The 60948-nt window shown below is 38.9% G+C and overlaps 2 protein-coding genes across 2 annotated transcripts; both read right to left on the bottom strand.

The window, feature by feature from the left end:
• Positions 1 to 13917: 13917 nt before the first annotated feature.
• Positions 13918 to 30887, bottom strand: LOC139729899 (gamma-butyrobetaine dioxygenase-like). Its single transcript, XM_071640820.1, has 9 exons — positions 30693 to 30887; positions 30138 to 30194; positions 28963 to 29125; positions 26683 to 26768; positions 24339 to 24667; positions 18817 to 18922; positions 15860 to 16062; positions 15015 to 15181; positions 13918 to 14069 (listed from the first exon to the last, which is right to left on the bottom strand). The coding sequence occupies exons 1-9, from the start codon at positions 30885 to 30887 to the stop codon at positions 13918 to 13920; spliced, it is 1458 nt and encodes a 485-aa protein (XP_071496921.1).
• A 15698-nt stretch (positions 30888 to 46585) lies between these two features.
• LOC139729898 (gamma-butyrobetaine dioxygenase-like) lies at positions 46586 to 57697 on the bottom strand. The gene is made up of 5 exons (XM_071640819.1): positions 57387 to 57697; positions 53416 to 53521; positions 49778 to 49980; positions 47739 to 47905; positions 46586 to 46737 (listed from the first exon to the last, which is right to left on the bottom strand). The coding sequence occupies exons 1-5, from the start codon at positions 57695 to 57697 to the stop codon at positions 46586 to 46588; spliced, it is 939 nt and encodes a 312-aa protein (XP_071496920.1).
• Positions 57698 to 60948: the final 3251 nt, after the last annotated feature.

The raw sequence follows: 60948 nt of genomic DNA, 5'->3' as shown, positions 1-60948 counted from the left end.
GGTTCATCGCTCACCTGCGTTGTCCACAGAGTCACATTAATTGTCAAACTGTTCGCTTCCAGAACATGAACTGATTCGTGGGTGGAGCGTCCTTATATGCGAGGTTGCTGTTCCAGCTCCAAAGTGTCGCGAGGGACCCGCGTTCCGTATTCGCTGGCGTCCAAAGTTCTCCCTAGCGAGGGGCGAGCACAGTCGCTCTGCTGCGAATGCGTCGGCCTGGGAGTAGGCTCGTCCTCGGCCTCGGCGCCATCTACAAAATTATTTAAATGCAACAATTACCAATGGGGTGTGTTCTAATCACACACACAAAAAGATTATCAGCTTAAAATCCTGACATCACAGTGAAAATTTGAGAACTGCATTATTATCCAATTAACATACAAAATTCACATAATGAAATGTTTCAAACATTGGAAATATAACAGTGCATAGCTTATCAAACATCACCGCATCGTTTTCAAAAAACTGTGCACTATTATAATATACTTTATCACTTATTCACGGGGTTCTCCGGGGCTATATGTGGTGCCCTGAAACACATTCACATCCTTTTACACGACAAAGCAGAAATCAAATCGCAATTTAACTTACCAATGACCGGTGTAATATAACCAAAAATGCCTCTTCTTCTTGGCTACTGGAAGGCTGCAAAGGCTGTTGGAATACGCCTTCTGGCAGCAAACAAAATCTGAACTCAAATCAGCCAGTACACAGGCTGACGGTAAGGTGGACGGACGGCTCCTGGCCGCAAACGAAATTGGGCTTAGACACAAAATTATCTTGCCAACTGGCGCCTGAGTGTGGCAGATTGGTTTTCTGCCATCACGGAGCTAACTCAATGTTCTCTCGGTGAAATCAAAATGGTGTCTGCCCCAAAAGATCCAACTCTACTGTTAAATTGCTACTCGACTACGACACTCCTTTTCGAGGCATTTGGAATATTTGATACAACTAAACGGACTTGAACGAAAACACCTATACAGCACTCTCCCGGAACTGGAGCTATTTCCTGTCTTCTCTTTCTACATTAATTGACATGCAAAAATAAATGAACTCCTCTCGGTCATCGATGGCGCGACTTGTAAAACATTTACACCTGTCCTAGCACTTTCTCTCTCTCACTCTCGCTTTCTCTCTCGCTCACTCACTCGCACTCTTTGTCTCGTCATCCCTACGCATAAACATGTTTGTCTAGTTGAATGACCGATAGGTGATGTACATGAAACAACCTGGAAATGCATTTTCAATGTGACAATGATGATGGTGATGATGATAGTTGTGGTGATGATGGTGATGGTGATAGTAGTGACGATGGTGGTGATTATGGCGATGATGATGGTGGTGAAGAAAATGCACCCTCGATGATCATGGTGGTGGAGGTGATGATGATGATGAGGATAACGACGATGATGATGATAATGCAGATATACTGTTTAGAAACAGGAAATCGTCCTCCCTGACCAGGCATATTCATCATAGCATAAACAGAATGGCCTCAGATGGTTGGTGAGGCAATTAATCATGATAAATTCTTGTAAACACCAAAGGATCCATTGAAATGCCTCGCATTTATTCCTTCCACTGCCAGATTTAAAAACAAAAATGTCATTGACAAAATATGTGTGAAGGTGGGGGCGTAACTAATCAATAACACAAGCCAAAGTCACCCATCACTTCATTCATGGACTACTAAATACTAAAACAACATGAAAATGGCCCACAAAGCCACTTTCGATGTCACTTTCATCCTCTTCAGCCAGTCAGCACTGATGGTCTGGAAAGAGTAGTGCTGTCAGCTTCCTTCCCATACCTCTCGTTTTTAATGTTTTCTATTTGTCTTTTTTTTTGAAGGATAACACTAGCCAAAGCACTCTGTCACTTTTGAGAATCTTTATGAACACACATTCTGTAAACTTCTTGCTCCACTTCAGAGCACTTTGAGTGAGCTTTCATCGCACAAGGAAGCAAGGAATATAAGAGATTGGGAAATCTCACCTCTCAAGTGGGATTGGGAGAGAGAAGAGAGGGACATTTTTTTTTTCTCACTCGACCTTGGCCTTATTTGCCTACCAGAATAGAACATTTATGAGGTTTCATCAAATAGAAAAAAAAGGTTCGTGAAAGAGGGGATGAATTGGTGAATAATAAAATGGGTGCGGGGATGACATGAGTCTACTTGGATTAAAGGGAAAGGGACCCATGCAGTATTCACGAAGTCGCCATTGTGTGGACCCATGTCATGTTCCCAACATCCGAACGGAACCGATCTGCGCGGCGAGCACACTGTTAAGTATCAGACGGTAGGCCTACTTGGTATTCATGACTTTGTTATCTCAGGGTTTCGTATACATTAATTATTTGTCTAAGAAACAACAAAAACAAAGCCACGTAGATTACACAAGGCTACAAAGCCACAGAGTGGAACTAAGTGAACATAGTGAAAGGGACCAGCTAGAATGTGTGCGCGCTCGTCTTTTTTTTTTTTTTTGGCAACTCGCCTTAACTCGCCATAGCTCGCCATGTCAACTCGCCAAAGTGTAAACGCTGCTTAACTCGGCTAAGTGGGAACCCTGCTTAAGTGAATATGGTGAAAGGGACCAGCTAGAATGTGTGCGTGCTCGTCTTTTTTTTTGTATGAAACTGTACAAGTATGTTCTTTGGGCTGACAAAGTATGTTAATGTGTGTTTTGAAGAAGATAAGAATGCAATTAAGAGTAAGGATATACACATACATATGGGCGTGTGGTGCATTTATAAGTGTTTATTAACCACTGTTCTAAGATCATTGTATTTCTACCGCATGAGTTACGTTCAGACGGTCATCCTTAAGCTCGAGGAAAAGCTATTAACTTCGGGATAAGCTCGATAGGGGACCAATTTAGTATCGCACAGTCGATTTCGTAACGATATACACTGTAGAGCTTATAGAGCCCATAGAGCTTATCTTTGAAGTTAGCTTATGGTTCAAGTTTAAGGATCACGGTCTGAACGTATACTATGTATTCGATCAATGTTATTAGAACTGCTTTCTGCACTTCATGCCCATTAATTGAAATTCACAAAACTGAACCCACCATAGACCCCATTTACAGTGCGGGGCTGGGCCGAGCCGCGGCCGAGCCCAGCCTCAATTGCGAGGCCGGGCTCCCGCAATTTTGTCCGTTTACACTGCCGGGCTCGGCCGCGCTTTTGATTCAAAGCTTTCAATATTTTGTCGTAGTGGCGCTCTGCTTGTAAACAAATGCAATTTGGTATTGTCTGGTTTTCAGACCCTTTGCCAAATGAATTCCGTGGCGACAAAGTCGCCGTTCGGGCAAAGACCCTTGCCGAAGGAAAGAATCCTTTGCTGGACAAAACCATCTTAAACTATACTAGTTTTCGACGTTGAGGGGGTTAATATCCTGAATAGCGAAAGATACAGGCAGAGGGTTTGGAAGCCAGACATCAATTGGCCGCGCAATTGGCCGCGCATTTGGCCCAGTTTGCGTTTACACCAAGAAAAGGCCGGGCTCGGCCGCGGCTCGGCCGCGGCCGAGACCACCTCCAGAGCGAGGCCAAATGCGAGGCCAATGGCCTCGCATTTGGCCTTTTGCGCGTTTACACTGAAGCGGGGCTGGGCACGGCCGCGGCCGAGCCGCGGCCGAGCCTCGCACTGTAAACGGGGTCTCAGGGCATAACGCGGTGTGGTATAGCTGTGACCTTCGAAATACTTCTCAAGGAAAACTCCTTTGTTGTTTTCCTATTTCGTAGAGCATGAAGACAGGATCCGTATGAATGTATTTTAAAATGCGTGGTGTGTGGGAGACATGCCCTATAAGAATCGCATCATGTCAATGCATGTGGAACCCACCTTCATGGAGAACAAAGTCGGGTATAACAAAGCATTATTATTCCGTATATTAAAGGGAACATATAGTTTTGGTTAGGCCTAATTTCAGGTCTCTAACATTTTTTGATGAGATAATGAGAAACCTCCTATGAAATATGAAAGAGCATGTAATTCTATGAGGAATTCAACGTTTATATGATGAAATTGGTTTTGAATGGCTGAGATATCCAAGAAGAGCGAATCTAATAAAGTGTGGGACCCACATTTTATTACGATCGCTTCGTTTTACTTTGTTTTTGGATGTTTCAGTCATTCCAAATCCGATTTTCATTAAATAAACTTTGAATTCCTCTTAAAATGATATGCCCTGTACTATATCATAAGTGTTTTCTTGGTATCTTGCAAAGAGTTAAAAGCCCAGTTCTCATCTCCACCAATACTGTACCATCCCTTTAAAGAGATGTTTGCGATATAGTGCTGGGTATAATGTTTGTCGAACGCTGAGCATACTCTTCATCGTACACCTATTTGTACTAATGGCAAAACAAGACAGAAGATACCGTGCAGTAAGCAAGGTCAGGAGCTTTGCTCGGAGATGACAGGGCTCGTACGCGTCATGGAATTTCTGGAAAGTCAGGGAATTTCAAAATACTTTTTCCAGAAGCAAAAAGTCAGGGAAAGTCAGGGAATCCATCTATTTCTTCTGGAAAGTCAGGGAAAATCATTTTTTTCAAGATATTTGTTAAAATGATATTTGATTTCTCTTATCAACAAAGGAAGAATAGTTTGTCAAATTTGTGGTTTCTCGTATTAAGACCGTTTTCGTAACAAACTCCACGCACATTGGTGTCTAATTGCGTCTTTCATGGGCATGTGCACGTGTACTTGTGTGTATGACTATCGACTGGCAGTGATGTAAGGTGCCGTACGTGGTGCCTTTGTGTACACATATGTACATACGTGACATGAGCGCTGCTGATGATGTGATTGGCATTATTTTAAATTGCGTGCATGATCGAAGCGTCAGTCATCTAATACAGGGCTCGACACTAAGGGTGCGATTTCGAATGGCAAAATCCAGCATTCGTATTTTAGTCTGCAAAAGATCGCCAAACGAACGTGAGGGTTCGGAAGCGTCGTCAATTGTTCGCGAATGTCGTTTTTACTTCGGCGAGAATTTCAAAAAAGTTTGAAATTTTTGGCGAACCTTTTCCACACACTTGGTCGTGATTTGCTCGTGAATTGTTCTCGAAAGTGTCTTTAAAGCCTCGTCATATGCGCAAGATCTTCGCAAGACACGCGCGATGTTCGCAAAATGTTCATGAAACCCCAAACAGACTCCGAAACTTTGGAGAATGTCTCGCGTATGTTACGCGAAATCTGCGAAGTTTTTCCGATCATTTTACGACGTAATCGCAAACTGTTCGCATACCTTTTGAGATATTCTCGCGAACGTTTAGCGCACGTTTGGGGGATATATTACCTATACGTTTTCTACAAATAAAAGTCGTAGCATACATCTAAACATCAAACAATTATTAACAACTACAGTAACAAAAGAAATTAAAGACTAGCAAAGAGAAAGAAATGTTTGATATACAAAAAAAATCGCAGAATACACTTAATATTAATCTAAAGTATGCAAAATTTCCTTTAAACTATAGAGATTATGTGTTGGAGGAATTGCTTAAAAAAAAATCAAATGCTTTACTACTTGTAGTGGAGATAGGTCCTAGGGGAAAAAAAATGTAGGCAAGCACAGGATAGAAAAATGAGAGAAAAAGAAAGGAGAAATAGAGGAAAGAAAAAAAAATCAACTCAAGACAGCTTCCACCTCTCCTTGGGTACATTTCCTCCCATGATTATTGAAAAATTTTCGTTGTTCGCATTTCCGTCGCGTGTTCTTCGTGAACGTAACATGCTGTACTTAAGCAATGATACACACGACATTCGCACAAACGTCGTGGAAACTTCGCACAAATTGCGCAAGAATAGTTTTCGGCTTCATTGTCGGAACGCATTCGGAGAAAAACTTTTCCGAATGTTGGATTTTGTCATTCGCGTCGTTCGCAAATCGTTCGCGTGCTCCGTGAAATCCCACCCTAACGGTGGCCCGGTAGCCCGTGGCCACAAAAAACACACATCGGGCCACCAAAAAAAAAAAAGTTGGAGGATTGCCTTTACTTTTGGAAATGGACAGCGGTAACAATCGGCTCCGTAAGATGCTAAAATAAATGTCAGATGTTTGCTTTTAATTTTGGAAATGAATAACGGTAATATTCGACTCGGTATGATACTTAAATAAACGTCAGATGTCTGCTTATACTTTTGGAAATGAATAACGGAAATATTCAGCTCCGTAGGGAGCTAAAATTAATGTCAGATATTTGATTTTGCGTTCGGAAATGAATACGGATAACATTCGGCTCCGGAAGATGCTGAAATAAATGTCGAATGTTTGCTTTGACGTTCGGAAATGAATACTAATAATATTCAACTCCGTACGATGATAGAATAAATGCCGGATGTTTGCTTTTACGTTCGAAAGTAAATAGCAATAACATTCAGCTCCGGAAGATGCTAAAGTAAATGTCGAATGATCCCTGTGACGTTCGGAAATGAATAACAATAATATTCAACTTCGTACGATGATTAAATAAATGTTGGATGTTTGCTTTTACTTTCAAAAGTAAATAGCAATAACATTCGGCTCCGGAAGATGCTAAAATAACTGTCAGATGATTGCTTTTTCGTTCGGAAGTGAATAGCAGTAATATTCTGCTTCATACGATGCTAAAATAAATGTCGGATATTTACTATTATATTTCGAAATTAATAACAGTAATATTCAGCTGCGTTTGATGGTAAAGTAATTGTCTGATGTCTGCCTTGACGTTCAAAAATGAAAAACAGTAACATTCGGCTCCGTACGATGCTGAAATAATTGTCAGATGATTCATTTCACTTTCGGAAGTGGACAGCAATAACATTCGGCTCCGTACGATAATAAAATAAATGTTAGATGTTTGCTTTCAAATTTGGAAATGAATAACGGTAATATTCTGCTCCGTACGATGCTAAAATAAATAATAGATTGTTGCTTTTACATTTGGAAATGATTAACGGTATCAATCGGCTCAGTTAGATGCTAGAATGAATAGCGGATGCTTGCTTTCACGTTCGGAAATGAATAAGGATAACATTCAGCTCCGTAAGATGCTAAAATGAATGTCAGTTGTTTGCTTTTGATTTTGGAAATTAATAACGGTAATATTCAACTCCGTATGATACTTAAATAAACGTCGGATGTCTGCTTATACTTTTGGAAATGAATAACGGAAATATTCAGCTCCGTATGGGGAGCTAAAATTAATGTCAGATATTTGATTTTGCGTTCGGAAATGGATAAGGATAACATTCGGCTCCGGAAGATGCTGAAATAAATGTCGTATGTTTGCTTTGACGTTCGGAAATGAATACTAATAATATTCAACTCCGTACGATGATAAAATAAATGCCGGATGTTTGCTTTTGCGTTCGAAAGTAAATTGCACTGAAATTCAGCTCCGGAAGATGCTAAAGTAAATGTCGAATGATCCCTTTGACGTTCGGAAACGAATAACAATAATATTCAACTCCGTACAATGATTATGTCTGATGTTTGCTTTTATAATGTTCGAATGTAAATAGCAATAACATTCAGCTCCGGAAGATGCTGAAATAAATGTCGGATATTTGCTTTGACGTTCGGAAATGAATTAAAATAATATTCAACTCCGTACGATGGTAAAATAAATGCCGGACGTTCGCTTTCATGTTCGAAAGTAAATAGCAATAACATTCAGTTCCGGAAGATGCTAAAATAAATGTCGAATGATCCCTTTGACGTTCGGAAATGAATAACAATAATATTCAACTCCCTACGATGATTAAATAAATGTCGGATGTTTGCTTTTACTTTCAAAAGTAAATAGCAATAACATTCGGCTCCGGAAGATGCTAAAATAACTGTCAGATGATTGCTTTTACGTTCGGAAGTGAATAGCAGTAATATTCTGCTTCATACGATGCTAAAATAAATGTCGGATATTTGCTATTATATTTCGAAATTAATAACAGTAACTTTCATCTGCGTTTGATGGTAAAGTAAATGTCTGATGTCTGCCTTGACGTTCAAAAATGAAAAACAGTAACATTCGGCTCCGTACGATGCTGAAATAATTGTCAGATGATTCATTTCACTTTCGGAAGTGGGCAGCAATAACATTCGGCTCCGTACGACAATAAAATAAATGTCGGATGTTTGCTTTTAAATTTGGAAATGAATAACGGTAATATCCTGCTCCGTACGATGCTAGAATAAATAACAGATTGTTGCTTTTACATTTGGAAATGATTAACGGTATCAATCGGCTCAGTTAGATGCTAGAATAAATAGCGGATGCTTGCTTTCACGTTCGGAAATGAATAAGGATAACATTCAGCTCCGTAAGATGCTAAAATGAATGTCAGTTGTTTGCTTTTACTTTTGAAAATGATTAACGGTAACATTCGGCTCCGTAAGGTGTTAAAATACTAGTAAATGTTGAATGATTGCTTTCACAATCAGAAATGAGTATAACGGTAACTTTCGGCTCTTTACAATGCCAAAACAAGTGTCGGATGTTTACAAATGTCTGTAAATGCTCCCACTTTATCATTTCAAACGTAAGTTTTGACCACCTACATGTAAATAGGCATTAACTTTTATGATAACTCTATTCATTTATTTTAGACATGGGTACCTGTATCACGTCAGTAATACTTAATATTTATTTTTCTATGTTTAGTAGGACCGATTTAGTTTTTCTTGTGTTTTTCTTGGTTTTTTTTTTTTGGCCACCAGATTTTACTTTCGGGCCACCAAAAAATAGAAATCAATGATTTCGGTGGCCGGATCGGGCCACCAAAAATAGAAGTTAGTGTGGCGCCCTGTCTAATAACACGAATGTATGATTACTTTTGGATTGAGATAGTGCTTTGATTTTGATATAGAATTTGAATTAAAGCATTTTACCACAGAATATTGACAACACAATCATTTCAATGTAAATAATAATCATCTTCCCTCTCCTTTATACTTGAGGATGTTAAGGCTTAGATAATTGTGCGTACATTTATTATTGAACTTGATCAACTGCATTATCGATATCCAAGAAAAAAACTAGAATTGTGAAATTCTATGTACAAATTCAAAGGAGAGTTGTCCTCTTGTGATATCACATATTCTGGCATAGTTCTGTCCAAAGAGGGCAACATACACACTTTTGCATAATTCTTGTTAACAGGTTATCCAAATTTGCTCAACATTTTACTGTTGGGTTTCTAAAATTGTTTTCTACTCACCTAATCCACGTTGTTGTTTGGGGAAAATTCCCCTTTAAGGTGCTTCCTTCAGAACAAAGCATAAGTGTGTATAACCGAATATACACACTTGTTTTGTGTTTTGCTTCCTAGTATTATGATGATGTATTTTTACACACTTTAGAATAAGATGTGTACATCGTGTAAAATGGTCATGGAAATTTACATTTTCTGCTCTGGAAAGTCATGGAAAGTCAGGGAATTTTGAAAATGTGGAAGCGTATGAACCCTGGCATGATTAACACAGACACAATGGGTGATTTCAAGTTCGGTGCTAGTGCTAGTGCTAGTGCTATCTCAGCACTAGCACCGGCGATAAAACCGAACTTGAAATCACGTCGGTGTTGGGAGTTGACCTCAAAATTATGACGTATTTCCGGTTGCTGGTGCTGGGCTCGGTGTTGAATGTCGTCTGCTGAACCGAGCTCCGCCGATTGTGTTAGCGATTTACGTGCTTTTACGCCATTGACTAACACTAGCCCCTAGGGATTAACATTTTCGTCATTTCAAGTTCGGTGCTGGTGTTAGCGTTGCCGTGCGAGACACATGTTCACGTCCATAATACTAGTAGATGCACGTTTTACGTGCAAAGTCTATGCTAATGCAGTGGTAGCCCACGTAACGTACACGAACACTCTCGACATGGCTTCATAAATCTGATCCTGGGAGCAAAATTAAGATAGTTGTATTTTGGGGAGTGGATAAAAATTGTGGCATTTTAATATTTCTTCCCCACTATGTCCTTAAAACTAAGCAATTTTGGCTACATCTTTTAATATTTGACTGTAATCACGCGCAATTACTTTTTTCGTCGCGCAATTCCCGCGGAGCTCGCGGTGCTGTGATTCCAACACCTAGCGCTGGTGATCGATTATTTTGATCGGTATCGCCTCGTTAATCTGACCGTCGGTGTTGGAGCTCGATTTAACGCTGTTATTCGGGGGCTAGCACTAGCACTAGCACTAGCACCGAACTTGAAATCACCCAATGTCCCAATCCAACAAATTTTTGATGAAGATACTTTTCCATTCATTCATTTTTTTCTATGCATTAAGTTTCTTGATTGTGGAATATCTTGTCTAAAATGATTTTTGCTTCTCACTTGACTTATCACATCACTTCATTTCTGGTCCGATGAAAAAGAAAAAGCAAAAGACAAGACAAGACCCCCCCCCCAAAAAAAAAAAAAAAAAAAAAAAAAAAATCAACCGAATTCGTACAGGTATATCCCTAAATAAAACTTAACTCGCATGCAGCCTAATGGATTGTAAATATTTCACCTGAAGATAAAAATGTGTACGTAATGATAAACAGCGTGTGAGTAAAAGTATTTAATGAAAACCATATTTACAGCGACGTTGATGTAAAGACCATACCAAAAGGAAAACTAACCATGCTACCAACCAAAATGCTGAGCCGGCAGAAAACGGTGCCAATATCACATGATTTTGGCGTATATAGGATTGCGAAGTTTCAGGGACAAAACATTACCCTCTCGTCATTGATATTCCTACCACAGCGCATCATTTCCTCAATGCAGGAAATAATGCGACACCACAGGAAGAGGGAGGCTTAACCCTGCCCAATATATTCCCAAAGGAAATACAAAATACAAAGTGATAATAATATTCATCAAAACAGCTGTCAAACAATCAAACAGTACAAATCATTAAGTATTGTACAGTATGTGTAGAGATAATAATGCAGCGAAAAAAAATGCCCACTTTTCAATCGTAACAAAAGCAAACATATAAATATGGTGATGGAAAAGAGTGATTCACCGAAAAGCAAGGCATCTTATAATAGGCCGTAGGTCATTCAAAAAAAATGAAACAAAACAAAACAAAAACACCACCGTCGCACCATGACCAATATGGCGTAGGGCCTATACACAGCATTTATATTCCGTTGGAACATTTGATCATTGATACTTAGGTACTAAAATCATATCATTTACACCGTTGAAGCATTTGATCATTGATACATAGATACTAAAAGCATATCATTTACAGTACTTGTTTTAAAGATATTGTTATTATCGGGAAAGGTAAGCCCCCTATGTACATATATTATCATTGTCATTTGTTTATCATTTGGATTTATACAGTAACGATGATTAACAGATGATGACAAAATATTGTTCTAACGTGCTTTTTTTTTTCCGGCGTATCCGAATCATCTAAAGAAAAATAGTAGAAAAACTATTATAAGAAAATAATTTGACTTGGATATTCATTTGGCCATATAAGTGATATTTAGGGAATTATTTATCAATACAAGTCAACTTGTATGTGCATTGCATAGTCCCCTTGATGGTGTGTATTGATCTGACGTGCTTTTTTTTTCCGGCGTATCCAAACAATTTAAAGAAAAATAATAGAAAACACAAGCCAACTTGTATTTGCATTGCATATAAAGTCCCCTTGATTTTGCGTGCAAATTTCGTTGACTCAGCAAATTTCAGAATGGAATCAAAGTCCATTGACTATTAGCACCGATAATCACAGTCACGGTTATCGAACTTTCAAGCATGATGGCACATATAATGATTACTTTTAGAAACATGAAAACACGCACAGTTGAATATCACCCACCTCTTTTGGAATGACAAGACTAATTATTAGACAAAAACAAAGTATGAGGTTTCCATGCAATCACGAAATTTCCGTTTAACCATCACATTGCCAGATTTACAATTACTCTGGCATTTTAATACCCGCTATATGATATGGCATGCACTGAGTGAAAAGCTTCAAATTCTAAACATATACGTTTTGACACCATCATAACACAAATTATCTTATGTTATAAAACGTATGATAGGTTTATCATAAATCGAGCTTAGCTTACCTTGCGGATAATAATGATTTCAGCCTGTCTTTTATCAAAATACGATACATTGTATATTCCCAATAGATCCATTGAAACACGCTGCTGCAATATCAGGAAAATATCGGAAATTTCACCTAAGATATACGAGTTCGACATATGTTAGCAACGGAGTTATAGGCGAGGGTGCAGTATGAATTGCTCACAGTAACTGCCAAAACTATTCAGAACCATCAAGAAATACAATTTTAAAGTATCCAAAGTGAGTTCATTGTCAATGTGTGGAATTACCCTTTCATGTTTTTGTCATCATATCTTTACAGCCCATTTTGTCCAGGACGGAACAGTACTACATGTATTGCATAAAACGAGAGACAAAATCACACGGCACAAGACTAGTGTTTGAATTTTGTTCTTTCTTTCGCAATATAAAACTTGAAACAAACAAACCGACTAAAAACGTCTTCATTCTAAAGCTATATCTTTAACATAGACACAATATCACAATCCAACAAATTTTTGATGAGGATACTTTTCCGTTCATTCATCTTATTTTTCTGCATTAGGTTTCTTGACTGTGGAATATCTTGTCTAAAATGATTTTCGCTCCTCACTTGACTTATCACATCACTTCATTTCAGGTCCGATCAAAAAGAAAAAGCAAAAGACAAAACAAAACAAAAAATAGACCATCAACCGAATTCGTACAGGTACATCCCTAAACAAAACTAAACTCGCATGCAGCCTAATAAATTGTAAACATATCACCTCGTTAAAACACGTATGTTACGTGAACAAAAATAGAGCAAGTACATTCACGACCATGCAACGTGAAGATGAAATAATGTGTACGTAATAATAAGCAGCGTGTGAGAAAATGTATAATGATAACCACATTACAGCTACATTGATGTAAAGACCATACCAAAAGGAAAACTAACCATGCTACCAACCAAAATGCTGAGTCGGCAGAAAACGGTGCCAATATCACGTGATTTTGGCCTAGGATTGTGAAGTTTCAGGGACAAAAGATTACCCTCTCGTCCATGATATTCCTACCAAAGCGCATTATTTCCTCAATCGAGGAAATAATGCGACACGACAGGAAGAGGGAGGCTACACCCTGCCCAATATACAAGGATTGTGCCAAGAGATTAAACAAACATTGGTTATTGGTAATGTAACAATTTGATATAGGTGTCGGTAATGCGAACAATTTCTTTGATCAAATTAATTTTAAATCAATTTCATTTTACATAATTTCGTTTATTTCATTTCCAAAAGTTAATTAATGTAGTCCATGGATACGCGTATTTGTAATTAGTCAAAAACAAAAATTAAAGCATTGCATCTGGACTCACTGTTTAATTCCGAGAACGTTACCCATCGGCGCAGACGATCGGCTTCCCGCCATCAAACCAGACGAGCTGATGAAGCTTCTAGGATCGGACGTGAAACCGTTCTCTGAATTAGACAGTGAGTCCAGATGTAGCGATTAAATTCTTCTGTATCCAAGTGAATGTTACCTGGATGAATCAGAACTCACATCAGTTTATAATACATGTACGTGCAATTAGATGGAAATATTCATCATTTCGCATCGCCGAGTATAATGACCCGCTTCCATTCATCTCCAATGTCTCATTAACGGACCAACACCACACACACACACACACACACGCACACACACACACACACACACACACACAGTTCTGGCGTTCAGAAGTTCGCTATAACGAGTCCACCCCCGGAGGAAGCCTGTTGTAGCCGGGCCACCTAAGACACCATTCTGTTACAGGTACACCACACTTTTCCCATCTCAAAGAAAAAGGTGCCATATAGGCCTACCACGTATTTTACTCGACGCTTTGTCCTAGGACTCTGATCTTTGACAAGACGGCATCCCAGTCTAAATAACCTCCCTCCAAGTGGCGAGAAGAGCCGGATTTCATGGTGAAAGCCTCCCGACCATGCAACACCCGATGGTTGTCCATTATGAGAATGTCACCTGTAGGGGTCAAGAGAGAATGCAATACTAGAGACCGAGAGGGAGAGAGGTGCACTTAAAAGGCAGATATTATATACAGATAGACAGATGATTATGTATAGTGAGTAGATGAAGAAAGATTATGATTAGAGAGCTTTAGATTTTCGTCGACTTGGACGTTTAGAAAAAAAATTCTGCGCATGTGCAAATTTCCGTATAAAAATCGACCTCGCATCGTCTGAGTTTGCACGGTCGGTTCTGGACGCTGTTTCTGGGCTGTTTTGCGTCCGCTCGAATTCACACCGCAGAGAGCTACTTGATGCACTGATCATATGGGGGTGCCATTTTACTTTTTATAGACTGCGTCCTCGCGTAATTTAAAGCTACTTTGCAACACAACGCAGGGAGAGAGGAGAACGGTCAAAGCAGTCGTCGTCTTTGAACGTCCGCGTTGCATATGATTTATTCAAACCATTATCATCCTTACACTGTAATAACCATTTCAATATAATTCTTTATCACGGCTCGCGTAATGTCATCAACACCATCTTTCCACAGCATGAGGAGTATGACAAGGTCTCTTCTGCTGTATCATAAGTTTCCTTTGTTCATACATCAGTGAGAAGCACAGAGACCAGTCTGATGTCCCTGGGCGCTATTTCACTAACACCGAGACTACATCGAGCGAAAAAAAAAAAATGAGCCCATGGGACAGATTCAGATCAAATCTAGCTGAGATGGAGTCATCAACATTCAAGATGTATTCCAGAACGCGGCAAAGATATTGTTCCCATCTGGCTTATTGAAACAATTACGAATACACGAGGACTATTTGATCTCAAAACTGTCCGTGAGATCAATCGCAATTGAATTTAGGATTGATTTTGTGACTAAGTGTAACAGACCCGAGGAGACCAATGTGTGAGTATATAAACTTGGAATGCGTGTGGCACAAAATACACTTACCACCTCTCATCCTATACCGGAAGACATTGACGCGGTCGTACAAAAGGTCCGCAAAGGCAGCCAGAGCCTCGTACGTCGCGACGACGTTGTCCACGCCCATGCGGAGCATTGCACTCCGCCCGTGGTCACTGAATATGATCTTGTCGACATCGCCCTTGTCATTTAGTCTTTGTCCAAATCGTGAAAAAAAAGAGGTCATTACAGATTGAGGATCGAGGGTCATCTTGTTTCTATCATCTTTTTCAACGTTGACAAGAATAATCCTCTTTGTGCCACATTTATTCCTGTCCACAGATTTATTTGTGAAATTTGTGCACATTTGACTCGGCATAGAAAAGGTTAAATATAACTGCAAGAGTCATTACATTGATTCGTAATTGGTGTATTCGTATACTTTTTTGTTACATTGCCCTAGTGATAATGCCTTATAGGCTTTGTTTCCCAACATAACACAAAAAGATATTGGTGAAAATCATTTTGTCATGTCCTTTCAGAGTATCAAAGGTCTTAATTGATTTATGTACACAAGATTATTGATATTAAAACGGAAAACTACTTGTTGATTCTTGAAGATTTAATCTCCCTGTTTGTCTCCCTTTTGATTCTTTGCCAATAGTTAGATCTTCAAAATATACAAAAATCGTTTGCCATAGAGTATATGACTTGGCAACCATGGCAAGCACGTATACATGCGATGTTTAGAGTAATGGTAATACTATTCACGAAATTGTCCTTTAAAATCAACAACAAATAAAACAACGATGGCAACAACAAAAACAACGACAACACTAACAACGGCAACGGCAACAACAACAACGACAAAACTTAGATATGCAGGCCTATACCTTATGGTTCGGACTCGTGAATGCTGGAAAAAGTCGCCCACAGCGTCGTGCCCAACATCGTGGTACTCGAGCACTTCTGTAGTGAGGATGTCGAACAGTTTTGGAGCGCGCTGCCGGAGGTCGTTGGCGATCTTGAACCCGTCAACGAGCGTGTTCTCACCTCCTTCACCGTCCGCCTGAGCAATGCAATGCAACATCTGGATCTACGGACACAAGACGTTGCTAATGTCAGTTAAAATCCCCCAAAGCTTAGACACAGCTATGCAATCTCGTGAAAAGAATTCCGAAAACCTAGAAGTAGCTTATTATCATTATTATTATCATTATTATCATTATTATTATTATTTATTATTAGTATCATTATTATTGTATTATCTTCACAAGATATCTCTTGGAGATCAATATCGCGTCAAGTTTTATCCTGGAACCTTAGACTTGTAGTCCTTTTCTCAGGATTCGCGCCGTCCCCAGCAATGCTGCTTTTTGGAGCGTTTGCATTTGATCGGGCACACTCACATCGTCCAAGTGCCGTCGCAGCTGCTTTGGCGTTGTTCGGAGTGCTCCAACGACAACAGGGAATTTTTATTATTATTATCATTATTATTATGATCATTATTATTATTATTATTATTATTATTATTAATATTATTCTTGTTATTATTATTACTATTATTATTATTACTATCATTATCATTCATATTATTATTCTTATTATTATTATCATTATTATTATTGTTATTATTATTACTATTATCATTATTATTATCATTATCATTATATTATTATTATTATTATTATTATTATCATTATTATTATTGTTATTATTATTACTATTATTATTATTATTATTATCATTATATTATTATTCTTATTATTATTATCATTATTATTATATCATTATTATTTATATCATTATTATTATATTATCAATTTATGCAGGACATGCAGCCGACACAGATGCAGAGCTTCGTGTAGTTTTGAGACATTGTGCAACATTTTACAAATTTCAAAATAACTTTGCTACGTCTTAAACAGCGGGATCATTAAAATATCAACAAAAACATCAAGAGGCTTGTTGAATATGAAATATTGTGCTTTTTGAAATCCGAGCTAATGGGGGATGAATATTTTGATCATTCTTAGTGTTAAATTCATGAATGCAACAATTCAGAATATACTGAGTATAAGATATTTCACTAAGTGAAAAAAGATTGATATCAAGAGCAAACAAGATTTAGAAATTAAAGGGGATGACATCATCTTAGTGATCTGTACATAACTTGATCTCATCATTACCGCCGACAACCAGCATGGACTAAAAAAAACCCCCCCCAAAAAAAAAAAAAACAAACAAAACAAAACAAAGAGAGACGTGAGACAGCAAGTATTTTGGCAGGATAATTGTGATTTGTATTTTGATTTTACCCATTTTTCGCACATTGTTTCACAGTACATTATGGACAGTAGCGATAGACGACATGACCCTGTATGTGTTAGCATTACGCGACCTTCAGTGACCATCATGACTGTGTCCACTTCAGGGGGGCATTTCATGAAGCAGTTTGGTCGGATATTTTTCTGACAAACCGTTACAAGCTACTGAAATCCTTGCAACTGATTGGCTGAGAGCAAGTTTGTCCGACAACTTCGTCGGACGAAATGCTTCATGAAATGCTTCATGAAATGCCCCCCAGTAATTACCATTTCTGTGACCCACAATTTGTCATGTTTTGAGATTTGCCGCTCCCCATCATTAATGTTTATTTAAATGCAGTGGAGTCTGAAAAGACACTGTATCCAAATAAAAACAAAATGAGGGAAACATTTGTTGTGTTTTTTTTTTGTCAGTGACAATGTGCGATTACCAATATAAGACTAATATAATAATAATCACAATTTTCGAAACATCTGAATGTACTAATCAAGATGCAGATAATCATGGCTGCAGTGATGATGGGATCAAAGAAAGGCATTCGTTCATGTTTGTAGTAGGTCCGTGGTGATACTAATCAAAATATAGAGTACGTGCAGGGAGGTGGACCACCTCCCTGGTATGGACATTCATTCCAAAAAAAAAAAAACAGAATCGAATAACGCTCCGACTGAAATCTCATAACCCCCCCCCCCCGCTCCTTTATCACACTTCTATTTTCCGTTTTGTATGAAGGAGGGGGGCTTAGAGTTTGCCTCATGGGCTGCGTTTATCAACTTTCCCCTGTTTAAACGGCTTTCGATAGCCCTTTCGAAAGCCCTTTCGAAAGCCCTTTCCATAGCCCTTTCGAGAGCCCTTTCCAAAGCCCTGACTGCCTGTACTATTAATGTGCCGCTTGTTTTCTATAAAGAAAGGACGGCGAAAAGCAATTACCTTCATAAAGACATATCTTCCTTTGAGAGTGACGAGTCATGATACAATGCCACATGAATCAATTGTCTTCCTATCTGTGAGGCAGCTCCAGTTTACATACTTCAAATATTTCTGAGTGGCGGCATGAGACTTTGGCTTCGTTTATCAACTTTCCCCTGTTTAAATGGCTTTCGATAGCCCTTTCCAAAGCCCTTTAGAAACGGCTTTCAAAATAGTTGCGTTAGAATGGTTTATCAACACGATTTTTTAACTGGCCTGCCACTGCACAGCTGCATTGCGCTATTCGACCCGAGAAGTACAAGACTACAAAGCCGTTTCAAAACAGCTTTGCGTTTATCAACTTCCAAAAGGCTTTTACAAACAGGTTTCTGAAAACCTGTTTAGGAAACCTGTTTGGATAGCCACAAATTTGGGGCTTTCGAAAAGGCTTTTCCTGAAGGGCTTTCAAAACAGCTTTGCGTTTATCAACTCGTAAAAATTCATTGAAAGCTGTTTGGATAACCTGTTTCTGCCGAGAAAGGAGAGTTGATAAACGCACCCATGGATGCACTCATTCCTTCTTATAGATAAAAATGCCGTTGCTGACACTCACATCGTGTGTGTCGTTGAAATACGTCAGGTCTGTATGTATGCTCAGGGAGCCAGATGTGTATGCTGCGTTACTCGGGTCCACCTTTGCCTCCACCTGGAACGTCTCCCTGTAATATGTGCATATTGAGAAAGAAAACACATTTTTAATGCAAATGGCAGAATACATAAGCCAGTTCGGGGTTCCAGTCTGCGCATGAGCAGAAAAGGGTCATTTTTACTGGAGACGAGTTGGTTTTCATATTCACTGAGATAAGCATCTGTGATATTATAGTTATTCATGTAATCCCTATAGATGGTACTTGCCATACATCCACCTGACAGCGAGTCTGGTATTTGGTAGTGTTAAGAAAAGTTTGTTAATGCACTTAATACTGGGTTTTTCAAAAAACATTTTCCACTTTTGATCATTTATAGCTCAAAAAATATTCATCCGATAAAACTGTCATTGATATAAATAATAGCTGAATAGTGTACAATTTGGTTGGAGGTAATTTGAATGTGAAAGCATAAATCAGTTTCATTAAATCTAAGGTTGATTTCGAAGTAAGGTTTCAGATTTTGGTCCATTTTTAACCCTCTGTACAAAAATTGAACCTTGCACAGGAACCAATGATGTGTATGTGAGTGTGTGCTGACAACCACCTGCTGACCAGGCGTCAGTCTCGTGCTCCAAGGCACATGAATGCTTAATCAATAATTCATGTGGATTGCCCTGGGCACTGCTAGTCTGAATTCATGCACGGTATAGGGTAAACTGCATGCACATGGAAAAAGGAAGCTCACGTTTCCATGTGCTTGCAAACACCACATTCCATTCCAGCTGGCAATCATTTTCAATTTTTGCTTCACATATCACTAAATCTGGGATATAAATAAGCATAAATGATCTCAAGTTCCTCATTTTAATACAACTGTCTGTAGACTAATTAAATAGTCTGACAAATTTTTCGCTTTTTGATAAAAAGAAATCATTTTTGGTTAAGAGTTCAGCAGCATATATCATAGGGGCGATATGTTTCACAGTAGATTTATTTAAGGCTCCATTTACACAAGTGTATACTCTAATTGATTTTCTTTGCTTCCTATCACCATATTTACGATAGAACAGAGGGTATTCATTGTAATTTCGTTTTTCAGAAGTAGGGAGAGCACTGTCGAGACCCAACAACAGTATCGGCAGGCGTTTGACTTTACACAGATACTGCCAGAGGCTGAATAAAGACTAGTTGTGATAGTGGAATTTCTCATGAATAAATAATGAAGCATTCAAACCCTAACCATTGTTTTGGACCATTGTCAGGGTGTTAACCACACACTCCCATACACACCCATATCAAGTGACAGTGTAGAGCAAAATCTGGATAACTGTGAAATTAATCATGGATTTCATGAAACTGATTTATGTTTTCATATTCAAACCACCTTCAACCAAATTGTACACTATTCAGCTATTACTCATATCAATACAGTGTTATCTAATATATAGTTTCGATGAATTATTAAGTTAAAAGTGGGAAATGTTTTTTGAAACACCTAATACAAAACAATGAAACGAATGCTCCCCTGAGTGTTGATTGACGAACCAATCTGGTCACCTGGTCGATGCAGAGGTCCATTCTTTGTTTGAATACGAATTCCATGAATTGCTATCTGGGGCACGCTGAAAAACCATGTCGCTTTGAATCGAGTGAAGTGTCTAGCCAACTGAAAAAAGATAAAAGGTCATTAAATTATATACCCATGGGCACATGAGCTATCATGCGCGTGGTACTTTTCTTCCCCTGTGGACTAATGGATCATTCCGGCATAGTGAAATCTGCAATAAACATAGATTCGACCACTTTCCCTCCCCCCAAATCAATGCTAGTTTTGATAGGGATAATTAGTCCTAATTAATCCTTACAAAGTCATCAGACATGTGTCATGCCACTGTCAGTCCATGGACCTAATACACACATGGACGAGTAACGAATGTCTTTCTTTGATCCCATCATCACCGCCGCCACCTGATTATGTGCATCTTAACGAGTACTTTCAGGTCCTTGGATAATAACGATTGTGTAATCGTGCGTCATCCTTGACAATGAACCATTTCCCTCAGCGTAGTCTTATTTTGCTGAGGTGCCTTTTCAGACTCAACTGCCTTTGAATAAATAACGATGAAAGGGAGCAGCAAACCCGAAAACATGACAGTTTTCCTGTCACAAAATTGAAAATTACTGAAGTGGACACTAAGTCTTGTGGACAAGCATGTAACATGGCTTTAATAATGATGGGACATACATGTCATCTACGGTTATTGTCCATGTTTACTCTGGAACAATGTGCGAAAACTATGAAAATTAGATTACAAATCACTTCCTACCTGCCAAAATAACTGCTTTCTCTTTTAAAGTACGCGCATTTCGCAAATGAAATTACTTGAGCGACAATTTCCTAATTACACTACAACTGCACATGCATTTTTCTTGATTTAAGATGCGCATGTACTTTTTAGAGTTCTCAAATCGTCGTCTTGATTTTATCCAGGCTGGCTGTCGGCGGTGATGATAAGATCAAAGCAGGAAAGCATGCTTAACATGCTTTTGTGCTACTTTTGACAGAAACAGGTGCATGAATTGATTAACGAGCGATGAACGTCCATGTATAGTAGGTCCATGGTCAGTCTAAAGACAATTCTGGACCATGCAGAAAGTACTTAATTTTTAAAAGTGGACAAACTATTAACGAGGACAACAAAGTGTTATGAGAATCGGACAATAAATGAAGAAGTCATGAAATATTGAAAAAAAAACAATTTTGTTTTTGCAAGTCAATTTTCGGACAGTTGATATTGATTATACAAATGAGTGTGCTGATGTTATAACCTTATAATTTTCATTGATCCTGTAGGCCTACACAGCAGTAAGAAAAAGCAAATAGGAAAATTAGATTTCATTAATTGTTCGCTTATGAAGAATTGACCTCTGATCCTCTCTAGACCATCATTTCAAACTGCTTTTGACATCGAATGCTTACAGGCTGAAGCTGTAGATATTGCATAATACGAATTATATTCAGGTTTAATGTAATGTCTATTAGACGGAAATATCAAACCTATATATTTCTATCACATAAATTCTCTGAAAAGATTCATGAATGTGAATCGTGGCACCCAGGTGAGAGACGCACTGAGGGAGAGCGAGAGAAAAGTGGATACCCGAGCAAACCAGACCGGTTCTGTAATGTATTCAGATTTTATGCAGGCATTGTTCACAAAGGTTACCCTTAGCAACCACAAATCTTGCAGAAGGCTATAGCCCCGCCTCCCAAAAATTCCATACACGTGAATTTCTACCTATTATGAAGTCAGTGGGAGCAAGTCAATTTAAATTCTTCGTTACAAGGCCGGAGGAAAAAAAAAACAATCCTGAATTTAAGTATACATGCATAGAACCGGTTTATTCCGCTTTAAGCTGACATTGGATTTGTTTACAGGAAGAAATGTATTCCATACGCGACACAAATCCAGAAAGGTTCATCAAAATCTCACATTAACAGGTATCCTATTTTAAACCGCCAAGGTCAAAACGCAAAACCGCGAACGTCAAAAGGCAAAACCGCATTGTTCAAGTGCAAACATACTTGTAGGCCCCAATTCTATAAAACTCTTTGTCTTAAATTGTCTGTGCGCAACTGACTGACAATTGCCTCACATCGACGTAAGCAAGCACCGAATTAATCAGTGTTAGAAGCAGTCATGATAAAAATACGTTTACAGCATCTAGTCATAATATCCCACCTGTTACAATAATTGAATATAATTGAGAAAATCCTAAGTTTATCATTGCATTAGATTATAAGTCAATTATGAGGCACTACGGATCTGTCTGATGATCCTGGACGCACTGTTTTTCTTCAGTGTTTAAAAAAAATCATCTTAAAAAAACTCAACGCATTGTTTCATCCGAATAACAACTAACTATAGCTCACTAATTCACTTCCATAATACACATTACAAATCATAACCATACCTTGTCTCCTGTACAATTATGTTCGCAATAAATTGCCAGATAGTGTAATTTTCTTTCCAATGATTATAATATAGCTCCAAACTGTAAATATCCCTTTTCTTCTCTCCCAACTTCTCTTTCTTCAGATAACCCCTTTGATTATCTCCTCGTATTCGTTTCTGTCTAGTTATTTTCCCTTCAGGCTATCCTCGTTGGTATAACTACATTTCATGTATTCGAGGTTTAAAGGGATCGCATAGTTTTGGCTGAAACCTAACTTCAGGTTTCAAACGTATGTTGGTGAGATAATGAGAAATCTCTTATGAAATGTGAAAGCACATGTAATTCCCAAAGGAATTCGACGTTTATTTGATTTTAAAAAAAATAGTTTTGAAATGGCTGAGAAATCTATAAAAACAGAGCATTCCCAATAAAAGGTGGGCCCTACCTTTTATAAAGTTTTGTTTTCCTTTGTCTTTGTATGTCTCAGCCATTCCAAAACCGATTTTCATTAAAAAAAAAACCACTTTGAATTCCTCTTAGAATTGTATACTCTGTACTATTTCAAAAGTGGTCTCTTGGCATCTCGCAAAAGGTTAAAAGCCCAATCCTCATCTCCATCAATACTATACGATCCCTTTAAGTTTTTAATGTGTGTGTTGTGTGTTGTGTGTTGTGTGTGTGGGTGTGTTTTACCTGGAGTATAATAATAGGATTATATATACTTTAGAGTGCTTTGTTTCTTCAGTGCTAAAAAAAGAAAAGAGAAAGAGAGAGTTACAAGGTGAGGCCGTTATTCCAGTCAAGCAAACTGTTTATTGACAACGGTGTCCTCCACCTATGTCTTTAATTGAGTTAAAAATGTTATCGTTTACACGTATAATTACATTCATTACTTTACAGTACCCTTTCAGTACTCTTGTTTACATGTTGAGAACGTTGTTTTTGATTTGTCATAATCATTTCATTTGAACAGATGGTGAATAACAAACAAACTGAAAGTATAGTTTATCAAGATTTTCAAGACTTTGTTAAAGATTTCAAAGAATCTAAAGTTTCGCTGAGCAGTGTTATTGATTGTAACTATAAAATGCGCAAAATGGTATTTTAGGAATGATGTTTAAACGAAAACGTTATAGCCCATGGTTTTTGATGATGTTTAATCTTTTGTTTGCTAAAACTCTTTCACCCATACTCCGACGTCATTATTTCTCAATTAGCAAACACAATATGTGAAACATGAACGTTTTCTTTTCAGAGGTTTGTTTCAACATAGGGAATGGAATGGAAAATAAATGTGTGCATGGCCGGTCAATGGCAGATTAACTTACCAAATTTGCATATTTATATACTGATTATACTGATTTCAAAAACGTGAATACGTTTATTACATCAAACTTGAACGTGCGTTTCTCATGCAAAATTCGATGAATTAACCTCTGTACCACATCACAGGTTGATTCTTACTTGTTTTTGATTATACTCAAGTTATATATGCATGAAGCGGAATTGCTCTTTTCACAGAATTGACCCGCTGATTATTATAAGGGCGTAGTTGCAAGGGGTCAGGTAGCCACATCTCTCCGCCAAACGATGAATCTGCCGGACCTTTTGCGGGACGTTTTCGATGATGGCGATTCCAAGTCCTTTCACTTCGCGCAGGAGTGCGAAGAGGGCACGGTCGTCGCTCAGGAGGTCGTCGAAGTCGAAGATTTGAATTCGGTCCCGACACGTGGCCGCGTCCCACAACTGAGGTGGCATGTCGGCAACGGGGTCGGGGTCCGACTCGGAGAAAACATTGCAGCGAAGCCAGGTAGCTGGGTAGTGGCTTATATGGCCATCCTTCCATTGTATCGTCATCTGGAAATCAGTGTTAACAAAGGCAGACTGGTTTAAGTCTATAGGGCTTTTTACACTTGTGTTTCTTAACCCCGGACTTTCTCTGACCCAGGACTATCGTTAGTCCCGTACCAATTTTTTTCAGCTTTTTACACTCGCCAATTAGTCCCGTACTATCTCTTGTCCGGGGCTAAGGAGAAAACTGACCTTTTTACACTCGTATTTCTTAGCCCCGGACTTTCCAAACCATATGAATATTCATAATTACGCTGTGTACTGTACACGTACACGCACGCACCGGCAGCACTTGATTACCTCGTTTCTGATTGGTCAGTGAGGGTCGGACTTCGTCTCCGTCGCTTAGCCCAGGATTATTTTTTCGTTCTGTTTACACTCACTTGCTTGGCACCGCAATTGCGGTGCTAACCCCTGCTATTTTGCAGGGCCAGATAGTACCGTACTATCGGTGGGGCTAGCCCACTTTGGCAAAAACGAGTGTAAACAGAAAGTGGGCTAAGGATAGTCCCGTACCAACGGTGGGGCTAAGCCCCCCCCCCCCCCCCCCCTTAGCCCCACCGTTGGTCCGGGGCTAAGCAAAAATTTGCAAGTGTAAAAAGCCCTAAAATGAGAATTGTTCGTTGTGAAAAATACAACATCCTCGACTTGTTATACTTATACTATTATAGATTAATACGACTTTCCCTATTACCTACGGAGGAGTTAAGTCAGTGGTCTTTCATTATGCAAAAAAAAGAAAAGAAGAGAACATGGAATAGACATTGGCACGATAACCGCTGCAAAGCATAAGCTAACACATGATTTGCTAATGATTAAGAAATAAGACCAGAACACTCTCGTTTCAATTTGATCGCTTAAAGTGTTAAATTGCATCGAAACGATGAAAACAGTATTGCGTAATCATAATACCTCCCCGTCTCCGAGTCGCTTACCGCGTATTGAATTACCACTTCGCGAAGTTGCAGTACTTTTTATGAACTTGAATGGCAACATTTTAGATTTGAATACAGATTCAACTGATCAAAAAAGAAGGCCAAAACCCTCAAAATTGAATGATCGCACTGTCAAGTTGACTGACCAACTTACGAAATCTCAATTATATACACCAAGCAGACGCCCTGGTACACTTTTTTAAGGTCGTATAGATTTTGAATCCCCCGAAACACAGAGTATGGTTAAAGTATAATGGAAATAGGCACTAAAGACACCGACACCACCAAGTGTATACAGATATAATGGAAAGAATTCAGTTTGTATACTCACGGTACATTTCTTACATAATTTGTTTTGTAGTAACTGTCTTGTAACTGTAGTGTTATTATTAGAATGAGTGCAAAGCGATTAGAGGCTGTAATGTATAACATGCGCAAAATAAGAAGGTATTAATCATTATAATAATAATAACAATAATGATAACATTATTATTATTGTCATTATTATTATCATTATTATTATTATTATTATTATTATTATCATTATTATTATTATATAGTAGTAGTAGTACTATTATCATTTTTACCCAAATTAATCTAAGTGCATATATATATATATATATATATATATATCGTACTGGGTAAAACTTGGTCCCTTACCCAAAACGGCTGCCCGTGGATCTGGCATAAACTTGTTCTTTTTCGCCCCATGACAATTAGTATCGGTTCTTCTCAAGGTTGTGTCCTGTCCCCCATCCCTTTTTTATACTTTACACTTATGACTGCATAAAGCTGATTACGGGAACACGAGCATTCTGAAATACGCTGATGACACGGTTATAATTGGACTGATGAGGAAACAAAATATCTAAGAGCACTGGACTCCTCTATGCAGTGGTGCCGATTGCAACTATCTCAAACTCAATGACCACTTGTCATTTATAAGTCAGTAGTTGAAATTGTTCCAAAATATAGATATCTCGGTGTCATGATCGGTCAGAGCAAACAAGTACTGACAAAAGGCCACGCAAGGCTTCATTTGCATTGAGGAAGCTAAAATCCTTATTTTCATGTAAAAAAACAAACCCAGAAAACATTCTTCTTCCCCGCCCGCTTCCTTGGCTGTTGTCGAGAGTCCCACTCTATATGGTTGCCTCTCCTGATATTGCAATCTAAGGAAGAGTGACCAAATGAAAATTAAAAGATTATTGAGGCGTGCAAGGAAAATAGTTGGATCAAATTCCAGCCATAAATGAAAAGTGCACTGTCTGCATTCTTAGGAAAGTTGAGAGTATTACGAGGGACCCCCTACACCCCCTGGATTAATGTTTTTGTTGGCTGAGATCTGGCAAACGACTGCCCCTGCAAAATGCAGGACAAACCGATATACGAATTCTTTCATTCCATTTGCAATTAAAGCTTTTAATGATAGCCATTAATTGGAATTTAGAGAGCCGGAGTAAAACTACACTGAAGATACCATCACCATTGCTTTCATCTTCATCGTTATTACTAATTATCTCCACAACAACATTATCACCATCTTCATTATCAGCTTCACCGTCATAATCATTTTCATCTTCATAGTCATTATCACAGTAATAACCATCACTTTATTTTGGGATCTCATAGTTTTGTGACAGTTTTATGACTTGTGGTATAATAGTTGTTGTTTAATATATGTTATCAGTAATAACCATTACTTCATTTTGGGATCTCACAGTTTTGTGACAGTTTGACATATGTTATAGTAGTTGTTGATGTTTAATAATGTTATCTATGAGCTGTCATCATGCTCCCTCCTCCTCCTGTTATTTTTTTTTTTATTTCCTCTTCTCTTTGTAAAACTTCCCCGTTATGATGAATAGTGATATCTTTAATCCGGTAAACTGGTTATGATGATTACATTTATCATTATATCCAATATAGTGATTATGTGCAATATCTATGGAATTCAGGAGGATTTTTATTGATGATGCAATTACTAATGTTATTTACGCATGGTGCTGGCATTTGCATTTTGGAGTCTGTTTTGTTTTGTGCTTTCGGTTTATCTCGGGCTAATGGAAGGTAGGGGCTGGGACTGGGAACGGTTATGTATCGGGGAACAGGGACAGATTTCTGGAGTTTTTAACATTATGCCAATTGAGTCAGTTTTATGTCACGCTTCTATACGATTACTCTTCCAGTTTGAATTATTTGTATATATGTTCAGTTATTCATTATGTCCTTTTTCGTGTTTCCGACATTTTAAGCACCATCATTCAATCGTTGTTTAAATATGTAATAATCCCGCAATGAATTTCTTGGGTTTTTAAATTTTTATTGGATGATTAAAATTGAAGTGACTTGATTGAATTTGCTGTATCTCATTTGTAAAACATATTCAATGCAGAAATGTCTATTAAATTTACTTGAGTTCAAAATATGGAATTCAAAATATAGAATTACATTTATATCAGCAAAATTACCAAATACAAAATAGTAACTATATGTATTAAAAAACCCACCCATTTCCCACTTTTGATCCGTAATACATACACTGTAGTTTGAAAATTATAATTTAAGTTGATCGAGAGGGAACTTTACACAGTGAGCCAATGATGCGTATGTGAGTGTGTACTTACAATGGCCCTGAACAATCGACTTGCAATTTGTATGAATGCCTACGAATCTTTTAAGAGCTCTGCTGACTAGGACCCCGTTTACAGTGCGAGGCTCGGCCGCGGCTCGGCCCAGCCCCGCACTGTAAACGGGGTCTAGGCTACCGGTCTCTTGCTTCAAGGCACAAGAATGCTTTGATAATTCATGATGCTAGTCTAAATTCCTGGTAGAGGCCCTGTCACACCTTTCCGGGCAAGCTAAGCGGGTTTGTGGCATGTAGGGATTTTCCAGCACGCAGGATAATTTCTTCGGGCAGACAGGAATCTGTGCTAGTTTTACGTGCGTTTTACCCGCTGGACGCGTGCTACTCACGTTCTACTAACGTTCTAGTTGCGGACAACATGCGAGCACTGCGAAGTACCTGCCTTACAATTGCTTGTTCCCTGCGTGGGAGTTGCTTGCGATGTGCGGCCGTTATGAGCCTCCTACTAGTGTTTTGCGTGGACCTATGCGGGCAATCCTAGCGAGTCACCCGGAATAGTGTTTGACCATGCTCAGGGCCTGCTCACACCTTTGCGGGCATGCCTTGCCTGTGACTCGTGAGGGACAATTTTGCTATACCCGGCGGTCCCCGCAGATGACACTCACCCGACAGTTCCTAGCAGGTCTCTCGCCTGTAGTTGCCATGAGGTGCGCACGCAAGTCCGATTTTCTCGCAGCCAAGTTTGAGCAAGGATGGAGCGAGCTATACGAGCAAATTACGTGCATGCCGAGGGTCAGCTACTGCCTTTCTGCTGGTTAGTTGAGCTGAGTCTGCTGCGGCCAAGATATTGGCATTCTGTACGGCCTCTGCCATGTTACATTTCTTCAGAGGGATTCCATTCACCGAGTTGTTACACTGCATCTCAGGATGAATGAAGACTAGCTGTGATAGTGGAATTTCCCATGAATTTGTAATAGAGCATTCAAACCCTGGCCATTGTTCAGGACCATTGTCTGGGTGTTAACCACACACTCCCATACACAACAATATTGACCTCTGTGCAAAACTTGTACAGAGAGTTGAAATAGAGTAAAATCTGAACCCTAACTTAAAAATAAATCGTGAATTCAATGAAACTGATTTATGCTTTCATTTTTAAATGACGTTCAACATACTTGTACACTATTTAGCTATTGGGCATATTAATGTCAGCGTTATCTGATGTTGATGTATAGCTTTTGAACTACATGTATTAAGGATCAAAAGTGGAAAATGTAATTGTAACACCTAGTCCTAGTATATTATATCTAGTCACCATTGTAGTTTATTGTAGGCATAGTACTCACCTCTCTGTTCACAGCACTACCGTAGCTCTATACCCCTTGTTCTCGATAAAGGTTTTTGCAAATTATTCCTACATTTGGGCCCAGCGGGAAAGAGGGTGGGCATGGTATCCGTTTAAAATGATTGAGATCATTTCACCCTAGTGATGCTACACCTGCCATTTTCGGTGAAATTTGTTAATGGAGTTTTCAAGAAGACCCTAAAAATGGAAACAAAAAATCTCACACCACACGACGCAAGTTATCTTACATGACGAACGTCGTATGATGAATGATCAATCTCAATAGTTCACTTTGTTAGCTCATAAACTGAATAAGGGGAAATGTATATTGATTGGTCAATAATGTCATAATCATATTGTTTTCGGAAATTATGACGTGTCATGAAATTTGAATGTTGAAATTTAAAGTCTACTAAATTTTATACAAATCTATAAATTTACACGTTTTTTGCAACTTCTACGATTCTGACCTTCGCTGATTTCACTCCCTTGATCTATTCCAACCAATTTCCAATTAAGACAGAGGGTGGAATTCCACTTTAAATCTGGACTTGTTATAAAGAAGGATTCTTGAGACAGTAAGGTAGCAGAGCTAACACGATAACTTACTGATTTGCCATCTTCACTTCGCGTCACCGTCTCTACTCCACACCTCGCCAAGAGCCCCTGCAGATTAAAGGGACTGTACAGTACTGGTTGAGGTAGGGATTCATGTTTTGAACATTCCTAAGTGAGATAATGGAAAGCCTTTTATGAAATATGAAAGAGCATGTAATTTTAAGAAGGATTCAACGTTTATTTGATGAAAATTGGTTTTCAAATGGCTGAGATATCCAAAAAAGTGCTAATAATAAAAGGCGACATGCCCCAACTTTATTAGTATCTCTTTGTTTCACCTTGTTTTTGGATATCTCAGCCATTTCAAAACCGATTTTCATCGAATAAACTTTTGATACCCCTTAGAACTGCATTCCCCCCTACATCTCATAGAGTGGTTTCTAAATATCTCGCAAAATGTTAAAAGCTAAATCTACACCTCGACCAGAACTGTACACACCCTTTAACCGTTCGAGACTTGGAAGACTTGTTGAAGCACTCGTTACATCGACAGTTATCTCTCAGCCAACTGTAGGGAAAAGAGTTTTTCGCTGCACCCCCGCTAACCTCTATGTCACCATCACTCTGCCTACCCCGTGCCCATTGTACTTCAACCCGGTCACCAACATCAGACCATTTGATATTGGCAAGCTTGAATTCAGAATATTCCTCCCATCGTGGATGCAGAAGCCTTTCGGAGGCGAAAGTGGTGTCCAGGACTGACATCTCCTCCTCGGTCAAGAAGGGGACGTCGGATGACATAAGGGAACTCTGAGAAGCCGAAACGAGCGAAGCCGACACGTGATGTCCAATAAAGTTTGGAACATTGAGTACCCTCGTTTTGCATTTCTGCGGCTGACTGTCGCAGCTCGTAGCGGACGGAGCCCAGGAAAAAGACAAGTAACGACTGTTCTGTCTTCGAATGTTCAATGCAGACGAAAAACGAGAGAACTTGAGAGCAGGTATGTTACATAGTGATCCCTCCAATCCTCGAGGTGCCCAAAATGCGGCCATGTTGCTGAAGATGTTTGGCTGGTGTGGAAGCTGACGCAAAAGACAATTGAAAAGTATACCTCAGTGTACAGTGTGCGTCTGTTGACAATTTGAGACAGGAAGAGACTATCTCGCTGAAGACGCAATGGCGGGTGTCAGTGGTGCCCTGCGTAGTGCGCGCGTACTGTACTGGTGGTACTTGCAAGGAGGTTCGAGAAATGGAGTCACAGCAGTTTTATTCGCTTTGATCCCATGCTCGAAGCCGCCACTCAAAAAATATTTGAAGTATGTGTCAAACTGGATCTGCCGCTCAGATGCGAAGACAATTGACTCGTGTCTCATTGCATAATCACCAGCCACTTTCCAAGGAAGATGATATATTATGTCTTTGTGATGGCATTCACACATTCACTGATGTTTTTTGTGAGTTATTTTCTTCAGCGCATATAGTTTTAGATTTCTCGAATCTCCGTCTTGTTCTTCTCCCGGCTTGCTGGCGGTGACGATCATGGGATCAAAGCAGTGAAGACTGCTATAAATGTCTTTGTGGCGTTTTTGAGATGTACGGGTGCATGAATTAAATAACGATTCGATGAATGTCATGGTTTGAAGGGGATGATTTTATTATCATTATTATTTTTATTTTTATTATTATTATTTTTTTTTTTTGGGGGGGGGGGGAGTTGTTTTGTTTGTTTTGCTGCGTCTGTATGTTTTCGTTTTGGGTTTTGTTTTCTTTTTTAATGTGTGTGTGGCGGGGGGGGGGGAGGGGGTAGAGATGGGCTCGCAAAAGAAAGATGGAAAAAAGGGGAAGGTACACTCAGCGATACCTGTTATTTACGCAGAATTTCTTTATTACAGTGGAAATTCGTCTTGACCCTACTTTATATGAATTGATTATTATGATTAATGATGTATCATACAATTTTATGACAGGCATAAGCGAAAATGATTACAACGGCATAATATCTTCTATAAGACTATGGCGCAAAAATATGAATACGAAGAATGGATTAAAGGACAAGTTCACCTTCATGTGCGATTGAGATAATGCAAGACTATCATGACTATCGTGCAGATGAAAATAATTAAAAACAGTAAAATATATCGGCCTTATCAGGGGCAGATTCAGGAATTCCGTAAAGAAGGGGAGCCTTTACAAAATTAAAGGGGGCGCACGCACCCCTCCCCATTTTTCTCTTGTTATTTCTTTTGTTTTAACTAAGAATAAAGGGGAGGTGAGGCGCACGCGCCCGGTGCGCTCTCCTCTGGATCTGCCACTGCCTTATAACCTGTTGATTGAAAATATCATTCATGCCAGGTGCAGTTTTGAAATAATATATGTGCATTGTAGTAATAGTAGGGGGCCTATACAGGCAGAAAATGAGGCCATTGTAGAATGAAGTGAGGCAAGAATAGAATGAGGTTCGATCTTATTTTGTTCTTAAATCAGGACGGGTTTTACCTGATATTCGAAAATTTGGGAAAAGCGAATGATATAGTAGTGTTAACGCTGTTATTCTTCCCTAAACAACGTGAGTTCTATTATAATGAGATTAAAAAACGAGGCTACAGCAGAGCAATGTAAGGCAACCAGTAGAGTGAGGTTTGGTCGTATTGGTAGATTTACAGGTACAATTTTATTTCTCTCATAAATATTTCGTAATAGAGTGACAGAATTCACCCATAGCAGCATTAACGCATGTATTATGATGTGATCTGAGCATGTAGAATTAGAATATCTTAGTGTTAATTGTATTCCCATGTGTTTGTGTTGAGGATTAAAAAAACAGGCGGCAGTAGGCCTAGAGTAAGGTTTGGTCATAATGGTGTATGTGAGATTTCGAACAGACTAAGTATTTCTGGCAATAGAGAAACAAACTAAGCGCCTGCTGCCTCAAATCTTGCGTTGTCATGTGATTTGAATGAAAATGACAAATATGGTCATTTTTTCTCTTGTGCATAGTGTGTAGATTAAAAACGAGGCGACAGTACCGTATGCCCCCCCCCCCCCAAAAAAAAAAAAGAAATACAACGGGAGCTCCGCAATGATATCTTTAAAAATAGTGAATCAATCTAAATACATTCAGGGTATGAAACTGTAACTCATAGCCCACATCCTACAGAAAATCTCATTCGATTTGCTTCACTGGTCAAAGAGAAATGAGGAATTTTGTAGAGGATGTCAGGAATCTCTTCCCTCCAAGTTTTGTCTATTGTATTCCCACACAAGAGTATTGAAGTGCTAAACTTGGAAGAATCAGACTCATGACATGCTTTACAACTATCCACATTTCTCTGTGACCGCTTAACCAAATTGAATGCAGTTTTCTGCAAAATAGAGCTAAGATGTTTTATTTTAAGACCTTGAAGTAGCATTTAGACAGTTTAATCATATCGGGTGTTGTCAGTGCGAAAATCTGATTGTAATTTTTTTTTGGGACGTACTTTAGAGTGATGTGAGGCGACAGTAAACTGGGGTTTGGCCATTGGTCGATTTATAGATGAAATTTATTTCCAACATAAATTTCTGGTAGTAGAGTGACAAACTAAACATCTGCAGCTTGAAAACATGCGTTTTGATGGAATCCTGAGTGTGACAATAAAAATATCTTAGCATCAAATGCAGCTTCCAGCAAGATTCTCTTTTCATTTTTATTTTCTTTTTCTCTCTCAGTAAATGAAAAGGATTACTAGTGTTTATTCCGAATTCATTATACATGTAGATACCAAACCCCTTCTGGGTGTGGTGAGGTAATCGCCATTTGCATTTTTACGTTTATGAGCATATTACCAGATTTATCATTAAGTCATGGCAGAAATGTTTAACATTCCATTTGTAGGCTGTCATGATACATCTTTCTTATTACTTTCCCTCAGAATTTTGGACGCTCTTCGGAGCGCCATATGCAGGGGTATAGATTTGTCTCCCCAAACTATCTGATTTTCACGCTGTTTTTTTTTCTTCCCTTTTTTCGTATTAAATAATTGTTCCACAACAGTGTTGGCATACCAAATCATTGATGTACTATACAGCAAGACTCCTTTACTTTCAAATTCCCACTAAAACAAAAAGAAGAATTAAGAGTGTTTATTCAGCAATCATTATAGGCTTTGATTGTGGCGAGGCAATCGCAATTTGCGTTTGACCCTAAAATTATCATCAAGTCATTCCACTCATGATGCAGGTTTCTTATTATTTCCTCTCTTCGGAGCGCCAGAGGTATAAACTTGTTGCCCTGAATTATCTGATTTTATAGTCAGGTCGTCACACTAACAATATCTCGGAAACAGAAATATATTGTGTATCATTCAAAATACATTCAAATACGTGTGTCTTATTTCACGTTACCGCTACGGCGCATATACGATATGATAGGAATCAATTTCCCCTGGAATATGATTACATAATGATGCCCATGTTATATGCTATATCAATCATGATGCAGGGACTCGAATTCCGACAAATATAACATACTGTAGTAATGGGAACATATATCATTGTACATGGTAAACTTATATGTAATACAATGTACACAGTCAAACCTGCATTAGCGGTCACCTGTTTATAGCTGCCAACTGCCATATACGAACACTGAGAAATCCCCCTAGAGAAAAGCCATGGCTACCGATCTAACGCGGCCAACGGCCACCAATAATTCAACAAAGATAACAGTTTCTGAATTTTGTTGACAGTGCACGATCTTCTTTTTGTTTAGTCGAAATAAGTGTAGATTTTGTTCAAAGGGAATTGTAGAAACTATCCAGTTCAAAATTTGAGGGGCTAGATGAAATTCATCCTAAACTTTTGGAAATAACCTTGGCAGGTAGCCTCATGCACCTGTAGCGCATATCTTTAAGCAATCACTTGAAACAGGATCATTATTTACTTGCTAAAATTGTTCTTGTATATATGTAATTAAAAACAAATTACTGGAATTGCGTAGGCCGTTTCAAGGAAGTTGAATTGAAACATTATGTTGAGCTGTGTGTGTGTGTGTGTGTGTGTGTGTGTGCTTGTTTGTTGTTGTTGTTGTTGTTTTTTATTTCCATCTTGATAAAAGTGAATACACAAGTTCCATGTATACATTGCACATAGACATAATATTATCTATTCAGTATGAAGAAACGGGGGACTGCCCGTTCAGCCATATCTGCAAAATAGGACTGTTCTTCCACATCAGGGTCCCATATCTACAATACCAGAATACATTGTATACACAAAGCAGGGAGAGGAAAAAATAATGAAAATCATTTACAGGACTGCTAGTGATAGTCAACAATAATCAGAGATAAGTAAAGAACAGCAGAGCAAAAAGAAAAAGAAAAGAAGAAGGGGGACGAAAAAAAAAAACATTTAATCAGACAATGCGTTGTTGACCTTCGTCACTATCCTCTTACCATAACCACTGAAGTGTACCTCCATTTATTGCCAATACTCGGCAACTTTAGCTTTTGTGATCGACATTGTAAAACGCTTTCCGTAGGTCGACGAATATTGCCCCCGTGTATTCACCTTCATCCATGGTGAAAAGCAGTCACAGTGGAATGATTTTTCCCTGAATCCAGATTGCACTGACATTGTTCACGTTTCCAGTCAAAATAGGGTTTCACCCACCACTAATTGCAACAGTACGAATTCCACTGCAGTGCAACTTGTTATGGGCTCCTAAACACCACACTAAAAGTCCCAAGAAATCCAATGGGGTAAAGTGGCTAAATTTGCATAATATGCAAATTAGCTCCCATAATGATAAAAATACAGTGTTTCCATGAAAACTATGCTTCTAGGTTTCAGATTGGAAAACCGAAAGTGTTTTAACGTATGTTTACAATGTCAGCTAGTGCGATGCAAACATTTCCATGGACATGATCTGGGCCTCATTTGCATAATATGCAAATTAGCTCCCCATAATGATAAAAATACAGTGTTTCCATGAAAACTATGCTTCTAGGTTTCAGATTGAAACACCGAAAGTGTTGAAACTTATGTTTTCAATGTAAGTTAGTGCGATGCAAACATTTCCATGTACATATTCTGGGCCTCATTTGCATAATATGCAAATTAGCTCCAATAATGATTAAAATACAGTGTTTCCATGAAAACTATGCTTCTAGGTTTCAGATTGGAACACCGAAAGTGTTGAAACATATGTTTGCAATGTCACTTAGTGCGATGCAAACAATTCCATAAACATAATCTGGGCCTCATTTGCATAATATGCAAAGGGTACCGAGCCAACGGAATATTCAAATGCACCAAAGTGCCCGATATGAGCATATCAAGAGTGTTCAAATGTGACATGTCAGTTTCTCTTCACCAAAAACAAACTTTTCAGCATTAGAAACCTAGCATGAATAATTTTAAGCGAATAATAATTTGTTATCAGAAAGATAATGATAGCTTATCCACTAATTACGGAGAATCAAATAACATAAACAACTGTCAACATCTATAACTTGTCCAATTTTGTAATTAATGAACTCTATTTGGAGAGGTGCTTATTCGAATCTGGATGATTCAGCTCTTGCACCCTTGAGGGTTTTGAGATATTGAAGATAGCACAGTCAAAGGAAACTCTGTGGGTAGTGACCAAAGTTACCCCTATCGATCATATCCCCACGGCCATTTGCAAAACATGCATCAACCAACGCGATTTCCGTTGTTCTAAGCGTACAAGATTTTTTTTTAAAGTCGTTTGGCCGTCTAGCAAAGACTATTTCCATGAAAGTATATCTTTAAAAAGTGGTGCACATGAGTCAAAGCGACTCGGAGGGAGGTACCCGAATTTATCCCTATACCCTCACAGCCCGGTACAAAACACAGTATATACACATGAATACACCCTCTCTAACGTCCTTTTCGTTTCATTTCCATTAAATTTCAGTGGAAGTTATAGAAGAATTATTGTTCTACAATATCTCAAGGGCAATTCCGCAGTTAGTAACGTTACATTTGAACAAATTTAGATATTTGTTTTTACTACTAAATTACAATTTATTCATTTCAAGCCAAAATTATGTCAAAAACATGTTCATCATTCCCAGGTTTATGATACAGAAAAGAATGAATACAATCCAAGAAATAATAGCATTGCTATGGCAACTTAAAGGGCTGGTTAGTAACGTTACGAAAAAAGGACATGACAAAAAAAATCAATGTCTTCTAACAAAAAGTGTGCAAAAATTCAAGTTACTTCAAACAAAGTTTTGCATTAATTTCAATTATTACAAATGTTCACACAATGTTTTTTAGCAGTTCGACCAATAATTTCTTAGCTAGACCCCCAAAAGCATGGTTAGTAACGTTACGGTTAGTAACGTTACATTTGTCCGGAGAAATTCCGCAGGTCATTTCACCCTTTTGTAATTGACAAAATGTCACATGACTTCTGGAGTATTTAAATGTATTTATCTTTTACCCTTTAGCAAAACTTTGAGGAAAAAATTTCAAAGGAACCCACTGTAATTTGCATTTAAGTGAATTTCAGCATCCCCAGTCCCACATGTACATTTTAAATGATGGTTTTAGATCTCGCGAAATCAATCAATACGAAAGATAAAATCTACTGAATTTGAAAGACCTTAATAATTGGTGAACATCCGTGGCATTAGTTGATACCTAGATTAAAGAGTAATATAAATAGGCACATTTCTTTCATCCATGTCATGTCCACCTAACTGCGGAATTGCCCATAAGATGAAAAGGTGAAATCCTAAAGGCAATGAAAAACATGTTCCATGGGTACATGCCTCTGAAAAGTTCTTCCGCCTGTCTAGCACATACTCTTTTATTTTCGTAAAATGCAATTCAGGTAATACAGGAGACGTTGCTTTACAATATCTATATTGTCAAAAAGTTGGACATTCAAACGCAAGCCCTTGGGAAGTGCCCAAATCACCCATACCTTGACCTTCGTAGTCCCAAAACAGGTTAACAAAACATGCATTATATGCCAAAGCAAATTCAGTTGTACATGCACGTAGAAAGTCGTTTTGCCGGGTTGTAAATAAAAACACTTTACTTTTCATGATTTTTGAATGGTAGAGACACTGCTTTACAATATTCATATAGTCAAAGGGGTGCACACTCAAAGGCCACCGAGTGGGATGTGTTCAAATCATCCAACCCCCAGGGCAATATAGGAAACATGCATACTCATTTAGCACGAATATGTTCCAATTTTCCAACGGTTGTACAGCAAGTGCCCTATTGTTTTCAAGAAATGCAATATAATTAAAAGAAGAAAAAATTGCTCTACCTTAACTTTATTGTCAAAAGGGTGAACATTTCAAAGCAATCCCTTGGGAAGTGTTCAAAATTACACCTCCTCTCAAGCCCCGTAATTACAACACACGGATACTATGAACGCAAATACTGACGTTCTTTGGTACATGGTTTTAGAAGTAGTTCCGGCAATACAGCTACACACTTTTATATCGATGAATGTCGTGGAAATGATAGAAGAAGCATTGCTTCACAATATCTATTCAGTGAGAGGATGCACATTAAATTCCAATCCTGTGGGATGTGCCCCAAAGTACCCCACCCTCACGGCAATATAGAAAACATCGAATATCATTAACGCGAATATACTATATGTTCCAAACGTACATGTTTCAAACTTCGATCATGCCATGCAGCATGGGCACTTTTGTTTTCAAAAATACATTGCAGTTAATAGAGGAGACATCCCTTAACGATATCCATATTCTCAAAAGGGTGAACATTAAAGGACAATCCCTTGGGAATGGTCCAAAATTACACCTACGCTCACGCACCCTTAAGACAAAACACAGATATTAGCAACGCAAACACCGTTGTTCTAGCGTGGATGGTTTTAAAAGTAGTCCCGGCAATACAGCGAATACACTATTTATCAATGAAAAGTCATGGAAATGATAGAAGAGGCTGAACCTTACCAGATCTATACAGTGAAGAGGATGCACATTAAATGGTAACCCTGTGGGATGTGCCAAAAATATTCAACCCTCACGGCAACTTAGAAAACATATAATATCATAAAACGCGAATATATATTTTCCAAACGTACATGTTTTCAAAATTCCATCGTGCTGAATAGCAAAGGCACCTTTGTTTCCAAGAAATGCAACTAATTAATGGAGGAGACATTGCTCTACAATAACTATATTGTCAAAAGGGTGAACATTCAAAAGTAATCCCTTGGGAAGTGTCCAAATTCACATCTACGCTCACGCCGCCTTATTACAAAACACAGATATTAGCAACGCAAATACCGTTGTTCTAGCATGAATGGTTGTAAAAGTAGTTCCGGCAATATATCAAATACAATTTTCATCGATGACAAGTTATGAAAATGATAGAAGAAACTTGAATTTACAAGATCTATACACTTAAGAGGGTGCGCATCAAACGGCAACCCTGTGGGATGTGCCAAAAATACTCCACCCTCACGGCAATATAGAAAACATATAATATCATATAACGCGAATATATATATATGTTCCAAACGTACATGTTCTCGAAATTCCATCGTGCCGTATAGCAAAGGCACTTTTGTTTCCCAAAAAAATGCAACTAATTAGTAGAGGAAACATTGCTCTACAATAACTACATTGTCAAAAAGGTGGACATCCAAAGGTAATCCCTGGGGAGGTGTCTAAATTTACACCTACGCTCACGCCCTTTATGACAATATACGGATATCAGCAACGCAAATGCAGTTGTTCTAGCGTGAATGGTTTTAAATGTAGGTCCAGCAATACAGCAAATACACTCTTATATAAATGAAAAGTCATGAATATGATAGAAGAAGATTTGCTTTACAAGATCTACACAATAAAAAGGGTGCTTATTGAAGGGCGACCCTGTGGCGTGTGCCCCCGAAATGCCCTTTATCCTCTTGGCAATATGGAAAACATAATATCATATAACGCGAATATATATGTTCCAAAAGTACATACTGTCAAAATTCGATCGTGCCTTACAGCAAGGGTATTTTTGTTTTTAAGAAATGCAATGTAATCAATACAGGAGACATTGCTTTACAATACTTATATAGTTAAAAGTGATGCACATTTAAAGCGGCCCCTTGGGAGGCGCCCAAAGTTACCCCCTCAACCCCGCGTCCCCATATGCAAAACGTGCATTATGCCAACGTGAGTACTGTTGTTATGAATTTACTCTTACAGTTACCGCTAATTTGCATTTTATGTAAATTATTTTTGTACGACCAATTCGAAAAGGCATCTATCGTGTTCATTGACCTACAAAATATAAGTTTATACATTTAAATCTTTAAAATTGGATAACGGGAAGCTGAGATCTGTCAATTTCCTCTCATTTCAGGTGCTAATTTGCATATTATGCAAATTTTACTATTTTGCCCCGCTGGATTTTTTGGGACTTTTAGTATGGTGTTCAGGAGGCCTCAACGACTTGCTCTGCAGTAAAATTCCTACTGTTGCAATTAGTGGTGGGTTACCCCCTAAAAATCGCTAGATTGACTGGACTAATACAACTATAGATACATGTGTCCATATCATCATAAGACATTATTTCTCTACTCATAATACCTACTTCAATTTTCCCAAACTGATGTTCATCTATCAGATTAATGGTGACATTTGCAAACTGTTCATTAAATTCAGAGGCCTTTACAATACATGCATCATCACAAGAGTAACAATGAGACGATATGCGCCATTATTTCGGCAGAAAAAGAAAAAGAACTTTCCAGGACTGATTACTTTCAGAACATTCAGATAATATTTATTGACATTCAGACCGACTTCTCCTATCCGGACATGTCGGGACCGGCGCAAATCCGGAAAAGGGACTTGGCAGGACATGGGGAGACTCAACGCAGCTGCCGAAGAACTGTCTCCTGTATACCATGACCTTCTGTCGATGCTCTTGCGGTGATTTGGGGGTAGTGAATGTCTGAATGCATGGTTTTGAGATGAAAATTGAATATAAAATGTATGTTTATTGTGTTCAGAATACTCATAATTCATGTGAGTTTGTATAGGTATTTGACTTGAGTTTGAAATCCCTCTTTCCCCCTTAACTATTAGACTGGAAAATAAGATCACGCCGAGACCGCATCCAGATAATAGAGAGATCCTGATAAAGGGAGGCCGGATACGAGAGGTCCTACTGTAACACTGTTCACACACTTCCACAACTGTTCATTATTTTGTATGATTGCTTTCTTCTTAACTTTGTCTCTTTCGCTCATCAATTCAAAACAAATGATTCATTTAAGTGAGGAGAGTATTTCTTACGCATGCGCTTTGTCTTTATAGGCATGTGCTTGTTGATAACTAGTACCTTTCTCCCACATTTCTAAACAGCGTCATCCAACCCCGGCAAGTTTCAATTTCATTCCAGTCTTGTTCCACGAGATCTTTGAGAAGTGTATCTCAGTCAATATCCTTCAATTGAATTTCTAAAGGCTACATAATTGTGTTAATGGGTGGATGAACTATTTGTGTGTAAGTGTGTTATCTTATTGATAACAACCAAGGACAGATACCTTCTCGATAACAACAATAACAACAAAAGTAGACACTAAAACGATCGCAAGTCGTTCAATTATTCTTTATTCTCAATTCTTTTTACATTTCATTTGATTTTTTTGTAGTATACCAACTCTTCGTAGTAACCACATAATACATGGTAAATTATGACGTTTTATTTTATCAAATTATGACAAAATTCAGCAAAGTTATGATGCCATAAGGCTTATACAACTGTACTTGAACCTCTTCACTCGATTCACTGGAATTCTTCAAAATTCATGACATTTTCAGGGCCTGCAATGCCGATGGCCAACCGGTCTCAAACCGAAGTGAAATCGGCACAACGCTTGCCTGGGTTGTGGTCTTTCTTAGCGGAGGAAGAGCAACCCACTGATAGACCAGGAGCTGGCTGCTGGTCAATTTACCCCATCAAGCCCAAAAGGTTTGACCCCTCAAAGTTACTGGGGCCACCCCCCTCATTACAAAACTGGGCGTCAGCCTGATACCTGAGGGCGGGGTCGTCCCCCAGGGACCCCCCCAAAATGGCCCCCGGCGGGTGTAATTTACCCCATGGAGCCCATGGACCAAACCTGGTCTAAAAGAATGGCCTAGGGGTGTACATAATAAAAATATAAAAACTGACAAAATATCTGGTCGGGAAAGGAGTTGCCAGACCGTCCCCCCCTGGGCCCCCCCTGGCGGGTGTAATTTACCCCACGCAGCCCATGCACCAAACTTGGTCCAATGAAAGTACTATGGGTGTACATAATGAAAATATAAAAACTGACACGATATCTGGTTGGGAAAGGGGTTGCCAGATCCCCCCCCCCCCCACCACCGCCCATTACGCCCCTTCGTGGGTTTAATTTAGCCAACAGCACCCATGGATCAAATTTTGCTGGGGGAAAGTAGGCCCCACTATAGGTGTGCAAAAAATAAAGATAAAAGCTGACAAAATATCTCACAAAGAGTAATCAAACATATCCCCTACACCTTTGCTACCCCCCCCCCCCCCCATTTTTTAGTGTGAAGGGCCTATACGGTTTGGAGAGGTATGAATGAGCGTGTCATAAAAAGTAATGAATGGAACTTCTTGAATTAAGATGAAGTTATGACAACAGAAGCATTGTGTGTGTACATATATCCACATGCCCCATCCCACTCCCTCCCCCAAAAGAATGGAGTTATCGATATCTACACTAGAAACATACTCAGACAGTGCAGACCTTTGCCAAGCAGCTCATTTCCACCCATCTACACATGCTAAAAACTGCCAAATTTCCCATATAAAGCCTTTTGCTTTTAAATGCCATCAACTTCCAGCTGAGCACATGCCTGAGCACATGCCTTTACCTTTAGTGCGCATGTATGCAAACCTCAAATTCATGCAGCTTGAACTCCCAATTCCATTGATCTCATCTGCCGTAAGATATAAATCATCAAAATTTCATAAAGATTCCCGGATCACTACCAAAATTTATATTTATCATCTGTTTTTAAAATGTAATTGTGTTATTATCATCTTTTCATACAAGTTTCATCCAAATGTGTTCTCAACCTTTCAAGTTGTTTTGCATACAAACAATAATGCAGACAATACTATATATAAGTAACATAAAACCTCAAGTGGCAGAAATAATCACAACTGTATCCAACATCCTACAGTTCAACTGTGTTACCATGCATGTGGAGCAAGCTCATGTACAACAGTACAAGAAACTGTATACCTGTGATAAAAAATTGTACATGCAGTGGGTGCATAGGCCATAGTGTGGTTAATTGCATGCATATATTTGTATGTTGTATACATTTTACTTGTTGCATGCAATTATACATTTCGAAGATTGGCAACACGTGTATCATCAGTCTGCAAACAATAAAAAGGCGGTGTTTTCCTGACCTTGGTAAGTGAACTGGGCTTTCCTATTGTAGGTACTATACTGGTAGGCCCCTATGACAGTAGTACATGTATTTCATCACTGGATGACAATTGGTGTCAGTAACAGAGCAAACAAAGAAAGGTCAAGAGTCTAGATCTTGGACTAGATCTACACACTTTTCAATTTCTCTATCTAATAGACAACTTTGACTTAAGTTGACTCACGTCGACAGACAAGTGACATGAGCTGGATTGCATACTGGTAGAAAAGATTCGTTGGGCTCTCCTAAGGTCTGCTGCAAAGTCAGGAAAATTATCGGATATTTCACGCAAGGTACATGAGTTCGACTTAATAGCAACGGATTTATAGGCAAGGGTGTAGTATGCTCACAGTAAATAACTGCCAAAACTATTCAGAACGATCAAAATACCACTTTCCATTATTCAATGTGAGTTCGTCGTTATAGTGTGGATTTACTTTTTTATTGTATTAATAAATTTACATCGCATTTTGTCCAGGACAGAACAGTATGCATTAATATTGCATAAGAACAATAGACAGAATCACATGACACAGGTATTTGATTTTTTTCTTTCTTTCGCAATTTAAAACGAGGCCAGCAAACAAATAGACAAACCGACTAAAAACGTCGTGTATTCTCATGCTATCTTTAACATAGACAAAATGCCCCAATCCAACAGATTTTTGATGAGAATTTTCCATTTTCATTTTTTACTGCATAAAATTTCTTGACCTTGGGAAATCTTGTCTTGCATGATTTTGCTCCTCACTGCACTTTTATCATCACTTTATCTTATGACCGATCCAAAAAAAGAAAAGAAAAAGAAAGCAAATACAAACGAATAAACCATCAACCGAATTCGAACAGCACATCACTGAACAAAGGTAAGCTCGCATGCAGCTTGACAAACTGTAGACATAGCATTACGTCGTGACAGGTATATCCGACATGAACAAAAGTAGAGTACATTCATGATCATGTGAAGATAAGACAGTGTACTTTGTGATAGGGAGTGAGTTATGATATAACTATATCATAACCACGTGATAAAGATAATGCTATAACGACCATACTACGAGGAAAATGAACCATGGTGACAATGCTGACTTGGCAGAAAACGATGCTCATTATATCTTGACGCTGGACTACAAATCTTCTTAAGTGTCAGGGGCAATAACATCACCCTCACTTATGATATTCCTATCAGAGCGCATCATTCATTGCTTTAGCCGACTGTCATTGCTGTTTGAAAGTGTGGCAGCATAAGTCAGTAGCCATTCCTGGGAGAGATTAATCAGGGAAACGTCGTGCATTCCCTAGCTGTCTTTAAGGTAGGCACAATATGTCCAGATCCAACAGATTTATCTTTTTTAATGAGAAGAATACTTTTTCCATTCATTAATTGATTTAACTGCATTAAGTTTCTTGACTATTGTAAAAATAAGGAAGATCTTGTTTTGTATGATTTTCGCTCCTTTAATATAACCCTTGACTTTTTATATCACTTCACTTAAGGTCCGATCGAAAGAAAAAAAAGCATAAAACAAATTCGTACAGGCAGGCCTTAAACTACATCCCTGAACAAAAATAAACTAGCATGCAGCCTAATAAACTGTAAATATATCACCTCGTCAAAACACGTATGCTATCCAGTACGGGAACAAAGGTGAGCGTGCAGATGTACACATCGACGACCATGTGACGATAAAATAATGTGTACGTAATGATAAGCAGCGTGTGAGTAAATGTATATAATGATGACCACATGATAGCGACAGTGATGTACAAACACCACAAGGACAGCTTAACCAAGCTGCCAAATAATGCTGAATCAGCAGAAAACGGTGCCAATATCACAGTGATTCTGGCCTAGGCAGCATTGTATCCTACCAAAGCACATCGTTGTTCTTCAATCTAGGAAATGTGACACGACAGGAGGAAGGAAGTTAAACCCTCCCCAACATACCCACAAACTCACAAAAATCAATCAAAATAACAACTTGGATTGTGCCAAGAGTTCAAACAAAAACATTGGTTCATAGTAATGCCGCAATTATAGGTATCGGTAAAACAAACATTTACTTTGATTTAATCTACATGTAATTTCATTTCATTTTGTGTAATTTCGTTTATGTCATGTCCAAACGTTTATAATGTAGTCCATGGATACGCGTATTTGTAATTTACTACTAAATTAATTAAGAAACAAGAATTAAAGCACTGCATCTGGACTCACTGTTTACTAGATCCGAGAACGTTACCCATAGGCGCAGACGCACGTCTTCCCGCCATCAAACCATACGAGTTGATGTAAAAAGCGTCCAGAATCGGACGTAAAACGTGAATCCAGATGCAGGTATATTATTCTTCTTTCTTAAGTGACTGCTACTTGGATGAATAAGAACTTTCATACATTAGTTTATTTACGTGCAATTACGTAAAGATGGGAATATCATTCACCATTTTGCGGGGTATATAACCCATATTCCATGAACTATTTCAATCGTAACTACTAAGTATGTTCCTATGCTTTGTGAATGTTGTTTGTTGATGTATGTACAGCGCTTTTATCAAGTCCTGTAAAAGCGCTCAATAAGAAATAGTTATTATTATTATTACTATTATCTATACTGTAATCCTGTAACGGGGGCACACATCCCCCCTCTCTCTCCATCTCTCTCCGTCTCTCTCTCACACACACAAACACACACACACACACACACACACACACGTGTGCGCGCACACAGTTCTGGGCGCCGTTTCATGAAAGTTGCAGCCCTGTCGGACAAGTCGTAAGTTTCTGACAATCACTATGGTAACAGTCAGACACCAGAGCTTCTCAGCCAATCAAAACCTAGGATTCAACTGAAGTTGTCAGAGACTGACAACTTGTCAGGGCTGACAACTTTCGTGAAACGGTGCCCAGAAGTTCGTTAAAATGAGTCCATCCCCGGCCAGAGCGAAGTCTGTTGTATCGGGGCCACCTTTAAGATACAAGTCCGTTATAGGTACAGCACACTTTTCCTCATCTCAAAGAAAAAGGTGCCATACCATGCGTTTTACTCGACGTTCTGTCCTAGGACTCTGATCTTTGACAAGACGGCATCCCAGTCCAAATAACCTCCCTCCAAGTGGCGAGAAGAGCCGGATTTCATGGTGAACGCCTCCCGACCATGCAACACACGATGGTTGTCCATTATGAGAATGTCACCTGTAGGGGATCAAGAGAGAGTGCAGTACAGAGAGAACGAGAGGGAGAGAGGGGCATTTAGAAGGCAGATAAATGATTATGTACAGATATATAACAGATACAAAATTATAGATACATATAACATATACATACTTAATGAAATAGAAGGAGATATATTAGGAGGGAGGAAGGCAAGGTAGGACATAGAGAAACTATCAGCACTAAAGCGTTTCAATTCATACATATTGTCTCCTGCTGTTATTCATCCATCCATCACTCATAACAGGGGCTACAGGTATTGTCAACGTAGGTACTTATTCAGTAAATGTCCAGTTTACTACAATGTATCACCTTTATTGCATTAATTAATCACTACAATGTACACTGTAATTACATTGAAGATGTATTCCAGAACGAGGCAAGGTGGGCGCAAGATACTGTTCCCAACTGGCTTCGTGAAACAGTTACGAATATCTAAAGACGGATGGGGGGGGGGGGGGGGGGGCGCACCCCTTTTTTGTTTCAAAAAAAGAAATTAAAAGAAAAATGGAGGGGGTGCGTGCGCCCATTTAATTTTGTAAAGGTGCCCCCCCCCCCCCCTTACGAAATTCCTGGATCCGCCCCTGTGATTCATCCCGAAACTATCCGTAAGATCAATCGCATTGCATTCAGGATTGATTTTAGAGCTAAGTGAAACAGTCCCCAGGGGTGACAGGACAGAAAATTTGCTCCTGCGACAATTGCTCAGGTCTCATTTTCTCCAAGGACTTACGAATATTGTTAAGGTTGTGATAGGGTATTGGGTTTAGTTTGATATGAGGATGAGGACTAGGGTTAGGGTTTTGTTTGAGGGTAGACTTTGTATGTTTGACTTAGTGTGCAGAAATTTCATGGGAGCAATTTTATTGTCGCTGGAGCAAATGTCATGCAACCTACTCAGGAGACAAATGTGTGTGTGTGTGTGTGTGTGTGTGTGTGTGTGTGTGTGTAGATGAAATATGCGCGCGCGCGCACATACTCACCATCTCTCATCCTGTACCGGAAGACATTGACGGGGTCATACAAAAGATCCGCAAAGCAAGCCAGAGCCTCGTAGGTTGCGACGACGTTGTCCACGCCCATGCGGAACAGTGCACTCCGCCCGTGGTCACTGAATATGATCTTGTCGACATCGCCCTTGCCATTAAGTCTTTGCCCAAACCGTGAAAAAAAGAGGTCATTACAGATTATCGGAAGGTATAGGATCATCTATTTTTTTTCTATCATCTTTTTCAACGTTGACAACTACATGTAATTGCAAGTGTCATTGATATCAATTGACAACATTACATTGTGACTATTGATAATGCCTTCTTTCCAACACAAACGCATAGAGATAGTGGTAAAAAATCATTAATTTTTTGTCAAGTCCTTCTAGTGTGCCAAAGGTCATAATTAATCTGTGTATAAACGAAAACAACCAATAATTATTATAACTGAAATCTACTTGCTTGTTCTTAATCACTTGATCACTCGTGTCTCCTTTAAGATTCATTGCCAATACTCAGGACCTCAAAACATACAATGATCTTTTCCTACAGGAATGAATAACAATAATATTGCATGATTATGACTTTGTAACCCACAGGCACATAAGCATGCGGCGCTTAGAGGAATGTTATTATACACGAAATAGTCCTTTAACCCTATTCTAACTGGGGGGAGGGGTCAAATTGAAACCCCCCCTCGACATTTCGCGCCACGATTCCGCAACGCGCAAAGATTTTGCCGCGTCGTTTCATGACTTTTTTCATTGAGTTATTTTGAGACCAAATTTGCGACGTCCGGGTACACCGTTCTGAAGTTACGCAATGCTTTGCATATGCATGTCAACCCGAAAACAGCTCAAATTCATGATTTCGTGTGCAAATCCAATGCAAATTGTGATTTTTTGTTTAATGGATAAAAATTAGATTATTTAAACTTTTGAACATAGAAATTAATCAGTTCTAATGTAAATAAGCTTGAAAAAGTGCCTGCAACAAATTTTGGCAAAAAACAATAGAAAACAAAAGGTCGAAAAAAACAATGAAATACGTAAGAAATTAACAAAACAATAAAAAACAAAAGAAACTGATTTTGATTGCGCTATTTTTTTACAATTTTACAAGAAAATTGCTTGATGTGTCTTGAGGAACTCTGAAACAAAAATTTAGCAATCCTTCATTCTTTTTGATGGAGTTATATAGGTGAAAATATGATTTCACGCGTAAATTTGCATAATTTATTTATGAAAGAATATAAAATCAACATTTTTCTATTGTATGACCATGTAATCTTGTAGTTGACATCCGGCTCTATGTTCAGGCACAATTTTGCGGCGATCGCGCGATCGGCGGCCGAGATCTGAAAGGGGGGGGGGGTCAAATTGACCCCCCCCCCCCCAGTAAAAACTTGGTCTCAAATAGCCCAGCTAAAATAGGGTTAAAAGTCAACAACAACAACAACAACAACAACAACTTATAGTTTATATAACCTTATAGTTATAACCTTTTATAAAATGGGTTGAAGAATGTAGCCAATTGGAAGCGCTGAAATGAGTCACGTGTGCGTGCATTAATTTCTCACTAACATGCACGGCCTGACGTCACAATGTTTACACTAGCAGTGCGCACTCAATCAGTTGTTACAAGTGCGTCGCGCGCTACTATACGCGCTGTCAATCCTGTAAACAACTTCTAGTTCGATCGGGCTGCCGGCCGGCCTTTCTTGTGCATGTGTGGCGTACGTATACTCTTATACGTACAGTACAATATATGTGCGGGATTTCCGAGTGCGACGTGCGTAAATGTTTGGGACGAACATCTTCGGACATCTTGATTCTTGTGCGAGTGCTACATGTAGCTGACTGGTATTGACCCACAAAGGTACGTGAAAAATGCTGTTAGTTTTCGACCCATTTTATAAAACAAATGATGCCCAGGATTATTTCGTGGCGTTAGAGGAGATGTAGCGCACTCGAGGGTATTTACAATTGTGAAACATGCACGAGGCGAATCCTGTGCATCATTTGTATAATAACCTTATAGTTCGAACTCGTGAATGTTGGTAATAGTCGCCCACAGCGTCGTGCCCAACATCGTGGTACTCGAGCACTTCTGTCGTGAGGATGTCGAACAGTTTTGGAGCGCGCTGCCGGATGTCGTTGGCGATCTTGAACCCGTCGACGAGCGTGTTCTCACCTCCTTCACCGTCCGCCTGAGCAATACAATGCAACATCTGGATCTGCGGAGACAAGACGTTGCTCATGTCTTAAACAGGGATGGTACAATTTTGGGGTGAGATGGGGCTTCAAGTTTCCAACGTTCTTCAATGATCATTTTTTTTTTTCAGATGAGAAAAATCTTAGATAATGAGAAACGTCAACCATACTAGCATGGTTGTTATGCACATAATTAGATAGTGAATCAGAGCATATAATTCGAAGAGGAATTCAAAATTAATTGGATAAAAACTGGTTATGAAATGGCTGAGATATAACAGCGATTCTAATAACAGGTGCATCAACCCATCTTCTATTGAGATCGCTTTGTTTTACTTTGATTCTAGATATCTCAGCCAGTTCAAAAACAATTTTCACCAAATATCATAAACCTTATATCAAACTCATATCAATGGCAGTATTATATTGTGATATATATTTTTTCGAACTATTCAAGATCAAAAGTGGGAAATGTTTTTGTAACACCAAAGTATGATACTAGCATGGTTGTTATGCACATAGTATAGACAGTGTTCAGGGTATCTGGAAGGCTCTTTAAATCACAAGTATGTAGCGCCACGTCGGAGAGAATTACAGAACCTTCAGGAAAGAGTGAAGGGACCAAATAAGCCACACACACACACACACACACACACACACAAAATGAAGTAGGGAGAGTGCCCAAAAGCAACTTGTTATAGTCAGTCCTGTGTTCCCTGTCGACTTTCTATATTTTGTGGAGATACGACCTGGGAGACATTGCTTGCGGAGGACCGATTTGCCTGTATTGGTGACCGATTCCATTCTCATGTCTACGGACATTGCTACATCGGAGCGGTGACGGACTGGATTCGTATAGCTGGATATTATTTACTGGATTATCATTCACATAATCACTGGACGCGGTCGTCACAACGTCTGGATTCTACAAGTATCGCTGTGGATTTATACTTTGGATTAGCGGAACCTGTGCCCATCGATTTACGTCAGAGGGATTATTCATCGGTGCATCGACGATCATTCATCTGTGCATCGAACATCATCTCTGGACATTTTCAGGTAGTTACATGGAACTTGTGACTATTATTCATCCATGACATATGTAAGTGATCACTGTATTATATTGTACTGCAATGAAAATCATTATTATGTCTGTATACCAGCAATATTATGCCTACTGTTAATTAAACCGCTTGAAAATTAATGCGTTGATAAATTTGTGCTATCATTCTACGTGTGATTTTGGTCGTAACAATATAAAGAAAATAAATATATCGTGTTCTGTTTTGATCCGCTTTAAAGATTATGGATTCCATAATTGCAAGTGGAGGCTCTTAGTGCATAGACTATCAATTTGCCTACAATATGGATTCAGAAACGGTGATTAAGAATATGATCGCATGTCAATTTTAACCTGTCTCAAAAACGGCAGGATACAAATAAGAGAGTGATGCTAATTACAATGTCAGAGTATCTACCAATATGGGCATCCAAAAACGGTTCCATGACAACAAGTTGCTCCGATGAAATATCTGCATGCTAAGCCAAATATTAATTCTATCTACAAGCATAAGCCTGTATAGCCTTTTGTCAAGGCCCTCTCGCTGTGTGGTGGAGAGAGCCCAGCTAAGTGGGGTTGCGCGAGGGCCTTTTGAGATCTGCTTCGCATCCTTTTGTTAGCCCCTTGAATTACCGACTTTTGCTCCCCGATTTCGGGAGCAAAAGTCGACCAATCAGCGTGTCTGTCTGCTCGAACCCAATTTGAATGGAGCGAATGCACGCCGCAAACCTCACAGAACTCTACACACACAGAGTGTAGAGTTCTGTGGCAGACCTCTGCGGGTGGTCAGTGATGCATGCGAACAGGCATGACAGCACCAAGACTGAGGATTCGAGGAGCGCGCCATTCCATTGGTTGACCGGAACCCGTTAAAATGAGTATTCAGAAGGGTTCACGTGTCATGAATAATAATGTGTGAAGCAGATCTCAACAGGCCCTCGCGCTAGCGCGCTCGGCTGGGCTCGCTTCGCTCGCCCATTACAGCGAGAGGGCCTTGACAAAAGACTAAAGCCTATATAACCCTAATCGTAATTCCTACATCAAACTAAACCAAAATCCCTATCACAACATAAACCCTAACCCTCAGTCCTAGGAGAAAATAAGAGCAAACGTTGTGTCACCCCAAAAACAAAACCGAATAATGCTGCGATTGGTATCTCGTATGCCCGGGTTCTTTTCTCTCATTTTGATTTATTTTTATGAGTAAAGAAAAGAAACCTTGGAGTTTAATTGCCTTATTACGCTAATAATTCCTTCTTGTGGACACCATGAACCTGCTGCTACACACATGTCTACATGGACTATGAACGAATGTCCTTCTTTAATCCAATGAGCGTCGTCACCTGATTATGTTTGGACAATGACACTGGTGGGTCGTAACTGACAAGAGAATCGTCTTCTTCATTTCGGTCTTATTGGCTGAGGCACCTTTTCAGACTCAACTGCCTTAAAAGGGATCGTATAGTTTTGGTTGAGACCTAACTTCAGGTTTCTCCCATTTTTCTTTTGTGTGTGTGTGTGAGAGATAATGAGAAACCTCTCCTGAAATATGAAAGAGCATGTTATTCAAAGAGGGATTCAACATTTATTTGATGAAAATTGTTTTGAAATGGCTGAGATATCGAAAACCAGAGCAACTCTAATAAAAGGTGGACCCACCTTTTGTTCATCTTCATCTAATAAGGTTTGTATTCCTGTTAAATTGGTATGCTCTGTATCAATTCATAAGTGGTTTCTTGGTCTCACAAAAAGTTAAAAGCCCAATCTTCATCTCCACCAATACTATACCATCCCTTTAAATAAACACTAATAATGGGGAGCAGCAAACTTCCAAAATGGATGACAAATTTTGTGTTACAAATTTGGATATTACTGAAGTGGACACAAGTGGGCATAATTACTGAAATGGACACTCCTTGACACGCATATAACGTTGCTTGGTGTTATAAGACATACATGTCGTATACCATATAGGTACAGTACCTACCGTTCATGTGCACTCTGAAACAATGTGCAAAATTGGGAAAAATAGATTAAATATCAGTATCGACCTGTTACCATGTTTTTCTTGTAAATTACGCGCATTTCGAAAAAGAAATTGCTTGAGCAATGGTTTCCAAAAATACATTACAACTGTTCACGCACTTTTCTTTATTCAAATAAAAGGGTTGTTATCTTCTACGCACGTATTTTTTTTTTTTTTTGATCTCACAAAGTGCCCTCTGTTTCCGTCTTGTTTTTATCCAGGATGGTTTGCAGGCAGTGACGATGAGATCAAAGCAGGAAATCTCTATTTTGTATAATGTTATTGAAACGTTTTTGACAGAAACAGGTGCATGAATCAACTAATGGGCGATGAACGTCCACGTGTATACAGTAGGCCCATGCTGGCACTCACATCGGGTGGATCGTTGTAATATGTCAGGTCGGTATGAGTGCTCAGGGAGCCAGATGTGTAGGCCGGGTTACTCGGATCCACCTTTGCCTCCACCTGAAACGTCTCCCTATAATTGTACATTGAGAAAGGAAATAACAATAACAATAATAATGATGATGATGATAATAATAATAATAATAATAATCATCATCATCATCATCATCATCATTATCATCATAATAAAGTCTTATTTACCCAGGGTAGCCACTTCAGTGTTGTCACTGCTCTACCAGAGGGCCCTGCCATTATCATTACCCTAGCGTTGCAAGGTAACCATTTATGCACCTGGGTCGAGAGGGACATCGTGGGTAAAAACATCTTGTCCAAGGACGTAAGCACTGGGCGGGATTCGAACTCGGGTCCTTCGATTGGGAGTCGGGAGTCTTATCCACTATGCCACAGGGCCTTTCAAGTGCAAATGGAATAATATATTCGGACGCATGGTACTTTTCTCCCTGTGTTAACCTAGTGACGAGTTCTATTTTCTTATTAATTGATATCTACAATAAACATCGGGAGTGGGTGGGGTTGACAATAGGTCTACATGATTTCATGCGTTCCGATTCAGAAACTAGAAAAGTAGAAACCAAAAAGGAATAATCGCGTACCACAGGCAAGCTTAAAACGTAAATACGGGAAAAAAAGGACAGTCTGTTCAAGTGTGTGAAATGCGCGATGAAAAGCAGATGCTCCAAGTCATCAGGAAGTTTAGTTACGCAATGAAATACACAGGGCTGAATTTTGAGGAGGATGAATGTAATCTTGCAGCTGTTTCGTATATTATACCTTCTTCGGATCTTTTGTGAAAACCCCCGTCTGATTCGATTCAATGAATTCATCAGTTGCTTATATAGTTTCTATACATAACGTACAGGAAGAACTTTCTGGTTGCGAAAGACAGTTTTTTCTTCTTTTGTATTGTGCGTATACTATCTTGTCAGGCTGTATAATATAGTGGGGTACCTTCTGCGAATTACAGAAGAGGCTTGGAGGCCTCAACCAGTGATCGTTTATGGTGATGTATCATAAAAAGGAAAATTTCCTCATAGAGTCATAACATATCGATTATGTTTCATACCAAAGCCAATCAAAGGAAAATTCTGGACCATGCAGAGATAACTTAATTTCACAATAAATACACAGTTATTAACAAGGACAACAATGAAAATATGAACAGAATCCGATTAAAGGAAAGGAAGTTATGGAATATTCAAAATAAGCTTACTTTTTTGCGAGGTAATTTTCGAACTGTTGACATATGAATAATGTATGCAAATATGTGAGCTGATGTCATCGCGGTATAATTTTTATTGATCCTGTTTTATGGGCCTACACGAATGATAAAGAATATGGAAAATTAGATATTCTGCGATCAAAGTGTAAAACAGATTCCTATGGAACAACCTCAAAATAATGACCAGTCAGATGGTCTGAGAAATAGTGTAGATTGCGTTTGAACTAAACAAAATTAACAGCAACGACATCAAAACACCCTGGAAAGCTCCAATAATGAGTAAACAAAGTATGATAGAAAGCTGCGGCGAAAACATCTCATCTCATGAACTCATTTACATATCAATATTGACCGTTCAAGATCTGTGCTGTGAAAATTAGCGCAACTCTGCAGTATCATTAACTTTACATGTTCATCCGGGTTTGTTTGTTTTTTTAAGTAAAATTCCACTGTTCTGCTTGTAAAGCTTCACTCTTTCTTTTATGACATCTTTAGACTGGTCAAGAATTGACCTTTGGTTCTCTCTCGGGACAATAATTTCAAACCGCTATTAACATTAAATGCAAAGAGGCTGTCAATTGCATGTACAGGTGTTATTGTAATATCTATAAGGTATCATATAATTTTCAATTTCAATTTCAATTTCAATTTATTTTCATATTTCTCGATGAAAAATTACATCAAATGTAGCAAAATTAAATGAAATACATGGCATTCATAGAATATTGCAAATATGTAAAACATGATAGTGGTCGATCTGTTAAGTTTGGAATCTGTGAATGAATGCTAAAGAAATATGAAGGAACCTACTTAAAAGCGAGCTTGTTGAGCGTAGGTCCCGGTTAAAAACGAGTTTAAGATTGAGAAGGGGAGCACGGGTACAACAATGACCGGAACATAAGAGAGAGAGAAAAAAAAAGTACAAATACACAGTTATATAGCAAATTCTTCTCTAGTGCAGGTTAGGGGTCGGAAAAGCCACATGCTGTATATAGGCGGATGAACCATTGTCGTTCTAGCAATACAATATGACTTAATATATAATAACATTGATACCATTTAGACAGTATTAGAAATGTGTACATTGCGTGTATTAAGAAGGGAACACATGCACCTGCAAATCCAGAAAAAAAAAAGACATTCAACAACCAGTTGCAGTGCAGTGAGAATGTGAAATACCAGCTGTTTCCTCGTCCCAGCTATTTAATAGTTATCATCTTTATACACCATGATTATGATACAGCTCCAAAATGTTAATACCCCTTCTCTTCTCTTTATTCAGGTGTATTACCTTTCATGTTCCCTCTTATTCGTCTCTATGTCTAGTTATATCTCCGTTATGCTATTCTCCTTGGTTTTATCATTTGTATTTGAGATTTAGGTTATTTACTGTATTTGTGTGTGTTTGTGTGTGTTTGTGTGTGTGTGTGTGTGTGTTTTGCTTCTTCAGTGTGTACAACAAGGTGAGTCAAGCAAACTGTTCATTGGATGTGATGTAAATGTGTGAATGGTTGTAAATATGATAGAAAAATGTTATGGCATGCATATAAATTCCTTTAAATACCTTTATTTATATGTTGAGAATGTTGTTCTAATTTATCATGATGGTTTCATCTGAACAAATGGAGAAATAAAACGAAGTTAAATTCCCTTTTTTAAAGATTTTCAAGACTTCAATAAGAAATATCTAGTTTCACTGAGCAGTGGCACTGGCGGCAACCATAATAAAAATGCACAATATGATATGGAGGGATGATGTTTCAAGCGTGCAGCATTCCTGTACTGATATTGCATGAAAATATTAGAAAGCCCAATCGTTTTTCATATTTTTGGTTATGCTTTTTGTCTGCTATAACCCTTTCATACACTTTCAATCAAAACAAAATAATATGATGTGAAACATACAAGTTTTCCATTTATTTAGAGTTTCATTCCAACATGGGCAATGGAATGGAATGGAGAATAACTGTGTGCAGGTAAATGGGAGACTTCAAATTTACATAATCACATTACATAATTGCATGTGACTTGAGATATTCTGAGATATTCAAAATTTTCGATATATATTCCTTTTGGCCGCCATCTTGAATATCTCAAAAACCTCATTGATGCTAGGCTTGCATCAACTAGATTCCGATTTAGCACCCTCGAAATAGGGTAAAACTATCATTTTTTTTTCCAATTCATTCACTTTACATTAGGAAATACCCATTTCATTTTTTTTTACGGTCATTTTGGATATCTCAAAAACCTAAGGGATGAAAGAGTTGTTTTCTCCAGATTTGGGTTCAGCACCCCAAAAATAGGTAAAGTCCAACAATTTTTTCAAATCTTTCAAATTTTTCACCGTGGAAAAGGAATGGGAATTTAGATTTTTTGGCGGCCATCCTGAACATCTTAGAAAGTAGCATCATCCATATTCATACACTTTTGTTTCGGTAAAACTTCCTTTTTATGTCAATTTTTCACCATTTATGAGGAGATATAAGAATTTCAGATTTTGGCGGCCAGTTCGAATATCTCAAAACCCTTAAAGATGCAAGAATTGCATCATCCAGGTTCGGATTCATCACCCTCGAAATAGGGCAAATCCATCAAAAGAAAAACAAAACAAAACAAACATCGGGTGGACGGTAAACCAACGTTCAGCCTTTGGCACCCAGACTATTACAGAATTGACCTGCTGGATATGGCTTACCCGTAGTTGCAAGGGGTCAGGTAGCCACATCTCTCCGCCAAACGACGCAGCTGCCCGACGCGCTGAGGTGCGTTTTCGATGATGGCGATTCCAAGTCCTTTCACTTCGCGCAGGAGTGCGAAGAGGGCACGGTCGTCGCTCAGGAGGTCGTTGAAGTCAAAGATTCGAATTTGGTCCCGGCATGTGGCCGCATCCCACAACTGAGGTGGCATGTCGGCAACGGGGTCGGGGTCCGACTCGGAGAAAACATTGCAGCGAAGCCAGGCAGCTGGGTAGTGGCTTACATGGCCATCCTTCCATTGTATCGTCATCTGGAAATTAATTGTGGCGGATCGGTTCAAGTCTATATGGGATTTCTTTGTAATGAAAAATACGATATCCGCGACTTGTTACTGACATGTTATCAGTTAATACGACTCTCCCTAACCCATGAGTTAAAATCATACAAAAACAATTCGAACAAGGAAAAGTAGCATTTACGCGGTGCGTAATATATGTCCCCGCTGGAAGTAGCATTTAGTAGCAAAATGTACAATATAGGTAAAAAGATCAAGGTCAAAGGTCAAAGAAGTCAAAGGTCAAAATTCTGTGTAGAAGTTTTGAAGCTCTCACGTAGTGCCATCACTTAAAGCAAACGGAATCGAAATCGGGTTAGAAATGGCGAAGGAGTAGCATTTTGTAGCCAATGTACAATAAAGGTAAAAAATCAAGGTCAAAGGTCAAAGAAGTCAAAGGTCAAAATTCTGTGTAGAAGTTTTGAAGCCCAGGTTCACCTAGTGCCATCACATAAAGCAAACAGAATCGAAATCGGGTTAGAAATGGCGAAGGAGTAGCATTTGGTAGCAAAATGTACAATACAGGTCAAAAATCAAGGTCAAAGGTCAAAGAAGTCAAAGGTCAAAATTCTGTGTAGAAGTTTTGAAGCCCTCACCTAGTGCCATCACTTAAAGCAAACGGAAGTGAAATCGGGTTAGAAATGGCGAAGGAGTAGCATTTTGTAGCAAAATGTACAATATAGGTCAAAAATCAAGGTCAAAGGTCAAAAAAGTCAAACGTCAAAATTCTGTGTAGAAGTTTTGAAGCCCTCACCTAGTGCCATCACATAAAGCAAACGGAATCAAAATCGGGTAAGAAATGGCGAAGGAGTAGCATTTTGCAGCCAATGTACAATATAGGTCAAAAATCAAGGTCAAAGGTCAAAGAAGTCAAAGGTCAAAATTCTATGTAGAAGTTTTGAAGCCCTCACCTAGTGCCATCACATAAAGCAAACGGAATCGAAATCGGGTTAAAAATGGCGAAGGAGTAGCATTTTGAAGCAAAATGTAATATATAGGTCAAAGGTCAAGGTCAAAGGTCACAACTGAAATTCTGTGTAGAAGTTTCAAAGCTCCCATGTAGTGCTATTATATAAAGCAAACAGAATCAAAATTGGGTTAGAAATGGCGAAGGAGTAGCAAATTGAACATTTTGATCACACACGGACGCACAGACGGACGGACGGACAGACAGACAGACAGACGGACGGACACACAGACACACACACGTACGGAGCCCGTTTCATAGTCCCCTGCTCGAACTCGTTCGGCGGGGACAAAAACTCATTCATTATTCAATCGAATTAATACAAACAAAATGCAGGAGACCGTCATTTTAGGCTGAAGCTTGAATTTGATGACGGCCTCCGGAAAAGCATATGGTTTATACTTCATTACAAATCATTTGATACACATTATATATTATTTTTTATTATAAAATGGGTTCAAGAATGTAGCCGATTGGAAGCGCTGAAATGAGTCACGTGTGCGTGCATTATTTTCTTCAGGTAAGCACTAAGAAGAGTTTCTCTTCCACCTCCCTGGCCTGACGTACGTCACAATGTTTTACACAAGCAGTGCGCACTCAATCAGTTGTTACAAGTGCGTCACGCGCTACTATACGCGCTGTCAATCCTGTAAACAACTTCTAGTTCGGGCCGCGGGCTGCCACAACAGCCGGCTGCCTTTCTTGTGCATAACAGTACGTGGCGTACGTATACTCTTATACGTACGTACAGTACTTATGTGCGGGATTTCCGAGTGCGACGTGCGTAAATGTTTGGGACGAACATCTTCGGACATCTTGACTTTTGAGCGAGTGCTACATGTAGCTGATTGGTATTGACCCACAAAGGTACGTGAATAATGCTGTTAGTTTTCGACCCATTTTATAAAACAAATGATGCACAGGATTATTTCGTGGCGTTAGTGAAGGTGCGGCTCACTCTCGAGTATTGACAACGGTTGCAAACATGCACTCGGCTGCGCCTCGTGCATGTCGCACCATTGTCAATACTCTCGAGCGCGCCGCACCTTCACCAACACACTATCCTATGCATCATTAGTACAGTGGAAACTCGAATAACGAGATGGTCGGGACCGAGTCATTTTCCTCGTTATAGCCGATATCTCGTTATATCAGTAGGCATAACATGAAGACATTAATTTGCACATGTGGGACTACCCATCATATTTCAATCTATACTGATAACTTGATATTGTGTGTGAGGGAATCACTCACCTTTATGGGTAAGAAGATGTTTTTCGCCAAGGAAATCCAATATCAAGAATGTGTTTCTTATTAATTGTAGATGTTTGAATTTGTAAATTTATATAGCTTGCGATTGTATCGAGATCGTCTGTAGATTGGTACGTGGTTATGGTATGGGTGTGTGTTATATGGAAAGATTGAATGGTCTGCACAATGCTGTGTGTGTGTATGTGACATATTCTGTATGTACTGTACATAATGACTGCGTGTGTGTGAAGATGGGGATTTCCCTACGTAGAAAGCCAATCACAGCATCAGATTGCCTCACACCTGCTAAACGTCACGATGATGTCATGTATACATATGGCCGTCCCACCACATTTTCTGCATGTATCAGTGTGCGCGCACACACACACTAATACACGTACAACATGCAGTGCTATAAAAGCTGGAGTGCACTGAAAAAAATGATTATGTGTGTACAAGACAGTTTTTAGCGCATCAAGCTTTACAATTTCGGAAGATGATAGCACAGGCGAAGTAAAGCTTTACCGAAGGCATTTCGCTTTACCTCGCTATAGCAGGTTTGATTAACTATGTTTTTCTTTGTTTGAAAGTCACAAAATTTATCTCGTTATAGCAGTTATTTCGTTATAGCCGATCTCGCTATAAGAGTAGCATTTTACATAGACTTGTGTGGAAGGAAATTTGGGACCGGGAAAATTTCCTCGTTATAACCGATATCTCGTTATAGCAGTGTTCGTTATACCGAGTTTCCCCTGTATATTAAATTTGCTATGAGACCTCTCTGGCTACAGTGAGTGTGTGCATTAGCCAAGGCGATAGGAGCAATCTCATGAGCATAAAGGTAAAAGTGACCCTTTTTTTCAGTTTGGTTAGGCACTGTACACATTTTCAAAGCGACATAATGCATAAGTTTGCCGTACGTAGCAATGCATGTCATTCATCAATCATGTACAAATAAAGGATGAACTTGTATACACTAGATGACCAAGGAGGGTGAACGTGTCAACCA

Source organism: Diadema antillarum, unplaced genomic scaffold (genome assembly GCF_040938485.1).
Source record: "Diadema antillarum isolate AM-2024a unplaced genomic scaffold, OU_Dant_1.0 seq00000269_RagTag, whole genome shotgun sequence".
NCBI classification, from domain to species: Eukaryota; Metazoa; Echinodermata; class Echinoidea; order Diadematoida; family Diadematidae; genus Diadema; species Diadema antillarum.
Note: the sequence above shows the minus strand (reverse complement) of the source record. Positions and strands in the feature narration are given on the sequence as shown.

Coding starts and splice junctions, on each gene's coding strand:
- LOC139729898 (XM_071640819.1), bottom strand. CDS start 57,697: ATGACGATACAATGGAAGGATGGCCATGTAAGCCACTACCCAGCTGCC. Junction 49,981..53,415: donor ATTACAACGATCCACCCGAT/GTGAGTGCCAGC, acceptor TTGTCTCCGCAG/ATCCAGATGTTGCATTGTAT. Junction 47,906..49,777: donor TCACGAGTTCGAACTATAAG/GTTATTATACAA, acceptor GTTTGGGCAAAG/ACTTAATGGCAAGGGCGATG.
- LOC139729899 (XM_071640820.1), bottom strand. CDS start 30,887: ATGTCATCCGACGTCCCCTTCTTGACCGAGGAGGAGATGTCAGTCCTG. Junction 18,923..24,338: donor GCCCTTATAATAATCAGCGG/GTCAATTCTGTG, acceptor CACATATTACAG/GGAGACGTTCCAGGTGGAGG. Junction 16,063..18,816: donor ATTTCAACGACACACACGAT/GTGAGTGTCAGC, acceptor TTGTGTCCGTAG/ATCCAGATGTTGCATTGCAT.